This window comes from Ascidiella aspersa, chromosome 9 (genome assembly GCF_963924565.1).
Source record: "Ascidiella aspersa chromosome 9, kaAscAspe10.2, whole genome shotgun sequence".
NCBI lineage: Eukaryota > Metazoa > Chordata > Ascidiacea > Phlebobranchia > Ascidiidae > Ascidiella > Ascidiella aspersa.
Genome location: NC_139455.1, coordinates 17451600 through 17523688, shown reverse-complemented (window position 1 = coordinate 17523688; position 72089 = coordinate 17451600). Strand labels below are relative to the sequence as shown.

Genomic DNA, 72089 nt, shown 5'->3' with positions numbered 1-72089 from the left:
CAATGATTCCAATGGTTTCGCTGTGTTGTAAAACACTCCTACAGCGCTGTACAAACTCTGTTTTTCCAACTTTAACATTAAATCGGCAAAAAATTTTCGCGCTCTGCACGAATCTTTTCTACTTGGAACTTTTTTAGCACAAAGTCTCTTTGAGTGCCACTGCATGTTTTCATATCATTGAAGGTATAACGGCCCTATTTAAAATTTTGCCAACTTATAGATAAATGATAAAATTCATCCACCGTTCGAACTATTTTTTATCCACGTTTTATTTAATTGGATAACAGGCTAGCAACAGCGGACTCAAACTTTTTCGCGCGAATCGATAATGTTTTTGCAATATTGCTGCTGTTGTTGTGTGTTATCACATCTTTTGAAACACGCTAAGGCAAAGTTTAATTTTTGCGCTTACATTTTTCTTTGCGCTGACATCGCAGCCTTACAACGGTGGAGTGAATGCCCTCACGACACGTTTGTCAAAATCATCTCGTGCACAAGCAATTTATTGTGTGTCCAATGCTAAAATCCTCCTGAATTTACAGTTTAGCGCCAATTAAACCCAATTTTTTTTTTGCTTTGCGCGACCGACGGCAAACTTCACTATTTTCAAGTTGTCTCAGTGATATTTAATTAAAAATACCGAAGTGCTTTTCGTAGAGAGGGGGGGGGGGGGGGGGGGCGCAAGGCATGGGAAAATTACCAAGGGGGACACGGCTGATAAAAGATTAAGAACCACTTGTCTATGGCATCAGGTGGTTCTCAGCAGACGCTTTCTTTAAATTTAGACAACAATAAAGCAAAATATAAGCTATACATTATAATACTGAAAAGGAAAACTCTATTTACTGATGAGCTACACCAGAAGTGTCCGTGTTTCAGAAAAGGACGTGTTAATTTCGAAGCTGAATGCAATACTTGGAAATGGCACGTATTTCTCAAAAGTAACAATTCTACTTTCGTTTTACTTGCAGGCAAGAAATGTCCTCTTTTAAGGTCCTGAAAATATGGTAGCCCTACTCTACAGCCTGTATTTTACCCATTTACGCATCTAAATTAAGGTGGATTTTTTGCAATCCACTCATATTGAAGTCATAATTGATCCACCCGCATTACATGGTTAAAAAATATTTCACCATTTGCTATTACACTTTTACAACTTACATTTTGCCGCCTTAACAGTTTTAAATTTGATACTGCGCATGCGCACGTCGGACTCGGGACTCGGGTAGTTTTACGTGGTCTTACCCGAGTCCCGAGTCCGACTCCGGCAAAACAAACCGACTCCGTCGAGTCCCGAGTCCGACTCCGACTACGCAGCCCTGGTTGCAGCATTTTTTTATTACAGGAGTTCAGCAGAAAGATTTTCAGCTTGGTTTACCCAGGGTTTTCAAAATTTTTAGTCTGTGAGCTCTTAATTTTCCTCATTTTTGCCACCCTTTGCGTTTTACATCGATAAACCAAATGCTTTTGGTTGTCTGCTTTTCTGCACACATTTGAAAGTGCAATTAATGTAGGCCTACTTGTCACCCCTAAAATACATTTGCACAACCCACAGATTGGCAGCCCTGATTTAAACAGTGATGTTTTTTTTTTAATTTATCCTTTCTAAAAATAATTTATAGCATTTCGATATTTCTAGAGATACAAGTGGGTCATCAAAAATCTGTGTAGGGTCACTTCGTCACCCGCGGGACAGTGGTTCGCCATCCCTGGCCTAGGCTATCAATGCTTGCTATACCTTTTGCTGACACAGCTGCGCAATTATTAATCGAAACATTCACGAATTTTAGATATTGTGACAATCTGGCTGAGCTAATGCAGTGTCGTTAAACGTAAGTCAATGTAGCTTGTGTGATTTGTTTAGCGTAGTCTTTTTATAGTAGCTTCATTTTGTGAAGTAACAAACACGCATGGACGTCAAAAGCTAGTCGTCTTATAAAAGCCTCAAAATAAACATGATGGATATTTTACTACGCCCGCGGGCGGATCTTGCCCGACCATGAAAATCATCCGGTCGGCGACCTGTTTTACAAGCTGGACACAAGGTCATCCCCATTTTAGCTAACTATTTTCAAAATACTTGAAAGCCACACGTTTAATAAAATTGTTCTATTACGGCCGCCGAGAACTTACTGAGTTTGCTTTGGCCCAAGGAAATAGGTTGCTTTAAAAAATAAAAATAGGTTGCTTTAAAAAATAAAGCTACCTGGCACCAGTGGCGATTCATAAGATTATAGCTTTACAGTTATTTTACAAAGATAACGTCGGTTGGTCTTAAGTTGCGGTGGGGCTATTTTTTTGGTGGGCCTGGGGCTGCAGCCCCCTCAGCCCCCGTCTTAATCCGCCCCTGAACTACACAGCAATGATTTATGAAAAGGAATGGATGTAAAGCAGTAAACATTGTTAAAACTCAATTGTTTGACCATTTTGTGGCCGGTAAGTTATAAAACATCTTGTTATTTATCGTGTACAGAAGTAACATGCGGTTACGTTTAATGTTGTTTCACGTTTAATGTTGATCCACGAGAGCAGGGTTGCCAAAAGCACATAGAGAGCCCGCATGTACAGTTGCTACAGTTTTGTCAGAAAATTGTAGATATAATTCAGAAATAAAACATAATTTTTTATGTTGAGATCTTGTGTTATTAATCACAAGCTTTCCAAAAAATCGTTCAAGGATTCTCGATGTTCCTTTGAGACAAAAATCAATTTAGATAAACACTAGTGATTTCGTTATTTACTCAACATAGCTTGGATTTTAGTAACTGGTCAAAATCACTATGCAGGTACAACCAGTGATGGGATTTAAATTTTTCATCAGCCGGTTCGGTTACAAAAAGTCATATTTTCCGGGAAATCATTAAAGTAGTTGCAAGAAAATGCAACCCCAGGTTTAACTAAATGTTACGAACCGTCGGACTCAGAAGAAGCAGAACAGCCATACTAAAAAGCAGCAGTCGTCTCATGACTTGTACTTATGACGCAACAATTGGTTTTCAGACAAACAATCACAAAAGGAAAATTACTACAATTACAAAAATTAACAAATGTATGACTATTACGTGCGACCTTGACCATTGCACGTTTTGAAAAAATGATAACGCGAGCTACTTGAATCTAAAAAATCATGTATAAGATAAGATGCAAAAATCCATTGATAATAACCAGTAATGCTAACCGGTTCGCTAATCATAAAATTTCGCGAGACGGTTCTATAGAACTGGTGCGAACCGGCTGAATCCCGCCACTGGGTACAACGGTAATGTCCTGAGTCGATACGTGGCTTGACAACGACACGGAGTTAAATCGATTGCGCTCTTTTTCCTCTGCGTGTGATTCACGCCTTAGGTAATAGCCGTCACCAGTAATATCAATGTCCAATGCCTGTGCCATCCGCAACATTTTGATGCGCATTGTTCTTTTGTAGAGCTCCACTCTAGGATCGCTGTTGTATTTAGTTTCTTCAAACTCTTCGTCAATCTCGTCAAGAGCCTGCTCCAAATCACCCCCGGCCAACTTGTAGATGTGGAAATACTCGCCGTCGCCTTGCTCGATTGCTTCGAGGTAGTTGTCGATCGTGGGTAAGTCCACACACCTCATTTTGTCACGAAGATTGCTTTTGTTGCCTTGGACATATATCCCGACCTCTCTGAAACGCTTGTGTAAAGCGCTGAGAAAGAAAACGGTGTTCTGTATTATTTTAAAACGTAAAAAAGTGGTAATGGTTAGAACGCAGAAAGTTGTCAGGGGTGCCAGAAAGCAGAAAAGTTCAAAAATAATACTATAGTATAAGTAACATATATGAACCAAAATTGGTATCTTATAAATTATAATTAAACCTAGACAACTAATTGTTTTTAACTGATTTCTTTTAGACCAGGGTTCTTAAACTTTTTTTACCACGGACCCCTAAATTTTTTTTTTGGCCTCACGTGGACCACAATAGATAATTTTTTTTAAATGACGTCATGAATTTACGTCACAATACAAATAGACTTTATAAGTCTGCTGATTTCGGTCCAAAATTGTGAAAGTGAAATGAAGTCTTAATGCATTCAGTGCAATACCGTTTTATTTTTAATTAAACTGTTGTGCTTGATAAAATGATTACTTCTTAAATATACACAAATATTTCAATTAGGCTTTCATGGACCCCCTAAAGCTAGGTGACGGACCCCTAAGGGGTCCATGGACCCCAGTTTAAGAACCCCTGTTTTAGACTGTTCATTTCGGACTTTTTCAGATGTACACAAGCTATTTACCAAAAAAGAGAGTAAAGAATATCATTATTCTGTTTTTGTCGTTTGGTATCTCGTTGTTGAAATTTGACCTTGTCTTATTACGCGACCAGTTGTTCGTAATGTAATACATGATCATAATGGTGGCGCGTTATGGCTTAATAAAGTAAATAAATTATTTGGGTCTGTCCTTCCACCTAACTATAGCTTTGAAATCAACAAAGCGTCGATATTTAGTTTGTCATAAGTCATAACTGCGTTAAAGCCTAATTAGCGATAGATAAGTCTAGAAATAACCACCTTGTAGCTTGATAATAATTGCAAAGCTAAAAAGGTCGAGTAGATCGACAGCATCTTAATTAAGACGTTTCGATACGAGCTTGTATCATCTTCAGTTGATGTGACTGAGAAGCACATGTGCTGTCGATCTACTCGACCTTTTTGGCTTTGCAATTTATTATCAAGCTACATTATAGATCCGTGCATAGTGTACCCAACCACCTTGTAGAACTCCAACTTACTTTCTTCCTGCGCCTGAGTGGTTCATGATCAACAGGAATAGATCTATGGTATCCAGGTAGCGCAATTTGTGCAAAAGTGTGGCGAATAAACAACATTGAACTATGGACATCAACAAAATAGTCACGACCACTGGGAAAATAATATTCTTTGTAGTAGCTATGCAGACAAAGCTGGTGGTTTCTATGTGACAAACAAACTTCGATTCTATTTGTACTAAAAAAGCAATTAATACGAGCATGGCCGCAACGTGAACTGCTGCCACGGCCAGGGAAACAGCGTTGCGCAAATGGTAGCGAGATCCCCAGCTGTTCTGCTCGTGGTGCAGGAATCCTTTCCAAACTTCCCTCGCCTCTTTTCTACGGTCGTGCATTTCGCCCGGTTTGCTCACCAGGTCGAGCATTTCTTCCTCTTCGGGAAACTGAATGGCATCGAATCGATCGTAAAAGTTTTTCAGCTCTTTGATTGCTGTCACTAACGTCGTGTTGTACTCCCAATAGTTATTCGACAAAAACATCACGCCCGCTGAAGCCACGCTTATCCACCAAAAGTTATTCAAAAACCACCCGAGTGGCAAAAATGCTTTACACGCGTTGTTGGTGAATTCCGCTTCAGGGTCGCCAAACTGACAATTTAGATTGGCCGAAACGAATATTGCCTTGGTAGTGCCATTGACCGAGGGTACGCAGGAAATAAGCTTTTCGTTTGAAGAGTATACGTAGAATGCAGTGACAACCGATATAACGACTATCGAGGAAGAGCGAACTGATTCCCACCAAGGGTAGAAATTTATAGTCGAAAATACATCACTCCAACCTAATATTTCTTGCAAAGCCATCTCAATATTCTGAACAGCAGACTAATGCTAAAAATTCAGTTACAATGTTGACAGGTTTATAGTTAGTTACTCGTTATTAGTTTTCTTGTAAACTGCTAGTTTGGAAGTGTTAGGCTGTATAACACAGTATCACTTTACAGTGCCAAGATATTTTTTTCTGAAACAATGCAATCACTTTAGAAGTTTAGAGAATACTTTTGCTTGCAAATGCACAATATTTTTATCCCAACAATTATCCAACAAGCCAACATACTATATGGCTGATAAAAAACGAAAACGCAAAGGGATGTTCGATTGCCCTGTGCGTGTCTCGTTTTCGGTGGTCAGAAGGACTTATGGACCAAGTAACATTTGCACACATGTCTATCACAATTTGAGTACTTTATATTTACTAATATTCTCGGCTGCAAAATTATTATTTGGATTTGTTTATCGACCAACTGTCATTGACCATACGAATCATTATGACATTAACTGAAGATGATACAAGCTCGTATCGAAACGTCTTCATAATCAAGATGATGTCGATCTACTCGATCTTTTTGGCTTTGCAATTTATTATCAAGAATCAGTATGACATATGAAAATGATTTGCTTTCTATGTAATACCGGAGATTGTTCTTTTTTTTACCCTCTTTAATTCTAAGGATTATAAGCAAACGCTATTACCACTTCGGACATACGCCTCGTATATTGATGTGTAAAGGGACTCCAGTAAAAAGACCGAATTGAGAACATTACCGAATTGTGAACACGTTCGGTATAAGACCAAAATCGGATTAAATGCTAACAGCCGAAAAACGTCCAAATTAAAATAGAACCCAAACTTGCCGGAATAAAACCTAGAAGGCCACAATCAACAACCTTTTACCTACCCCTTAATCCTGCCACTAGCTTCATCTCTAAATTTTATAATATTTCAACCATAACCGAAATTCTATCCTCGTTTATTACCCGCCCCTAACACCAAACAAGGGCCAACAGTTAGGTGCACAAACGTCGATACCAAAACGGCCGATGCCATACCGGCGACCCCCATCGTCTCAAACCCTCTGCCTTCAATTTTACTTGTTCCGGCATGTTTTTATTTTTCTTTTTCTGAACATATATTGGCCTGTAGGCCTTGTTGTGTGTTCCCGTGTATAGGCGTAATAATTTGGCAATCGCATAACCCATTGGTTCACACGATGCCAGTAGGCTACCCTAGATTTATCTTTTCAAACTATAAAGCAATTGCTCATACGCAAAGAAAAAAGTAAGATATTAACATTGACAAAACAATAACACGTAGTGATTACTATTGATGGACTTCCAGGAGAGAACGTTTCCGGAATAACATTAACAGCAATTCTTACAATTTATGTAGCCTATTTACTAATTTGTTCGTCGAACCCTAAAATCGATACACTTTTATACAAATTAACCAGATCGGTGGTTAGGAACCGATGGTTGCCGTTGGCAATAGGCTATTTAAGCCTAGAGTTCCTCAGCAACCAGAACTCAGCAACCAGCTATAGCTTTGGGGTCGCGTGAAATAGTTCAATTTCATATAGTTATTCTGTGCGATTCCGTCTTATACGGCATGCAGTGTCACGCTCGACACATGTGTTAATTTGTAATCGGTCACTACCTTTCCAGCTGACCACCTCTTATTAATGAACAAAATACCCTATGCTTGTAACCAATAAAACTAATATACCGGTACCTAAAAGAAGTATAAGGGCACCGTTAATCTGCCCCTGAACTTAAAATGCACCATTCGTCGTTCAAAAACTAGGATATTTTATCCTTCCAATGTATTAGTTTCCATCTGATAAAAAAGCACAAAATTTAGCGCCAACTTCATAAAATATTTCCTGTTTAGTTTATTTATTTTGCTGTTTAGTATAAAGTCTATCTGCTTACCTATACCCGACTCTATCTGGTAATCAACTAATAATTACACACAATGGTGCAGCTGTGGCATACCGCCAATGTATATGCAATGTTGATGATCCAACCATCGTAGTCATTGCGGTTTCCGTCACGTTTGTTGCGTATAGGAAGCCTTCTTCTCCTTGAGCAATAACTCACTTCAACCAATTAACCGCATACAAGCTTTACCGGCGTAATACGAACACCATTCTAACTGTGCAGTATTTTAGTTATCAAAATCTTTTCTCAAAATTGTCGGCTTTCATGCTAAATGTAACAATAACACGAGTTAGGTTTTACTTTCGCATAGTAGAAGTGGCCTAGCTGCATTAGGAACGACAAAAGCGACCTTATTTTTATATTTTGGCGCGGATTGTAGGCGATGTGCAGTTTTCTATATTTTCCAAACTTTTGTACGGCTAACACACATTAATAATTGACTATTTAGTTCGACCAATTAGCGCCGAAACATTTTTTTAATTATTCAATATTATTTTTTACGACAAAGCAAATAGGAAAGATTGACTAAAACCCAGGTGAAAACGCAGAGATATTTTATGTTCCTACTTACAGTATACGGATATGTCCTCTCAAAATTATTCAATTTTTTTGTATCGGACTTTTCTTAATTCGTACAGCGAACGGTTGATACACGCTACATAATGTTGATTTCATTTGTATTTATGGATGGCTATAGAAGTTTAGGACAAGTGCACATTTTTGAATTTGCATACAAAAGCGAAAACGCTTATCGATTAAACAACACTTAGGAAGCACCAAGCCTTAAGGCTAGGCACATTTAGAGAGAATATCAGAAAGCGATGGCTTATCGAAGAAATAACGCTGGTGATGATTAAACAAATAAACAACTAAGGTGTGAAAAAGTCATCATGGACGGGCAACAAGCGTGCACACTACGAAAAAAGAATACGCTGAAAAAGTACATGGCTCACAATTGACGCGCGCTAGTGGGATTTTAACAGAAACACAACTATTTTGAGGCCTTTTTCTTCTGGAGGGTGTCGGTCTTGGCGTTTTTCTCGGCGGTCGGCGGCTGCTTTTCGGCCTTTTTGCCGGGGCTGGCCTGGTAGCTTTGACCGGAGGACTCCTTCTTGGTGACGTGCTTGAGAACTCTCTGCTTGAGTTCGTTCTGGGTCAAGGGACGATCAAAGTCGACCGACTCGTCGCCCGAGTCGCCCCCATCGTCGCCGTGGTCGTCCTCGGTGGACGGGGGCACGATTTGGATGGGTACCAGGTTAGGGGGCACGGCGGGTCCCCCTAGGAGGGCGGTTGGGGCGCTGGGCGGCGTGCCCGAGCCCACATCGGGCCGGTTCTCGATTTCCTTGAGCTGTACGTAGGCGTGGATCTGCAGCAGGTCGTTGGTCTTTTGCTCGATAATGCCAAGGTACTGCATCATGTTGTTCTCGTTCACTGCGCTGTTGTCGCCCAGCTTTACCGAGATGGTGGAGCGGTCGCAGCTGATCTTGCCGAACACCGACTCGATGCCGGCCTTCAGCTGGTCGAGGATCTTCTCGGTCGCCTTCAGCTGTCTGTCAAGAAATGTAAACATTCTTACGAATTTTATGCGATTGTAATATGGTTTAAAATTAAGAGGTGGCATAGGTTTTCAAAAACCAAAAAGGTTGGGAGCCACTGCGTTAGAGAATGACGTTTTTCCCATGGAGCACATATCTCATACACGAATTACAAGATTGCGAACCGACAGCGATTCATGATAACCTTTTAACTTGTAGCGCCCTATAATTTATATATACATCGGGATAAACAACTAGGTCGGGCATTTGTTGAGGGCGTTTTATTATACATCGAAGCCTGCTTAGAAGTAAATTAAAGACGAACTGCAGGGCATTTAGACAGTTTAGGTTGAACCGTTATCTGAAAAAATACTCCATTATATTTCATCGATACGTACTTTTATCAAGCGCCCGATTTAATCTAGATTCTAGAATGTATTCTAGATATTAATAATGTTCCTCGTTGCCCTGGAGTTCGTAGGTAATAAGTATGGAAGGGTTTAAAGTTAATAAGGCCAAACAATTTATTATTTTCAAAGAATATATATACTGTATACATATTTTAAAATGTCAGTGTTTTCTTAATATTTAATTAATTTATGAATAACCTACTGAAAACCTACTTATCGTAATAATCGGCTTCTTTGGTCGTAGAAGAGAGTTTTTCCTCCAAAGACCGGAGCAGAATCTTCCTCTCACTCTGATGAAGGACGCCCTCATCTTTGAACTGCTTGATTTGCGCCTTAATGTCGTTTATTTCTTCCTCGATAACTTCAATGTCGTTGTTCAGTTCGTTCACGTAGTTGAACAAGGCGAAGTTCTTGTCCTGGAAACACGAGCAATCTGGTTAGCCCTATTGAAATAACCAGTCTCAGTAAACTGCGTGGATATCGTGTATATGTAAGAAAAACTCTAAAAGTGAACAGACAGGTAAGCGGCTGAAATTGACGTACTACTGTAAGTAAGCAAAATGTGATTCTATACCTTTGACAAACCCCAATTTCCCGATATAATAGACGTGACTTGAATAGGTCATTTCTTACAAGGCACAGTAATCATAATAAATCTTTAACTATTAAAGAGTTAGAATCTTCCAGCAAATCAAATTTCACCAGAATACACCGTTTTACCTGTCAAAAATCATGTTAACAACCTATGACATCTGGCGTAAACAAAATTTCAAACATTTCGACAGAATTAGGCAACTACATTTACAAAGACATAACACAAAAGCCTTCTCATATTTAAATGATACTTTGAACATCTACAACCAAAGAAAGCCTATTTGCCCTCCGAAGCAGCATTGGTTTCTTTTGGCGCATTTTTTTTAATTTAAACTTTTTTCTGTTTTAAAAAAGCCAAATATAAAGAGAAAAACAGGTGGCAAAACAAGATTCACCTCGGTTTCAATGAACCTGCTAACGAGCAGATGGATGTCGTCCTCGCCCGTCACCTCCTTGATCTTCTCGAACGCCTTCTGGTAGGTTTCCATGGTTTCCTCCGCCGTGCGCTCGGCTTTATCCTCCTCCCCGGCTCTCCTCTTGGCCGCCTCCTCCTCTTCTAGTTCACTCCTCTCCTGTAAATTCAAAAAAAAACTTCGTTTTCCCTCGGTGCTATAGTTTCGCTTTTGTCACCCAAAACTGAGCACAGTACATTGTCGTACTACGGTTTACAATTCCGAATGCTACTTTTAATTTTTTTTGTACTAACTAAAAGAACAGTGTAATGTAAAGTAATTGGTGAACGTGTAGTCGCACTTTCCAAAAAAGTAGGCCGGGAATGTCTGATATATCAGTAATTGTTCATACCCAGTCCTCAGGTCAATCGATCTCCCATAAGGAGGCAAAGCCGCCACTTGGAGGTAGGGCCATAGTTTAACTGCGTGTCGGCAGAAGGTTAACATTTTCACTTTTTTAATTATGGCGTAAGTGTCTAGATTTATACCATGCTTAAAGGCCATGTCCCTTTACCCAACACTGTATATTTTTGTCTGTTTCATCCCTACTATTGCAAACATTTTAGCGCTTTCAGCGAATCTAAAATTATACATATAGATCATCTCGTCTTGTTAAAAGCGTTTTTTGCCGACGACAATCAGTTAAAGTACGTATCCACTTGCCTGAGACTTCATATTCATGAAGGCCTTAAGTTTGGCGTCGTGGTCGATAATCCTCATCAGTTCCTTGTATTCCATGTTGTATTGGGCAAGATCCTTCTCATTTCTTTCCTTAAGCGCCATCATCTTTGCTTGGGCGTCATCGCGTTGGTCGTAGGCCTTTGCAGGTAAGAAAGGTATTAAGTATTAATTGGCTTACGCCTACGCTCCCTATCTTCAGTGCACTCGACACACTACTTCAAAATGACCCTAATTGACTTAAGTCTCTCGTGCAAAAATGCTTGTCTGGAATAAAAAAACTCAGACAATTCACTTTAAAGGCAAATAGCCTACTTTTTTGATCAAATTGGCTATTTACCCTAAATAAGCAGGTAAAACCCTTTGCTTTCTATAATATGCTGTGCTTTTGTTGTTTGCTAAACGAAATATTGATATGCTGTAAAATTACTTGACTTGTTCAAAACGAAAAAGCCTACATTAACGAGAGTTTTTTGGTTTTTTAGGAATAAACTACTAAATCTCATATAACGAAAGTGTTTAAATATTTTATCGTGTCAAACAACACATTTCTTGATAGTTTTCCGTAAAGTTACCCGATCGATGTAATTTACCTGTGTCGACTGTTCAATAATCTCTCCCATCATTTGTTTCTGTTCGTTTAAATCTTTCGTCAGCTTTTTGTGAAGTCCGTCGAACACGGCGCGTTGCGATCGCAAGTGGTCGATTTCCTCTCTTAACTTCGTGTTGCCTGAAATAGTCAATTTATCGAATGAATAAATCACTACGCTTGGTACAGTGGTTTAGTGCGCATAAGGAGGTTCGCAAATATACAACCATCACGATATAAGTTTGATTTAATCGAAAATGCTACTTAATTAGCCCACTAGCATTTGTCAGTCTCTCAGTAAAAACAATTTTCCAGTCAGGCGAACTGTACAAAGACAATGTTGACTCATGAAATTTTTCTATGATTTAAAAAAAACAAATTTGCAACTTGAGAAAGTTGATCGACAATTTTGATCGAAGTCGACAAGGATCAAAACTCTCCAATTTTTGTTCGAAACTAATTTGGAAAAACTGATAAAAAACTATTTTTCAGCACTGCCGACCACCGCGACTTGCCTGTCAGCAGGGTCGGATCATGCCTTTTAGAGGCCCGAAGCCAGTGATCCTTAACTGTGTGCGGCGGCACACTAGTGTGCCTCGAGAGATTGTTAAGTGTGCCGCGAAACTGTTTGAAATTTGGAAAAGAGAGTATCTGTATTACCAAAAGGCATACATGCACGCATTTAAACTTAACTACGCACTATTCATTACACATTAATAAGTGTGAGACATTTTCGTATAGTTTGTCGTGTGTTAAGGGCGATTGTAAAATTACTCTATTGTTGTTCTCTTAGAAGTGTGCCGCGAAATAGATAAGGATTTTTTTAATGTGCCGCGAGCCAAAAAAGTTTGGGAACTACAGCCCTAAGGACTTGAGACTTTGATACCTTGTTATGTTATTGAAAATACAAACACAATAAACCTCACAAGATTATTTAAGAAAGAAAAGTCAGCAAAAAATTATTTCCACCGGGCCACTAGTGAGGTCTGAGTCGTCTGACCAACTCGAATTATTTCATTAAACACTGAGGCACCATTAAAATTTGGCTATGAAAATATATTTGGCGCCCCTCTTCATAAGATGCCCCATTCACGTGGCTCTTTTGCCTAATGTGTAGTCCAGCCCTGCCTGTCAGCATCTTGTTGAACTCCAGGGTGGCCTTGTCGAGGCGATTTTCGAGCACACGAATCTTCTTCTGCGTGCCGACGTGGCGCAGGTGGCTCGAGTGGACGCCGCCCATGTTCTTGTGCTGGTTGCTGATCTGCACCTCCATGTCGTGCACCTCAGCGTCGAGCTGCTTGATGGCGGCGATCTCATCGCTGATCATCTCTTCAAACATGTCCTGCTCGGCCAGGAGGCCTTGCAGCTCGTCGATGTTGCTCGTGTCCTTCTTCTGGTTCTGCGCCGACTGGGCCAGTTGCAGGTTCGTCTGGATCTCTTCGCGCTCGACCTATATGCGAACGGAATCGACAGCTCTGTCAATTTTGTACATTTTGTACACAGCGCTAGCGTTGCAACTAGATAGCCTATGTCTGAAAATAACTATTATATTCCGATACCGACCTTAAGTCCCCAGCAAGTAATTTCCTGTGACTTTGGGCAAACAATATTCCTAAGAAATCCATACCAATTAAGTTAATTAAATGGCTTAACAAGCAAAATTGGTAAATTGTGCAAAATGGTATTCATTTTCAGGTTATCCGGCCAAAATTTGCTCTTGTGCTAAAAGTACGTATCTTAATCTAAACTTTTCTGAAAAATTTACCCGATAAAGCCAAAAAGTCTACATTGGACCGAAAACATTAGCTGTTATGTACGAATTCATTAGTTATTGGATTGACGCCGATGACACCCGAGTGTCGGATCAGTAGATAACTGTTAGGACTGGGATTGCAGACTGGATAACTAAAATAACTAAAAATAAAGGCCGAATATAAAATTTTGCTTTGAATTATATTTTAACACTTGCCGTTAAAATCATGTTTTATCCTAGGGGTCCAATACACTCTTTTCATTGGCCCGCGTTGCGCAAATATTATTTGGTTTTAGAGAAGGTTTTACATTATGGTATGCCAGTGTTTTCAGAACGAAAGCGCCATTTCGTGTGAACCTTTTACGTGATTTTAGTTTAGCCATGTGGGGTCTATGTTTCCTTTTATATCGAGCAAAGTGCTAAAATGTTTTTGCACCATATGCGTTAAGTATACTTTTACGGTACGTTTTGCAGTGAAATTAAACAGACGAAATTTTTTTCGCGCTCCATACACCTAACTTAATTTGAGTAGCATAATTGTAAATAAGTTCGTCAAAAAAGCACGTTTCTTAAGATTACTTGAATTCTAGTGTAACTTGACGGATTTGCCCTTGTAACATGGGGCAAAAAAGAGTCATCTTTCATAATTTGCAGGTGCGAGTACACGTATTTGACGCAAGTAATTTAGTTAAATGGTGGAGATATGCTTTTTTCCATATAAACAAACCTGAAGAGCCGTGATTTGTGCTCTTTGCCTCCTGATAATGTTCTGTGATTCTTCACAATAGGCCTTTCTATCACCTTCCATGATACGATATTGCCGCTGCAACTTGGCAAGTTCCACCTCGGCCAATCCGTCCATCTCCTGGTCGGAGGTGTCCGACCGTCGACTGGCTGCCCGATTCATTGTCTAAATAAAAAATGGTGCTGTGTGTTTTTAGACAGTGTTTTATAACTTGTAATGACTTAGGTTAATAACTCGCCTTAAGTGCATTTAAGTCACTGTTCTCAAAACTTGACGAAAAGTTATTTCAGTGAAATGACTTGACTTAATTCGACCTAATTTAGTGTTTTAATTTAAACTGCTTTATTTAAATTGAGAAATTGATTTTAATTTTTGCACGAGAAATAGTTGGCTGGCAAAATGTTGTGTTATGGTTGTTTTTGAATATTCAGACAATTTTACCAAATTTAATAGTTTAATGTTTCATTTTTATATCAATGAATTAACTTGGAATGATCTTACTCTTATAATAATGACTTGACTTAGACTTACTTGGACTGGGGTATGGCATATAGTTTTCAAAAAACATTTGACTTGGATTTGAGTTACTGCATAAATGACTTGCTGGGCACTTAAGTTATTTCAAAATGACCTGTTTTCATCACTTCACTTGGAAAAACATGTGACTTGGACTGGGATATGAATTGTTATTTTTTTACATAGCCTTGACTTAGACTTTAGTTATTTTATAAATGACTTGGCCACTTCAAAATCACTTGTTTTTAGCACTGTTATCACGCCATATAGCAACGCAACTTTTTCTTTTAACTTGATATTTTGGCATTATTTAGGTAATTTTAAAATCAATATTATCAATAGGTCACAATCAAACCATACTTCAAAGGCAGTTTTAGTGATGTTTGAGAAAGAGAATATAAAGAAAAAATACATTAGTGGCGAGCATAAATATTATACTTTAGGTTCAGCGGTTGACAATGAGTGGGCAGTACTTTTTGGTTTGGTTGTAAGTTTTTCCTCATTAAAATACATATTTGCTGCATATTCAATAACAAAAAATGTTGCCTAATCGTACCTTGGATTCTATTGAAGCTTTCTCAGTCGCAATGAGTGGTACAGTTGTTGTCTATGTTTAGCAGAGAAAACAACAATATTTAATTATAACCTTTAATAAGTTAATAGGCTTACAAAACGTAAATACTGTGTTAACAGCTGAACCAAATAATTGAACAAGACAGATTAGTTCAGCTTCGGAAATCGGAACTAACGTGTACCTGCTGCATTTCTATCACATCTACAAACGTTGCTAGTTTCCATAGCAACACGTTTCTGTAGCGCCACTAGCGGGAAGTTTTCTTAATATAAATTTGTTATATTCTTTTGTATTTGTTTTGCTTTTTTTATTTAGCATCATTAAATTAAATTTAAAATTATTTTGCGTAAAAACGAAATTATTCATTGATGCAGTAAAAAGTTTAACCGGTGTGCATTTTTTCAATAAACCATGCTTTCATTTTACCATTGGCGAATTTATGCCTTCTACTCTTATGTTTTTTTGTAAAATATTTCCCGCCAAAAATGCCTGATGTAGAAAAGTTAATTTATAAGTGCTCTTTAAGTTTAATTCATCCTGATGTATCTAATTAAATTATTTTGCGGGTTTAAATGCCATTTTTAGGAGGATTAAATGCAGTTGGACCTGAAAGAAGGGTTATGCTGATAAAAATCTTACACTGGTAGTCATGAAGAATATACAGATTAAAGTCTAATGAGTAATCTCTTCGGATAGTGCCAGTGTTGTAAACAAGTCATTTTAAAAAGACTTAAGTCCCATTCAAGTCATTTTAAAAATAACTTGAGTGCAAGTTAAGTGTTTTGCAAAAATAGCAAGTCAAGTCCCAGTCCAAGTCATCGGTTGCCAAGTCAGGTTCCAGTCAAGTCATTATGAAAGCAAGTCACGTCATGTCATTGACATAAAAAATCACGTCATGTCATTGACATAAAAGTAAACTGATACTATTAAAATTGGTAAACTCGTCCGATTATAATCAATAATTTAACTAAAAGAATAACACAAACGCAATATAGCAATACAGCAATACAGCACTAAAACTGTTTTGATGTGCAAAACTTAAGATAAATTTTAATAAAAAACACTTAATTTAATCCCAAGTCATTTGTCCAAAAGACTTAAGTCGGGTCATTTTGGTCAAACGATTTAAGTCAAGTCAAGTCATTTAAAAACCATGACTTAGTGCACTTAAGTCAAGACAATGACTTAAGTCATTACAACAAAGGATAGTGCTATATTGCCTAATTGAAAAATTATTATCACATGTTTTTATCTTAACTTAATTAGGCAAATAACATACTATACCAATTGAAGTTTATACCAATTGAAGTTCTAATGCAGTGGTCGGCAAACTTTTTTTGTAGCGGCCCAAAGTAATCTTTCCAGAACTATTGAAGGCCCACTATGTAAAACCACTAGGAAAACAGTGGCGGATTCGGGATATTTTATATTAAGGTGTAATATTACACGGCGTCTCAATGCCCAAAACACTGCTATAGCATAAAGTAGTTGTAAAACATACTACAAAACGAAACATATACGCGCAAAGTGCAAAAATTTTTTTTAATAAAATTAAAGTTGGCAAAAGAATAGTTCGACAGGCTCCCAGGACCACATTTGGCATGTGGGTCTTTGCAAGCTGAGCCAATTTAAGAATTCTTTGTCACACCAACCGTTAAAATAAAGTGCAATGATTGTACGGCTATCACACGGCCCACAAATACATAATAACACTAAACTATTTAAAAGTAACTTGTGGCCCACTAAAAATGGCTCTGCGGCCCACAGTTTGCCGACCACTGTTTTAATGTGTCAATTTAATCCTAAAAATAGTTTCAACCCATTTTTAATACTTATTATGCTAATATTGACTAAATTTCCTTATAGTTATCAAAACGAAAAAACACACTTGCAACATGTTTTATTAAAATATACGAAATATATATTTATACAAAACATAAAACAAAATGCTTAAAATAGACTATGAATACTGGATTCTCCTTGTGTTTCTTGGATGTCCAATCTTTGCATTACAATCACTGTGGAAATTGGTAATTTTTCATTTGTTTCATTGTAATCTGTGCTTTTTTACAGCAGAGTTTATTATAGGACACCTACAGTTAGACCACCACATGTGGAAGTTCTTTTATGCAACCTAGATTCTTTAGTAAATTAACATCACATTAGTTTTTAGGATAATTTGATAACTAAAAACATTGCATCAGCTAATTAGTCAATTTTACATGGCAATTATGTTTTACAAATCAGTTAAGGAATTTTCTTTCACACCGATAACATAGGTTAAACAGTGGCAAAATAAAAACAACCTAAAACTGTTTTTTGTTTTTAAAATTCAGCTTTAGGATCGACATGTTTTACCTGTTTGAGGAATAAAACTTTGCTGCCTTCCCTTTTGGCACTGATTTTTGCTTTTGGTCGTTGGGCATTGAATTGAATACATGTTGCCTTTGGTAATAAATCAGTTGTCCTTATGTCTTCTCCATGTAAAGTTGTGTAGGTGTTTTGATCCACCTCGCATGACAAACATACATTATTTTTTCCGATTTACACTTGTTACAAATAAAGCAATAGTCATAGGATGGCTTGTCTTAAACCCATTGTTTTGTGACTTACATTGTACAATACAAAATTTTAGTCTGAACAATTTGCAATTGGTGCTTACAGATAACAAATAGACTGCTTCATTAATTTTCATGTTTGCACTTTCTCCTGGCTTTATTCCTTTTCTTGTTACCAACTTTCTCCCACTTTTAAATATTGCCACATCAAAGTTCTTTATGTTTTGTTCATTTGCATACACCATTATGGTTTCATCATCTGTGGCCATACCTTCATCTACAAAGGCCAAATTTTTTTATTTCTATCATGTAATTTTTTGTTTTAATATGGAGTCTATGTAATACCTAAAATATATTTATAAATGATTTACATTAAGGTATATTTGTTTGTAGTATGTTAAACATTTGCCATTGTAAGCACAAGTTATTTTTGTGAATTATTTTTTAAAGTTTACTTACGGTAGTACATTTCTGGTGCAGATCCGTCATCCAATACAACTTCAACTTCCCAAATATCTCCAGGTTCCACACAAAAAGGTCCTGTGGTTCGATCCAGACCAAAATCGCCAGGTGTCTTATCAATGACAGCGATTTCGAACTCATGAGGTATCTTTATTGGGCCAACTGATGCTGGACACTATATGTTAATAGAAAACAAAATCCAAGATTTATTTTATGACACAAGGTATTTAAAATTTTAATTATTTTAGTATGGCAGTGGGATGTTTTAGAATTTGATAATTTAAACTTGTAATAAATAATTACATTATGATCTTAATTTTTGCTAAACTTTAATTCAAAGGAATACATCTCTTTAATTCAATCTGTTACGTCCCAAACTATTTAGATCCATTTTAAACATGTTGTGTTAGGGTCTTAATGTTTTGAAGTTTACACATAGTTATTTCCCCTTTAAAAATCCCTTGTGATTTATGTGATGTTTTTATTTTTTTATTATTACAATTGTTTACCTCTGCAATTTGTGTTCCTATCCACGGTGTCACATAACTTTCTGATACATCAGTGTTGTCCTCCGTTTGAAAAAGCATAAACCATAAGCTTTCCTCCATCACTTGTAGCAAAAACAGAAATTAAAATTACAATTTAATGATATGCGAATAAGGAAAAGTTACTTTAGTAGCCTATATCCATTTTTTGTGGCATTTTACCTAAAAGCAAGTAATCTTAGTATTAACTTTATAATAAATTTAGTCTCATTTTAACCTACTTTACAATGCCAATATAAAATAAACAAATATATTTGCTATGCATTTTTTTTTAATAGGAACAGCAAAATGTTTTTTAAATTACTTACAATTAATTAAAGTTATTTCATAGTGTTTAGGTTTGATATTCTTCTCCACAGCAGTTAGTTGATTGAAAAATGATTCTTCCTGCACTGGTGTTTTTGGTTTCACTGTTTTTCTCTATAAAATAAAATGCAATATTTTTACAGTAATCAAAAACTTTAAAATTTGCTAAATTTCTTGCTGATGATACTTCAGTAATTACTTGGGAGTTACTTTTTTCAATAATCAATACTTTATATATATTGTAAAAGTATTCAGACTGTTGACAGTCTGAGTAAGACGTAAGACTTTAAATGAATGAAATACAATCTGGTCAACTGGTTGATTTGACCAAATGCGCTGCGATTTCAGCAAGGGTTTACTTTGTTTTCAATTATATGTAATATAAGATTTAAAAAAAAGATTAACCTCCGTTCCAGGAACTCTTTTGCTTGTCTTTTTTCTCAAGAAGTAAGTTGTGATTGCATTGGAGTCCAATAAAATACCTGTTGCAGTTATGTTATTAGAAAATACATTTTTATGTATATTTTTCTCACCTGCTTACAAGTAAATAATAGATGTATACTAGTGTTAAAAACTTGCTCAAAACTATTTGAATTATTTGTCAGGTTGCATACTCCTCGAACAATTGTTTGTTTTATTGTAAAGTCTATTTTAATTCTATAATATTGTTTTGTTAAAAACAGTAACCATCTGCAAATACGAAATAGCAGCAATGAGAAAGCAGGTTAGTCTTGTAAGGCTAGCTAGAAGTCAAAATTCATAATTTTTGACAAGACAAAATTGACTATTTATTACTTGATGAGCTTGAAGTGCTTTGTCTCCGCCTTGGTGCTGGAAGTGGTGAAACCAAATCTGATTGCTCTGCTGGACTTGATGAGCTACCAGAACTATTTTGAAAAATACTCTTTTTTATATTATACTCATCATTTTGTTAATTTAACAGTTTAATAATTTAAAGTTACATTGTGATATTTTATGTACTTAATTGCTGTATTTATGTTTTTTCCCAAAAAATAATTTTCATACCTTGCGCCGTGGGTGTTTGAGTTTTGTACTTCAAGAAAACTCTGTCTTGCTTCATCTGGAATTCTTGATGTTCTTATTGCAGCTAAATAAAAAATGACCAAATAAATATAAACATTTTTGTTCTTGTTCTTTCTGAAGCTTTAAATAATGCTCATACAGGCAAAATATAGAATTTACTAACAACATAAATAATGAAGTTTTATGCTAAATTGCTGGCATTACTATGAACTCAATTAACTCTTATTTTTAGTGTATATAATCAAAACACTACATTAATGTTTCAGACATGTTTATAATTTACCCACCTTTAGGTGCTTGATCATTTTCTGTGGTGTCAACTTTGACTTTGTCTTTTTTTCTCTTTTGTTTTACAGGTGAACCAGTGCTGGAAGTGCTTTTTGTGCTTTCAGGATTTGAGTTCAGGTCTAAGTCTAAAAAGTGAGAATCTTTTTAAAGGCTAAACTATAAGTGTTTTGAAAGGGTAAGTGCATTGAAAAATTTCTGTGTAATAAAATGTTGTACTGAATTACTGATGAAAATTTTGTTCTACAAATAACAAGAAAATATATAGTTTTGTTAGAAAAACATACATTTTATTTAACTGATAATTTCTCAGATATATGCAAACCAAACAAGGTTCTTCAATACAAATGTTCACCTTCTACCATCTTCTTTGACATTTTTGCAAACATATTGCTTGATGCAGATGAAGTTTCATCATCAGACACATTATCTACATCAATTGTTTTTGCTGAACTGCTTCCAAGGCGGCCAACTGATGGGATAGACCAAACATTTGTGCAAGTTTCAAGGACCTCAAGGTAAGATGGAATAATGAAATGATTAAATGCTTCTATGAATGCTAATCGTTTATGTCGTAAATTAAGTACACACTTGGTGAAAAAATAGTTGGCATTTGTGGTTTTTACAAAAAACAGATATATGATGTACAAAATACCTTTTAAGCTGTCGATCAAAAGAATTAAAAAAAATAGTTTCCAATACTTTATATTTAAAATAATTTTCAATTTACGGGCACTAATTTAAATCGTGAAACTAAGATTGAGTTTAATATTAAATCCTTAAAACAGGGTTCAATATTCTTACACAACCAGGATAGTACATTTAAGTTATAAAGGTTCAGTCTCTTATCAAATATTTACCTTGGTAATACATTCCACCCATTTGTCTCTTGCATCTAGTGTCTCACAACTTAACACAAATACGCGATCTGGAGTGTGAACTGTCATGCCAAATGCTAGAGAAAGTGATAAGGTAAATTATGACAAATATGGATAGAATCAAGTTATAATTTGAGAAGAAGCCAAACTTGTTGTAGTACATTTACTTATCGAATGCTAGCTATGCTAACCTAAATAATACAGCAAAAAGCTGACTTGATTTGTAAAATCCACTTTATATTTCTTCCAATTATATGGCAGTAGATAATACCAGTTAACACAAATGTTTTTGTGACACTGCAATATCAGAAAATAATTTTGAAGCAGCATATCATTCTAGCATCTTTAATGTGAGTGAACTAATTAGTTAATATATAAAAATGCATTAATATTTTTAAAGTAAAAAAAATTACCAAAAAAAAGTAAAAAAAAATTATATATTTTAAAACGCAAAATAATAGTTTTGTATTATTTTTTGAATGTCTATTTAGTTAATGCCATTTTATTCACCATCAGTTTTCACTCCTTGTGGGTAGCCCTTCATGACACCATATCCAAATGTTTTTGACCCCAAGGGAATATAACCAAGTGGGTGGGGATCCAGTGGTTGTTCGTAATACCACAGCATTGTTCCAATTAAACAAAACCACCGCTTGCGGAACTTTTCCTGTTTTGTGGGACCTGTTTTGCTCATCCAACCTTCCTAAATTTTTTTATAATGCTATGTTTAAAAATAACATATATTTTTAATATAAACTTTTTTCGTTTATTTTTTTATTTTTTTGGATACCGGAATCGTTGTAATAAGTTGGTTTCTAAATTCTCTGTATTTTCATTAAAACAATTTTATGCAATTTTTGTTAGAAAAACTGCATATATGCACTTACCCTAGCTATTGTTGTGTTTAGGAAGCGCTTAATTTCACTTTCTGGAAATTTCTTATATTTGTGATTGGACATTGACATTCGTAATGCATGATACCAATCTATACAAAAAGGATAGTTTTTTACATTTCTATATTAATTTAATTAAAAAATATTTTGCAAAATATAGTTATTTTTGGTAACTTTTATATTTTGTTAACAATCTTCAATACTGTTCTTAATTTTTTGTTATAATGTATCAAAACTTTTTCATTATTGTTCAAAATAAAATACCAAATAGAGTAAAATTTAAAAATATCCAAAAAACAACACAATTCGTTAAATTAAGAATCAAACCAGTAGTTGTTTTTCCATCTTCGCCAAAAACAAAGAGATTTCTTCTTGTCCCTTCTTTCTCGTAAGTGATTTGCATTCCATTTACATTACCAACTTTTTCTGGCACAATGTAAATATTGACAAGGTTCTAAATCAAATGCAACATTTCCTACTTCTTTATGTGCTTAAACATTCATTTTATGAATGGTATGATTGACTTAATATACACAAAACAAATAACTACAGAGCATTACCAAAACAGTCGTTGGAAATTAGCATTACTTGATAATGGTGTGTCACTTTGTGTATTTAACATATTACCTGAACTTTAATTACATCCTTGGGATTCTTGTCACTGTATTTTATAAAATATTGCAGCAGTCCTTCTGGCTCCTTTAATATAAATTTCCGTCTTTGAAATCTGGATTTAAATACCTTTATTTAAATATAGTGATAAACAACGTAGTAAAATACTTCTTTTACAATATTCAGTTATACGTTCGATTTTAAATATGTTATTACAAATGAATTTTGAATTTTTCCATAACAAAGTTTTCACAAATGCCAATCATAGCAAAAATTTGATCCATTTTTAGTTAAACAATTTGTCGCCCAACCTGTTAGCGTCTTTCGCACGTTTAAACAAAGCCCCGGTTTTTGAGCCTTGGCTGTATTGCGACTGCTGGGACACGTACTTGAACTCTTCTCGTTCGTATTTGGCCTGCACCCATTGCTCTGCGCCAAATAAATAGTAAACTGTGTGGTGATTTTACCTGCCACGAGTATAGGAACTTCGCTGCTTAATTTATTATTCTTTATCATTGGACAGGTTTACAACCCGGTCCGTTAGAAGTTAGTGCATTTCTAAGCAAAAAGGTCTACGACTATTCGGGCATCCAAGAGCAGAAAAGTCTGACTTTTAGCCCTTGAGGTCGTGGCAATGCACTAATTTGGACCTTTATGTAAACTCCCGGTGTATATAAAATTCAAAATATTCCCTGAAAAATCACCTCAGATAACAAAAAATGCGAGATCAACATAATATAATTAACGCCCAATCGATCTGCTGGGAGGAATGTTTGCCTTTTTGACAGTAGGCTACCCCCCATGGCCGACTACAACGATAACGCGCAACAAAAACGCACCTCTCAACATTTGTGGGCTGTCGGGCCCAGGCCTGTGATAGTAGTGAGGCAAGTGCGGCTCGTATTCCAAATTGACAGCGATGTTCCCTCGGTTCCTCATAAACTGCACCTCGTCGGCCTGCCATCTGCAAGATATGGATTAATTGGATTATATCGTTGGACAAACAGAAGAAAACGTTTTTCGATACTGCTAGATATATCACTAAATTTATCCCGATTGCCCAAAAGACTTCTAATTTATGACCTATTGCTGCCGGATTCAGACTGTTTTCAAAGTGCACATTTGCCAAATATATCTACTACTTGATTATCGTCTGTGTAATTTATTTGTTGTAGGACAAAGTTTTTTTGTGCGAATTAATGGTGCCACTCACTTGAGTATATGTCGATTCGATTTCAATTGCACAATGTTCGACCAGGCACCGGCATCTAAAGGCTAAGTGTTTTACGACATTTAGTTATGGCGAATTTTGTTAAAATTGTTATGTGTCTAACAAAGTACTAAGCGAAACGCATGTTATTTTACCCAATTCTTGACTGGGGGTTCAGGTCGCTGCCAAGCGTTTTTGAACCTCTTCTGTTCATTTTTTGGTCTTCGCACCGTAATGTGTTGCAGCTTGTTCGTCTTACGTCAATTAGGAAAATAATTTTTAGATTTTTGTTGTTTTTTCTTGTAAGTGTGATTTGCTATACTGTACGTTACAATCAACTAATAATTTGGTGACCTTTTTTACTGAAATTACATATTTTTTTAACACGTACGGCACATTTGGGTTGGTAAAGGTTCGTTTATTTGGCGATCCAAGATTACTTCTTAACTTGAATCCTTAACGAAAATACAAGCTGTTTTGTCAGCTTTGCCCTTATGATATGAACCTTTTCATTATTTTAGCTTCTAAATCAAACCGACAGTGGTGAGTGGCAAGAAACCCGTTCATGTGGGGCTGACTCATCAACTAACGCAGTGTCATCGCTTAAATGTGGCTGTCATGTGACAATGGCATTATGGAAAATGTAACTTTTTTATTTCTGATATATTTAGTCACTTTTATTTGTTCTAACACTACGTCGTAAGTATATCAGTTACGTATCATAAAAATAACCAGCTGCACCTTTTTTGGAAAAACAAAAGTATTTTTTGCCAAAGATTAAATTCTAACAATACTTGCAACTGGTTATGTAGCGATATGGGAGCAGCCAAAGTTTAGACACACTGTCATATAGTTTCCTATCGACTATAATAACATGTGGGCCGCAAGAGTGCAGCATCAGTATTGCACACGTGTAAGTATAATGGCAGAAGTTTCAGATCTAACCTATTGTTCTTACGGCATTACGGCAACCCTGGGTCGCTACAATAGCGTACATGATGCAAACTTAGGATTGAACTGGTTTACTCTGTAATGTCATTCACTCACTATCAACGCTGGCCAGCGTCAGCCTACTTATGAATCTTGTTCGGAATGCGCTCAGTTAAGTGCTTAGTTTAACCTTCCAATGGGAAAAGGTTCAAATGGATTTCCTTATTGTCACGGGTATGCTGCTGTTTGTATACCGTTTGTCTCTCACCGTACAAATTCCATATATGTGCCAGAGTTTCAGTCTGTTATTTCTTTTTCATTGCTGCATTAGCTGCGCGATACTGAACGACGAAGTAAACCTAACGGTGGCCCAGTTGTGATAATATGTAGATCCCAAAACACTAACCGAAACTTCCTGTTAATGCTTATAACAAAGCGACAGCAGTGAAAATATATATCGACGTCAATATAGTGCATGAAACACGAAATCTTGGCCCTTACATGGGCTTAGCTTTGAATTTTATCGTTTTTTCTACTTATTGCAATATGTTTAGGCGCCGATCTACTTACTTGTGCGCCAGGATGGACACCACCTTGCTTTCGTCGCTGCCCGTCAGCCGCTTGTGATAGGCAGCGCACTTCTGGCACAGGTAGATTCCGAACTTAAGCGACGCGTGTGTTGGTCCAGTTGTGAAGCACTCGGCGCACACGTTGTTGCCGTTCCGCTGCAGCTCACCGCGAATCGCAGTTTGCATTTTTTTTAATGCTGTACAAAACCCTCTTGAAAAAACAATTTTCTTTAATTTCACCTTTTGTTTTTCTTCTGCCTTTACATCTCATATGGTGGCTTTGTAGAGCGAACACTTTCGCAAAGGATTTGCATAAGGTTAAAAGTAAAGCAGCGCTTTTGCACCTTCGCAAATGCAAGCCTCAATACAATACCTAACTGATGCTTAATATAGTGCTTAAGTACTGTCTTGTTCCTGCCTAAACGAAATATATGAAGACCTTCTACCTTACAAACGCATGGTAAACGTCCTTGTTTGCCAGCATCCTTGTTGCCAGTCGTGGTGTACGGTTGTGTAATAGACGCATTTCATTAATCACACTTTAGGCACATCGCGTAGACAATAAGTTGCACGTCTTCCTGTTATAAACTGCAACAGCCAAGTAAATGGGTAAACAAAAGACTACAGACTATACGCTGGCCAATGCCCGCGTTTGCTTGGCCTGGAGTTACTTAGTATGTGTTTTTTCCTGCGTATTGTCGTCAGCCCGAACAACAAGTAAACAAAACTTGTCCAGCCAGGGCCTATGCAAAAATGATACAAGAAGATAACTAAATTTTTGCTTCGCCTTTTTTGCACAAATATAATCGGAAATAGGTTTTGCACTTAACCAAGTAAATGTCCTAGGTGACACCATACGTTAATGGTCTTATAAACTAAAAGGCGACGAGGCTTTAGAATAGAAAAGTATGTCCCACCAAAAATTTATTCAAGTGGCCCTGAGTCAGGACACGTCGCCTCTCACTATATTCTGTTTTGATCTGAGGCATAGGCTTCCTATTTCCGTAGCAATGCTGTTATGGGCGCTCTAATATCATCGCTGAAAATAGACATCGCACGATGCGTGCTCGATTCTCCGTTAGAAATTGCGTGCTTCACATTACGACATTTTTATCGCCCAAAAAGAGGACAAAGTACAATGCAAATACAGTTTCCCCCTCTTTTGGTGATTATACGCATGTACAGCAAACGTATCAGCATAAAACATTAAAACTAAGCAAATTTGTTTGGCAGTTTTACATCCTAAATACTTGGTGTTTTCCTTATATTTTTCATGGGGAAACATTGATAAGAAAACTAATTAAACCTCGTGCTTTTTTCCGAAAAGTCACATAAAAATATAGTTGTGTTAAAACATAAGTAAACGAACTCAAAATAATGAATATTTGGGCATTTTCCAGTGTCATATCGGCAGACCATTCACTGAAACAAAGACTTTTAGCAGAGTGGGCCGCATTTGCCAAATTCGATGCGCCACAGAACTTATTAAATTAAAGGAGTGACGTCATAAGTTACGTCCCGCTCTTGCAGGTGAACTCGTGCGCAAGTATGCAAGTAAATCTCGGCCTAATCGCTCGAAGAGCGAAAATTGAGTTTACATGTCGTATCATGCCATGGTACGACACTTTTGGGCTTATATATTTTCTTAAAACGGTCTGCAAAAACACACGTTAAGAAAAAGCACACATCTTGCTTAACAATGATGGGTGCGCAAGTGATCGATGGATATTGAAATGCGACATTAGACTCGATTATAGTCTCAGAAAACATACTAAATTAGGTCTACATGAAATACTGCGCGTTCTACACTTTTTGATGATAGTCGAAACAATTGTTTTAAATAAAGGCTACTTAACGTGATATTAATTGGTGGGCCGCAATGCGGCCTGCGGGTTGGGCATCCCTGTTCTAAAATTATGCTTTTGCACCGAGTTTTTATGACATCCTAAATGAAAAGGTACTCCCGTCCCCGTGGCATACAAGTCTCAGGATTTTACATCAAGTGGTGGGATAGGTAGGGCAGTGGTACAGCAGTTTTGGCTGCTGTACCAAGATGCAACAGCTGACGACATTTTTGCAGTAAACAGCAGTACAAGGTTACTGCTGTTTAGCATTCAGCAGAATAAAGTGCGGCGAAGGCAGCAATTTTTTGCCAAGTGGTTGGCAATGGGGAAATGGGTGCAGTGCAGTCGACACTTCAATAATCAGTAAAGCAGGAGTACCGTTTGATCGCCACATTTCACCTGGTCGATCGCGTTATATGTCGAATTTTTTAAATAGCGTTCTTCAAGCAACATTAACAGGAGTATAGACCGAAAAACAAACCATAAACCTTGATAAATTTCTGGAGCAGTTTGTTTCTGGCAAAAATGATAGAATGTGATATGACACGGCTCGTATAAATACACTGCATGTCCAAAAACGTTTTTTAAATTCTAATATTTTTGGGTCCATGTCTATGGCAACCCTGGGTATAGGCTACCTATGCTTTATAATGTTGCCGATAAGAATGTTATTATTTCGAAAAGTTTGGGAACTCATCTAATTCTTTAACTTTTCGTCTGCTGTAAATTTCACGTCCCCAAAACTCTACCTTACTCGAAAGAAAATGTTATTTTAAAGAAAAGTTGCGTGCCAGATAAAATTATATGCTCAGTTACAAATTTTGGTAGGTTTTTTCGCTTCTCGCTATATACCGGTACTTTTTATTTGCCGCTTTACTTAATTTTTATGCACATAATAAATAGGCTTGTTCTAGGCTACATATGCACTGCTGCTGACGACTGAATAATGCTTTGGAATTAGTCAAAAAATTCAACAGAAGTCGATTAATTTGACTGTGGTTGGATTCGGGAATCGGGTGTTTTTTAACCTACTCCGCAGTCTAGGTTTGTTTTAACCAGGAAGCCGAACAGTTTTTTTTTTGTAAAATTTCGAGGAGTCAAACCGGAACTGAACCGAATACTTTGAAGTAACCCGACCTGTCGAAACAGCAGTTAGGCCTTCTCCAGCATAAGGCAGTGTCAACTAATATTCTAAAGAGTCAAGTTCTATCATTTACGAATTTACGCCGTATGGGAAATATTTGAAAAATGCCACTTATTTTTCAAATGCTTCATGGAACGACGTTGGTTTTTTTAATGCTTATTAATACGAGTTACAAATCTAAAATTAATTCGGCCCGCAGTTTTGGTTCAAATGTTGTTGGTTTGATTAATCGCTTTGGTTTAAAAACCGAACCGGAACTTTATAAACGTCGACCTGGAGCCTAACCTAATTGTTTAAGTGACTCGTCACCGAAACTTGAAAAAAAAAATGCTAACTTGAACCGGGAAGTTAAACGTTGAAAATTTCTGGTTTTAACCAGGGATTCGAATCGTTTGACTTTCCGGTTCAGGTTCGGTTCGGGTTTAGGGATTTTTTCTGAATCCGGTTAAGTTCCGGTTTCGAGTATTTTAAGAGTTCCGGTTCGGCTCCGGTTCGACTAAATTTATTTTTTACCGGTTCATAAAGTTCCGGTTCAGATGCAATATGAGATGAAAATGTGAGTCAATAAATGTAGAGTTAGGTGACGTAAACAAGCAGCTCATTTTTGAAATATCTGAAAAATAAAAAATCAACGTTTTATTTAATCAGTATTCAAGTTTTTTTTATAAAACTTTGAACATGGCATAACTTGAATCTGTAAAATCGAAGTTGTGACGTCATGTTGGAGTTAGCCGCTTTTGGTTGACAGGTTCGGGTTCGGTTAAGGTTCAGGTTTTTTTCAAAATATTCGGTTCAGTTCCGGTTCGGCTCCTTACAATCTTACAAAAAACGGTTCCGGTTCGAGAAAATTGGGACCTAAACCGGTTCATAAAGTTACGGTTCGGTTCCGGCCCCTGTTTTTTAACCACTTACATTTACTTTCTTTGGTGTAGTTCGACAGACACCGGAAATCCCCAAAATCGATTCTGTCACGAAATGAATTCATCGAAGCTCGACGCTTTGCGCTAATGGGATGATGCGACTTCAATTTTACTGAGCGCATGATTTAATAACAACTGGGTTTATGATTAACTTTGTATTGAGTTAGATTTGCCGGCTAATGGACTTAAGGTCACCGAGACAAGCAGTATTTATAAAAATGCATTCTGGGTTACTTAAATTATAATGATTAAATCTTATAACTATTGAAGTGTATAGTTTAAAAACATATGTTTGAAAGCTTTTAGAAAGAAATTATTATTCGTTCTCAGTTGCACATAGAATGAGAAATGCCCTTTTCGGTTTGGAAGGACTTACCAAGTCTGTTTCAGAAAAAAAAATTGAGTATACACCTAATATAAAGTATAAAACTTCTAAGCTGAAGTTTTCTAGAAAACTCTTCTTGTATATTTCAAATGTATATTTTGTGGTAAACTATATCTAACAGATGTTGGGGACTGAAAGGCTGGTTTATGTTGATTCAGTTTGGAAAGATTTGGCGCTGGTCTAGAATCCCAACACAGTGTTTAAACAATTATTTAATCAACACACATTATTTGGCTTAGGCTGTCCCTTTCGGTTTAGGTTGGGGTCAGTCAAGTATTATTATATTTATTATTTAATAGTATCGCTCAACCTAACCCAACCAAAACGATAACCCAAATAATATGCGTTGTGGTACGATTCTAGACCAGCGCCCTTATATGTGATTATGCATAGGTTAGGGCTGGGCGCCAGTCTAGAATCCTACCATGACACACATTATTTGGGAAATTGGGTTAGGGTGCGGGTTACCATTTGGAAGGGTTATGCATATTATCATTAATTATCCCAACCCAAACAATGTGCAGTGAATAAATAAGTGTTTGACTGCTGTGGTAACATTCTAAACCAGGACAATGCTGGTGGTATATGTTAATTCAGTTTAGAAAGATTCTTTTGAAATAAGCTTTATAGCAGTCTGGAAAGCATGACAGATCTTGTTGTTGGCCAGTTTGTATTTCATAGTACTTCATGCCAAGATCTGGGGTGTACAGCTCCACACTTGGGTCTGCAGGTTTATAATCAGGATTTTATGCACACTTCAAGTGCGGGAATCCAGCCCAACCCAACAATTTTTGGAACTTAGGTGTGCAAGTTACTAATTGAAGTGTGCTTACAAAACGAAGGTCAGAATGTTGATGTTTCATGACCAAAATAAACTATGTGAACTAGTGTACCAAACAAGAAAAAAGGTACACCTAGGTTGTTAACAGCTGGGAAAATCTGAATCGTTATTTTTTATTTGGCTTGGTTATTAATTTATTAATGAAATTGTTTACTATAATTATTGCCAAGTTTTCTAAATTTTACTCTGAGGACTGTCCAATATTTCCTGAGATTGTGTTTTTGTTTCCCATTAAAACGACTTAACTACTGTTAGCCACCACAAAAGTACTGTTATTACCACCTATGTGAATTACTTAGTTTCTTTATTGGTCCGCAGTTTTGTATATTGAAAATAGATCCACTGCCATGTAAGTTGTTTGAAGTAAATTTTCTGCTTTTTGAGTTGACAACAAAACAGGCAAGATGGCATTTAATATGGCTGAAAACAAAGATATGGCTTGCTACTATACCACAAAGCATTCATGGCGTGGAAAGTAAGTATATTGATTTGTTAAATAGAAAGGAGACAGGTGTTAGTGTGTTTTCCAAACACAATAGTGATTTTTTTAATAAACATTTTTAACCTGAACAATGATGTTGCATTCTATTTAAAGTACCCTTTTGGGATGAAACCTATTTTTATCAACTATGTGATTAATTTGGCCCTGGAAAATTTATTTTTGTAGATTTTTATTGGTTTCAACAGATATACATTCAAGTCATAAAATGAAGTTGTTTGGTGAAAGGCACTTGGTTAAAAGCGAGCAAAATATAAAAAAAGTCATCCTTAATTTTATTTACCGTTAAAAGTTTTTTTTTATTTTACCATTAAATGCTGTTTGGTGTTATGTAAGTATTCACCATTGATCATAATATTTAAGAACTTTTGAACAGCCTAACCCATTTATTGCCAGTATTCATGTTAAGACAAAGGATAGCATAAATGTTAATCTTGGTGGTTTTATGTGTCAATTACAAAATTATTAAAAAAATAACATGCAACACTATTAGTAAAGACTGCTAGGCTTTATGCATTGCATACAGAATTTACCTTGGGTGTTATATATATAATGTATAATGGTTAAAATAAACCATTGTGCTTAGGTACAAACGACTTTTTGCTGTTGGTACAAAAGGAGTAACAACATACAATCCAGCCACATTACAAGTCACAAACCAGGTAATTCTATTTTTAAAGACTGTGTATATTTCAATGCAAACATGACTTTTTATTAGTTAAGCTTGTGGCACAATTGGTTTGTTAATCAGTAATTTGTTGTCCTGCATTTAGACTTGCAATAGCAAATTGACTTTGTTCACTTACTATTGTACATTTATGTTTATGCTTTCAAAAATGTGCCTAAAAATAATTTAAAATTTATATAAATTGCATTGCTTACAGTTTTTTTTTTTAAGTATGTTGATATATATTTTTAATTACATAAGATGTTCAATTAACATTCTAAGAAAAATATATCTGTTTAACAGTGGTCGTATAGTGACTTTGCTGGTGTCATCCTCGACCACAAATCGAAAAGCGGCAATGAGTTTCTAATTTTACTGAGAAAGTCTGGAAAAAAGAATGATTCAATGAGATTTTCATGTGAACAGAGGCAGCATCTCATCACAATTACTCTGGTTTGTTTAGGATTTTCTCAGTGCTATATAATATATAGTTTTATATTGAAACACTTCATCATTAAAATGTGCTGTTAAACTATTGTTTTTTGATAAGAATGACTGTCACATACAATCATCTATCCTAATCAAAATATGACAGTATTATCAATTTGTTTCATGATTTTATTGTAAACAGTTCTAGAAAAAATTATTGACTAAAATAGATTTGTCCTTTTCATGCAAAAATTGAATTTTAATTTGGTTACAGAGGTATTGTCCACTTTCACCTGAACTTTATCCTAAGCCTACCAGGCACAGAGCAATAAAACATCACTGGAGTGACAGAAAAGTTTCCGTTGTACTAGAGGTATGAAAACTAGTTCTGTTATTTGTGTTAGCTTTATGCGGTTTCATGAAACAATGTATGTTGCCCACTGAAAGGTATTAGAAGCACTGTAGCAAAACTAATTATTGTTTTGTGCCAAAAAATTTGCTGCATATATGTGACCATTTCTAAATTCAAATATATATGCTCTTAAGGTTGACTGACAATGTTCATTGTACTTACCAGTAATGTTTTGGTAGAAGTCATTATACATTCATTAGTCAACATAAAAAAAATAAAGATATATTTTTTTATAGAATTTAAAGAATATATATATATATATATATATATTGCTAAAGCGATGATTAAGTCATTTATATCTATGTATATATATATATATGATGTTTTATTGTTGTACATTTTTTTTCTTAAAGGTATCTGCTGCTTGTCTCAACCAACTTGATCCAACTACATCAAAAGTTTTAGCTTCTTATGATTACCTTGATATTGTTGCTTTTGCTGAGGTATACATGTGTGCTGTGAAAAGGCTGTGAAAAATAACGAAATTTTTTTTATCGTGGAATAAAATTGTATATCTAATTTTTTTTGTTTTTCTTCAATAACGTTCCTAACGTTTTGTGGCTTTTGGATGTGTCTGAAAGTTGTTACATATCAATTTTAATTTCAGCTCTCGGATTCACCTAATGCATTTGTGGTAGTTTACAAGTATCAGAGAATGGTAAGAATTTTATAAAAAATAGTTAGTTGTTTTCCTCATAATTACTGCACAACTTTTACTGATCTGATATTAACCTATTATATGTCAAAGCACTGTTAGAATGACTTACTTTATAATAAAGCTAAACTTTAATAGAACTCAGACTAATGATTTTAATTTTGTGTGCACTACAATTGTAAATGTATTTTTTTAACTTTTAAGACAGTGTATTATTTTTGAACCGCAACATACTACTTTCAAACATGTGAATTTTGAAATCTGAGTACTCAAATTTAATGGTTTTTGGAAGCCTAGGACATCTGGTAAATAAAATAAAATAAATCACTTAACCTGATTAGATTATTCAGCTGAATGTCTAGATGAGCTAAATGGTTGTTTTGCTCCAAAATTTGTCATATAAGAAATGAAAAACTTGATTTTGTGTGCTCAGTATCTGATCTTGCTTTTAACAACTGATTTTGTGTTTCAGCATTTTTTTGCCAGCAATGACGCAAAAGTCATTATGAAGGGTTGTATTGATGCTGCTCACAACATTGGGGTTGTCTTGAGAATACGCAAGGAGCCAATCACCTGTTATCAGTTTGAAAACTACAAGTTTGGCGAGTATTCAGAAGACGAGTTCATTACATCTCTGGCTGAATTTGTTATCCTTAAGATTACACATCGGTCTAAAGTAAGACAAATTTTAGGTATTTTTAATAATATTTTATTTTGATCGCCAGGTTTTTGGTATTGAATTAAATCTACATATTTATAGGGTTTTTACCAATAAAATCTACATATAGTGTTTTTACCAATTTACCAAAAGTGTATTTTACAAAAAAAAATAAAGAAAAACTTGTTTTTTTAAATTTATTTTGATAATATTTTCAGGATCCTGTTAAGAGAATTTTATGTTTGAGTGAAAGTTGCATTATGGAAAGAGATCTTGGCAGTTATTCTATTGTCAACTTGAAGCCATTGAAACAGGTTGGTGAAAATTGTTTTGTAAAACTAAAACAAATTAAAATTTTATTTTCTAAGAATTTAACAGACTTCTGACCAACAATAGGTTGGTTGTTTCAAACTTACTGATTAATTACCAAAATGGTAAAAAATACCTAAGCAAACTTCTAATCAATTTTTTTTTTCATGTAGTATTTTTTAGATTTTCAGATTTAAATAAATGTTAGTGCCCAGCAAGAGTCAGACACCATTGTCTAAATCAGGCCTGCAGAGTAGGACCTTGGATGTGCCCATGCACAGTAGCAAGTTCAAAACGGGATAAGACCGCAAACTGTAAAGTTATATCACCCCTCTTAGAGTAGATTGCTGTATATTAAACCCTTTTTAGTTATGTAAATGGGTAAAATACAAGCTGCAGAGTCGGACCCATACTCGGGACTCAACATGATCAGAAACTTGTTTGAAGTCAAACTAAAATTTTATTTTGATTTTTTTTGGGGGGCCGGAGTCGGACAGGGTTGTTTTTAACAAACTAGCACTTTGCAGCCTTGATCTAAGCTACCAATTTTATTTAAGAGACAGCATTAATTTACCTCTCTAACTTTGGAAATGGTATGGATACCTGGTACAATGAACACTTTTTCTACAGATTTATGCCCTGATCCGTGACCCAAGCAACCCCCAGTTGTTCACGATTGAGTATGAGAGTGGTGTGATCCGCCAGTATCTGTCAACCGATCGCGATTCCTTGCTTGCCACAATCATGGATGGGGCGAGGGCTTGTGGTAACAGGGATATCTGCATCAAGGTAAGATATTTAAGGCAAAATTCATAAGTTCTTGGTAAAAGTGAACTTCTCTTTAGGCAGGTTATTACTTAATATTATAAACCCCTTCTCATTTGATTTTCTGTAAAATCTCAATTTTTTTTAATAAATACATTTAGTTCAAAATAAAAAGAAAATCCAAAACAAATACAGCTTCATACTGTTATTTGTATACATTGTGACAAACACTTATGTCATTTCAACTTATAAAAACATGCCGGTCAGGCTGGTCTGTTTCATTTGACAAGCAGCTGTAAAAACATGACTATTCTTTTAGTTTGCAATTTATAAATGGTTTGACATCTATGTATACTTTAGGGCAGTGATTGCCATTCTGTGGGCCGTGGCCCAAAAGTGGGCCTTTTGAGGCCATTTTTGGTGGGCCGTGGGCTAATTTTTAATATTCCAGTTTTTTGTCATGTAGTTGTGGACTGCGTGATAGCAGGCCAATTACATTCACTGTACTGTATTTTAAAAATAATGTGGCTGAGATTTTTTTTTTACTTTTGCTAATTGTTGCATCATAAGGCAACCATGCTATGTACCCCCAAAAAACTATACATTAAAACGTCATTCGTTTTAAGTGGCGGTCCTTCAAAAGCTCTTTTTTTTGGGGGGGGGGGGGGCTGTGATGAAAATAAAGACCATTTTGGGCTGTGATGAAAATAGTTAGCAGACCACTGCTTTAAGGTATCATGCTTGGCCAGCTTAAGATATGAAATGCTACTCTATAACAATTAATTGATGAAATAATAATAATATTATTACTATTTTTGTTAATTTTGGGATCTAAGCCTGCTCCAACATTGCTAGTTGTTGATCTCTTCTCCATATCGTAAGATTCAAGCAAAACCACAAAGGTTGTAAAAGAGATCCAAAAACAACTTTATTCAACAAAAGCAGAATACTATAGTTACGCAAAAAGCATCATCAGTTCTGCTAATATACTTATTCAAATAGAATCTATTATTTCTATTTGAATAAGTATATTAGCAGAACTGACGATGCTTTTTGCGTAACTATAGTATTCTGCTTTTGTTGAATAAAGTTGTTTTTGGATCTCTTTTACAACCTTTGTGGTTTTGCTTGAATATAACAATTAAGTATCTATTTGTCTCAACTAGATGGTGGAAACCAACTTGGGTCTCCGCTTTGGACCACTTTTCGTTTTCATGGAGGAAGAAGTGGAATCTTTCCATCTCAAGTTTTTAGCCCAGCCTCCCACTGCTAACTTCATGGATGTTGTGGCAAGATTTAACTGCAATGTGCGATACAGGTTCGTCATATACATTTCAAACTGTCTGGAAAAAATGTCTTGGGTTATACAAACAAAAGCTATAAAATATAAAGTTTACTTGTTAGTTGTTCTACTATGTGTTTTCAGCCTTCTACTTAATCAGGAAAGCTTAACGAAACAAATGCTAATCTAGTAAACAATATATAGTTAAGTAATTCCATACCTTTACCGTTAAGCTTACTACAGTGCCATAAGGTTGGTCAGTACTTAATACAGTCAACATAGTAGTGGTTGCTAAACAAACTACAAACAAATGTTTGTCATGTTAGCTTACATCGCTTAGAATGTTATTTGTTTGTTACCTACTATACTAAGACTATCTTCATTGCGTTATAAACTGTATCCAGAGCTCTATAATGCCTATGTTAAGTGTGTTGAACATCAGCGCAGTATAGGAAATTGTACAAACATTACAAATCAATCAATACATCATATCAACTTTCTGTTCATGTTGCATACATAAAACATTTGCCGAAGCCATATTATATTAAACTTGTATATGAAGGCTACCTTTTACTTAAACATAATACTAGTTCTATTAATGTTATAAAGCTTTTAGTTGTTATCACGACCTGTTGTTATTTTGTGATATTGTGTGTTAAAAATAAGCTTCTTTCTTAATTCAACAGTGGCTTACAATGGGCTGTGAAGCAGGATGGATTCTTTTCTGAAAACAAGGAAAAAATGATCAATTTATCAATTACGTCTTTACTGGATCGAGAAGGTAGGTGTTTTGGCGAACTTTACAAGTCGTTTCTGATTTACAACAGTGTTCTAATTTTATGTTCCTGATTTGTACCTTTAAAAAGCAAAACAAGAGAAAGTGTTAAAAAGTTACCGGGATATACCCACCACAATTGTATTTTTTACGATCTCATTTAACCGCTTTTCAGGTGACCAAGAGTCAATCTCGAATGCTGACATGCAAGCTCAGTTCCATGCCTTGAGAAGGCTGGTGGCATCCAAAGCGGGATTTGCAGCGTTTACACAAATGCCACGGTATGGTGTAAATTTCATAAAACTTGTGATACTTACTAACAGTCAGAATTTTTCTTTCGAATAACAGAATCTGCCTGAATCCGAATGGTGAAAACAAACGATTCTGGTTGCACATCAATGATAAAGATTAAACTATATGATAAATATATTTCGCTACTAAAAGCATTATTAGTATCTTAGTTCGAATGAATATAGCATCAAAACAAACTGATTTTCAGTTTACTTAGTTCTGTATCAAAAACCTAATCGGTTAATCGTTTTCCCTGTGTTCTATTTTCTTTATATATTTTTTTATTTCTTGTGTGTTTTAATGTTTTTAGGTTTCGTGAAAACTTGGGGCTAAAAGTGGTGAAGGCTCTGCAACGTGAAAGCGACGGAGTTTCTCACGCGGCAGTCGATACAATCGTTTCACTACTTTGCGTGAGTATCGTATTTTTTTATTTTCGTATAGCTAAGAATTTTGTTAATATGAAATACAACAGAAGCACTTGTGTCGAGTGAAATGGAAACACTTGTGTTTAATAAGCCATATATTTTTTAGTATTCACGCCAGAGTTGGATAAATTACATTAATTCAGCCCGATTTTAATTACAATTACTTCCTCAAATGTTTCAATTATAATTACTATTTTCGGCATTGAAACTTTAATTTTCTCAATATCAATGTATTGATCCAAAATTTTGCAAATTACTATTACAATTAGAATTACACAGGATGAAAATGCCTGAATTACATTACAATAAAACTTGTAATTAATTACATCAATTACAGTTACAAATTACAATTAATCCAACTCTGATTTACACTTAAGCCTTTTTAAGGATTTAAGGTCATAACATTTTTATAATAACCTGTTTTTAATATCTTATTCCAGCCAATGCATGACAACTACGACCTTCGTCAAGAGCAACTCAACAAGGCTTCTCTTCTGTCTTCTAAGCAATTTCTGCTCACTCTGTTGCAACAGTTTGAAAAGAGAATTGTGAGTGTGCATGTCCTAGAATTGTGATTATTTGCATTGGAGTAGCATAAGCTTTAATTTTCGACAAGGTTTATGTATGTTTACATGTGAAGTGGATTTTGCATAGGCTATTAGAAAAGGTTACGTTTAGACAGATCAGTTTTGATACCATGTTGCTTTAGATCGGAATAGGTGAATCAAATTTGCTTCATTACTCTTTCCAATGTTCAATCTGCCTTTATAATGACACAACAAACATAAATCATAACAAGTAATGTTCTTCTTTTCTTTTGTTGTTTTTGAGTTGTGTACTCTCGATGCTATTCAGGCAACTTTTATTAGTGGAGCTTATTCAAGTACTTTAAAAAAAAAACTTTGCTAAAAAGGCCAACTCCTATTCTATTTTTGCAAAGTGTCGCATCACCTTGCAGCAATTGCACCAATGTGTCTCGTAAAACGGCACAATTTGGCTCAGCCTAATGTGGATTGTTAAATAACAGGTGAAGAGCCAAGGAGCACTGGTGATCAGCGCCTTGCTCGACTTCTTCACGTTTTCGCTTTGCGCGCCTCACAGCGAAACAACGGAGGGCAAGTGCTTCGATCAACTGCTGCAAATGGTGGCCGAGAAGGGAAAGTGCCTTTTCAGACTCTTCCAGGTACTTTTGTGATAGTTGCTGAGAAAACACTTTTGGAACTTTTTGGTGTCTAAGAAATGCATTTAAAAAAAATGCAAAACCTAAAAGGTCGAGTAGATCGACAGCATCTTGATTAAGACGTTACGATACGCGCTTGTATTATCACATTGACTGAAGGTTGTTGACTGAAGATGATACAAGCTCGCATCGAAACGTCTTAATTTATTATCAAGATATTTAAAAAAACATTTTTCTTCATTAGGCTTTGTCCGATAATATCGCATGGGAGTCAATACCTGATGCCAAGTTGTAGTAGTGGTACCCGTTTTATACTAAGTTTGTACTGCCAGGGTCTGTCGTCTAACTTAACGTTTCATACTTGATTTTTTTTCAGAAAGTAGTAAATTAACAATCGAATGTGCAGTTTACAAAAACAAACATTTGACATTATAACTTGAGAATGTTGACGTTTGCACGCTTTATATTTTATATGATGCTACAGGTTATGTTTGCTATCGAATCGATCTGGTACTTTTGGGGCAAAAAAACGGGCATCGGTATTTAAATAACACAAAAAGTAAATCGATTAAGACGTTCTGATAAGAGTTTGTATCATCTTTAGTTAACCGGTTAATGAATATTAAGTTAATGAATATATATGAAAACCAGTTAATGAATATTAAGTTAATGAATATATATGAAAACCAGTTAATGAATATTAAGTTAATGAATATATATGAAAACCAGTTAATGAATATTAAGTTAATGAATATATATGAAAACCAGTTAATGAATATTAACTGAAGATGATACAACCACGTATCGAAATGTCTTAATCAAGATGAAGTCGCTTAACTTTTTGGCTTTGCAATTCGTTATCATGCCACATTAAAGACCCGTTCATAGTGTACCCAAGTATAAAAAGTAAACATACTAATTAATGAAGCACGTCGAAACGTCGATCTATTATATAATACTGCTGGAAGAGCAACACTCCGTTATATACTAATTAATGCTCGTATGTTTTAGCATCCCTCCACGGCCATTATAAAAGGTGCCGGGATGGTGATGAAGGCGATCATTGAGGAAGGTGATTCGGACACTGCTGCTCGAATGCAGGAGCTAGCACTCACTGAGGTACAACATCCCACTCGTTTGTTAAAATAATCCTTGTTTTTGGCATTTATTTGTGTTTGGAATTTTCTTTTAATCCTTTAAATTGGCTTAAAATATTTTATAACGTTTTATGTCTGTATGATTTTTTAATGAAATACGCTTTTAAAGTTAATTAGTTCAATATGTTTGTTTTTTTTGGGTGAAATACTGTTTTGTATGATTTTTACATTAATGATTCTACGTATCTTACTGTTTTGTAAATGAAATTTTCTTTTACCGTAGCCAACCACTACATATTATATATATATATTTTTTTTTCCTTACATTGATTTCATTTTTTTTCCAAAACGGCCTTAAATTAATATTTGCCTTCAAGGGCGCTCTCCCTCACCATATGCACGCTGCTCTGTTCACCAAATCCAGCGACGTCCGAATGGTAACAAACCAGCAGCTGAGTAGGCATCTAATCGGGCTCTGGACCGCTTGCAACCCACCGGCTACTGAGCTTATGAAACGCGCTTTCGTGAGTACATGGCGTTGACCGCCACCCGATAATGTAGCAAATTTGCGTTTAGATCACATTTATTTTGCGAGCTTTGCCGGGAATAGGCATTTAACTTAATTTCCTCTTACTTTAAGATTCTAGGGCGTTCGATTTGTTGCTAAGCAAAGTTATTTAGCTTAACTATATGCGATATATTATCTTTAAACATATACTATAGTTCTATTAATATTATATTATTATAAAATTTATATTACATATCTTTTAGTTCAGTGGTTCTAAAACTTTTTTGAGCGCGACCCAAATCGGAGTTTTTTTACATCTCACGACCCAAACTCAAACACCGAAAAATGTATTTTTCTGACATGCATGAAATAGAAAAAGACACAGACAACCAGATGTAGTAGTCTACGCAGATCTATGAAACAATGATTTATTATTACAAAAAAGGATTGATTTTAACTTTTAACAATACTACCTGCAACTTATATTGACCTAGTTGGAAGGAAAAAACCTATAGCTCGCATCAAAAGAAACGAACCTATAGTTCGCTTTAAAAGAAACGAACCTAGCTTGCTTTAAAAGAAACGAAACTATAACTTGCATCAAAAGAAACGAAACTATAGCTCGCATCAAAAGAAACGAATCTATAGCTCGGATGGAAAGAAACGAACCTATAGCTCGAAATGAAACGGATGAGTTTCTGCTCAGGACCTCAAGTTGCGAATAAGTTTTACACAATTTTCTCAATTCTAACCCCAAGTTTATCAGTGACTAAGACAGTACTATAAAAACGCTAGTCCAGGAGTGTCCAGTTAGCGGCACGCGTGCCAAATGTCGCACGCGATCTAATAAACAAAATGGCACGCGAGCCCCCCAAAACACGGAAATCACAACTAACAATTACTTTTGATATTGTAGCATTATACTGTATAGTGGAGGCTAGCATTTACATATTTATATAGCTTGGTGTGAAGAAGCAAAAGTCAGCACTCCGTCGAACACTTAACCACAATATTGCGAATTCCTACTACACAGTTTTCCATGTGTAAACAAACGTTTTAATTTTTGGTAAAAAAGCGTTTTAAAGATTAAAAAGAATTGGTTACGCAACTTTGGCACGGGAAGAAGTTATAAGATAAAAATTGGCACGTCGGCATGTTTGAGTTGGACACCCCTGCGCTAGTCTAACAGAATTCTGAGGTGTGTGTATTACGAGCTATATATGTGTGTGATACGAGCTAGCAAAATAATCGGCGCTCGTCTACAATCCTACCACAACGCACATTTTTATTTGGGTTAGGGTGCGGGTTAGCATTGGGTTAATAAATATGAAAATGCTTGACCCACCCACACCCTCACCCAAACGCTAACCCTCGCCCTAACTCAAACATTGTGCGGCAATTTAGTAATTGTTTAAACGCTCTGGTAGGATTCTAGACCAGTGCCGAATAATCTTCTAAAAAATGTAATAAACTGTGCGGCTACCGTTTACACCAGTCTTAGCAGCTACTGTAGCCGGCTGCCATCAAAACGTTCAGAAAACCACTTATGATGCAATAATCCAGGCTGCCACATGAAATACTTATGATGCAATATTTCAGTCAAGATTGAATTGAAAATACTTGAAAAATGAAACTCAAAAAGTTAGTTTGCGCAGGATTGAATCACCTTGGAACGACCCATTTTTTGACCCTACGCAACCCATGTTTGGGTCGCGACCCATACTTTGAGAACCACTGTTTTAGTTGGTAATATGAGTATGCGATTAAAGTAGCATTAGCTTGAAACTTGTAGTATGTTGATTTTTAAAGTTATTTAACTATATGAGATATAGAAACGATACTTTAAGCACGATTTTTACAGCTCTAACATGTGGTAGCATTATGTGCTAATTCACATTATATCTATGGCCTTTTTTATTTCGTTTTTTTTTTTGCTTTTGTGCAGTTATAAAACAAGATAAATAGCTATTCTGTATGGTTGGTTTTAGGGAATACTATACTTGTTTTTTTAACTAACTATACACAGCGTTGGTCCGTGTGCTCTCGTACACTAAGTGGCACTTAAGTGAAGGGACCAGCTGATTCAAGTTCAGTGTGTCGCACTCGTTGTCACCAGTAGAGAAGTATCAATCGAACAACGCCAATAGCAGGATGTCAACTTTTTTAGATTACTATTTAACCTGAAATAAATGCAATTCTCATCAAATTGCGTAGAAAGGCATTGTATGCACGTCGTACCTTGGGACTGTCACCATAGGTCACAAAATAATCACACTTATAAGTATTAATAGTATAATGTTGATTGTAGAGCAACGGGTATTTTTGTCCTATGTGTTAAAAATAAATTCAACTTTAAAGCTACTTAATTCTTTTTAAAAAAAACAACTTCTAAAACTATTCTGAAGCAAACTATTGCCCGGAGAAAAAACGCATCACGAACATAATGTAATCGTAAAGCTAAATTGTGGAACAACTTAAATTGGTTGAAAGTTAGCATTTAGTTTTGCAACTTTTTGTGCGATCCTTAACTTGACAACCCTTCGACCTGATTTGTATTGCAATAAACCACAGCAATTTCGGTCAAATCATGTCTAAGTGCGAGAACTCCTGGCTAAAACAGATTATTTTTCAGCCGGCTGGACTCCTGGCGTACTTGGACACTGAGGATGAAGTCCCGGAGAATGCCAAAGACCTCCTTCACGTCCGAGACAACCTAAAATCTGCAATTGTAAGTTTAGCTGACAAATAGGCCAGAAATTGCAATACGTTTATAAAAAAACGATCTTCCAGTTTCTGGCCTTGTCGTGCAATAACTACCCAAGTACATTAACAAATAAACAAAATAATGAGCTCTTTTGTATATTTAACTTTGTTAGTTTTTTTTGTTGTTTTCTGAAATGATTTTTTGCTTTACAAGTAACTAAATAATAATAAAAATTCTTCAATGTTTCTCTTTTTTACTATAGCCTACTTAAAACTCAAACTTGTTTATGCGTGCAGGACCAAAGTCAATCTGCTTCAAAATTACGTCAGCTCGACCGACAGCTTAAGCAGGTTTGTTGCATCTTGTTCTATGGACATTATTTTGACAATTTTTATGAAGGGCAACTTAAGGACTGGTGGTCGCAGGCCGGATAACTGTAAGCATTGGGTATCACCGGCCAGAAGTAAAAAAAAACTATATACAGCTTTCATTAACGTAATTATCGCAAAAACAAGAAAAGATAAAATCAATCTTCATGAAAAATTATACTCTGCTTTATGCATTAGTCGTTTAGTTTAAATGCATATTAAGTCTCTCAGTCATAACAAAGTTGGAAAAACTATATTTTTCGGTCAAAAGGATTTTTACAGTCTGAAAAGCATAGGCTTCGCTCACAAGTATAAATATTAATACGGGATTATTTACCATTCACATTCTTATGAGAACAAATTGCGATTTAAAATAAATTTATAGTTGTTTAATAAAAATGCAATTTTAGTTCAAATTTTAATTTTCAATAATTCAACAATTCTATTATAATTAAAGAAACTAAAATGTTCTAATTTTAGTTCAATCTAGTTTTAAAAAGCTAATATAAATCTAGTTTGTCCAACCCCAAATCGGAATCTGCCGTTTGTGTTTAATATGAAGTACAATGTTGGCAAATATATTCATGTTTTGTGTTTTCGTCACCGAAGTGTGTATTACATTTGCCCCGACTTCACCATTTTTCAAAACTGTAAATAAATAAAAATAAAATACACTATGATGTGATTTGTCGTTTTTGCTTCCGAAATCTATTTAAAAGAAACAGGTATCCTACGTTGAACACCCTTACGACCAGAATATTTCACGCGATCATGAACTTACAGTCGTACGTTTATATCCCATTGTACAGGTGGAACGCGTGGTCACCAAGAAAGCCCATCTTTTTCTTACGCATTGGCGCGATACGATGGGTATCCAACAGCAGGAGCAGACTCAGCAGAAGCCCATCGTTCTGCGCAAACGACGACAGAGAATCACGATCGAAGCCAACTGGCCAATGTTCTACTATCAGTACGTTGCAACTCATATGCTTATATTACAATACGCAACAAAAATTTGATGCCCAATCATATAATATTATAGCGCGATGTTTTTTTTCTAAATATTTTGGCTTTGCTGGAAAAACGAGGAAAACGTTTCCTCCAAACGGTGTTCATTAGAGCAACCAACTACGAAATGTCTTTCATAATTCTGTCAAATAACTTAAACAATTCTGATTTAATTTTGCATTATTAGATTCAATCAGGATCACGCAAGGTCCAACCTCATTTGGAACCACAAGGTAAACGATAACATTTGTTACCGAAGTTTCATCTTGTCCTATATTTCCGAGAGTAGTGTTTAATTTTTGTAATCGTTTAAATTGAATCTATCTGGATTCAGCCAATCATTCAGTTTGTCTTCATATAAAGTAGTTGTATCTTCTGTAACATTGCGACGTTACACAGTTTATGTTTTTTTATTTGTAATTTTGTTGTGCCAAGACGGCGAAGCGTAACTATCGATTCGTTATTATGATTTTGTAGGCAAAACACCAAATTATTTCACATACTGTTGTCATATACAGTTTAGTGGAGAACGTCGACTGTAACCAAGCCCAATGACCATATCTCGGTTTGGTGTAAATATACTATTCGATTACAAAAATATTAGCTCACGTTGGCTTACTTGAAATGTTTGCCGTAAATCTCATCCATCCTGGCGATATTATTCTATGATTGAAAAAAATTTAAATTTTTAGATTGAAATGTGATTTTAAATTTTAGTACATCATAAAGTAAATCGCTTATCTCTGCAATAAATAAGCCCACAACTATATAGGTTGAGCACTTGACCAAACTTCATGAGTATAAGTCTAAATTTGGTAACATCTTATCATTTAAAACAGACTCGGGAAGAACTGCGCGACGTTTTGGACAGCGAGATCCGAGGCTTCATGATGGATGTCGAGTTGGGTCAAACCATGGAAATGTCCTGGAACCACACAGAGTTCGAAGTCAGTGCTATATATAATTATATATGTTTAACGGTATTCTTATTTTCTCGTCTGTCTGCTGTACACAAGTTAGCCTATTTTGACCAATGCGTAAACTTTTTAAAGACTTGAGGCTTGTAGGTTTGCAAATAAAAGCACTAAATTTGGTCGTTTGACACAAGCTTTATGTTATCCGGAGGGCTTTGTTGACGTTTCTTCGAAAAAAACGTTTTTTTGGCATATTCTATTTTGCCTTTGATACTAGACTTTCGTGCAAAATTTAAAATTATTCCGAATAATCAAATATTTATGTGTGTAATTAATCATACTATTAAGTTTATATTATGACCTTTCTTTTATATGAAATGCACAATTTTTGACAATTAAAAGTAATTTGTTGTTAAAAGTCATTTGTTGTTACCTTTAACTGCTGAAAAGTTTTTTTGTAGCTAAAAATAGAAATTCCCCCCTTAGATTAATGTATTACAATGCTATGTTAGTGAGTTTGTAATATGTAATTGGTTTCTATAATAACTGCAGTTTTTGGATTTCACCCTGAAAAACTAAACGTAGTTCTATTTAAAACGTAAAACTGTTGGTGTTGAATTACAATTGCTATAGGTTCCCTACGAATGTCTGGCTGACGAAATCAAAATAGGGGACTATTTCTTGAGGTTGCTTTTAGAAGAAGAATTCGAACCAAGTCTGGCGATCAGACGACCGTAAGTAGTTTTTAATTACATATTTACGGAACGCTCTTTCCAAATTCATGTCATCTGGACTCTGTTAGAAATCCTTGTGGTTCGTCGCAGTGGTTTAATTTGTTGTTTGATCTATTATGGATTCTAATTGCACAAGTGTGACGGTATTACCCTTTTCGAAAAATAATAACAAATAAAAAAATAGCATGTGCGATCGTCTAACTTTTTATGTTATAGTCTAAATCTAAAAAGGACTTGATATTGTCTTATTTGATTTGACAAAAGTCTTTTAGACTTTTTTTTCATTAAGTTTTTTATTTTAAATTGGATTATTTGTCCTAATTTCTGCACATAAAACAATTTTATTGTTATAAATTGTGTGTTATAGTATATTTTACGTGAGTTATTCCTCGTAGTCGGACGAGATTATCAGTTAACGTTTTATTTTGATGACAAGGACTTGACTCGAAGTTGACTTGCTCTAATTATGACTTGACTTGTTAATTATTCGAAAATACTTGACTTGGACTTCAGTTATTTTATGAATTACTTGACTAGATCAGTGGGTCTTAAGTCCTTTCAAAATGACTTGTTTACAACACGGATTATTCGCTCCTACTCACGAAATTTTTTCTCGCTTTTTCATCTGTTTTCAATCACTTGCGCCCAAATAGGTATAAACGTGTATAAAAAAGTCCAAACGGAACATCTTACTTCTTTTGCCCAGTTATGAGCTGTTCAACGACCTTTACCACCGTTTCCTGCTATCGCCGAAGATTAGCATGAAGTGTATGTGCCTACAGGCCATGGCCATCGTGTACGGTCGCTACTGGGAGGACGTGGGTCCCTTCAACGACACCAAGTATACCGTCGGAATGCTGGAACGGGTGAGTATTGCGGTGCCAAATCAGCCGGGGCATGCTCTATGCCATACCGACTAAGACGGTGGCTCTCAACCTTTTAAGGGTGGTAGCCCCATTGTGTAGGATCTTAGCAAAGTGTGCCCCCCGTGCTTACGTTTTGAAAAAAAAACACGTCACGGAATGATAGACTAATCTCTTTGAAGTAATAATGAAAACAATTTTCGTACAACTGGCGACTAATTAAAATATTGTATACTATTGTATTCCAGGTAGGCAGGACTACGTTGAAAAACTCTTATGTTGAAGCTAAAATATACAAAATTGCTTGAAATGAAAAACGGCTGTTATGTTAGATACATCACAAAACACATTGGGGCATCCATCTAAAAGGCCTTTGCTAATAGCGATCTGGTTGCATCAGTTAAAGCCGCTGCGTTATAAAATGGTTGTCATTCCTTTGTGTTCTTTTCCAGTGCACCGATCTTATGGAAAGGGACAGGTTGCTCCTCTTCCTGGAAAAGCTAATCAAGCACAAGGTTTGCTCTTGCTATTCTTATGTCTTAACTCTTACCTTATCGAGTTTTTGCCCAAATTTGTCGCACGGTGGCACGCGTGCTAAACTTTTGTTGTTTGTCACAAATGTTAGCGTTCGAATCGATACCAATTAAGTTTTTAACCTATGTTAACCTAAAAACTGTTAAAATTAAAGCGTAGAAAGGTCATGTACCCATATTTAAAACAATATTTTCTCTAACTATAAAGTAAGTTTTTCAGAATTCTGTTTGGAATGACAGTATCTGCCTGAATCAGAATGGTGAAAAACAAAAAATTCTGGTTGTACATCAATGATATAGATTTAACTAAGTTCTGTACTTGGTTTAATTTTTATCTACTGCACTTCAGTATCAAAACGGCGACCAAAACTTTATGTGACCAATCGAAAAACAATTCTTACACCTTAGAGCTGCTAACGGCACCGATCGGATAACATCGGACTGCTGCAGCCATAAACGTACCCGCGTGATAAAAAACTCAATAGAATTTGCCTCAAACAAAATACAACCACATTCAATACTCGCGCCTGAGAAAAAGTTAAAATCGCTGTCAACAATTCGTTTCAGCGCACCATGAAGGACATTTTAGATACAAATACGAAATTTAAAAAAAATCCACAAAAGATTATTTACTTATAAAAACTAAAACCTGAAACACGAATGGTAGGTCCTCTGCTGCAAAGTTTCAATTCAACCTCCTGTCAGATTGATACAACTTTGGCACAGTGACAATTTGAAATGTGGTGGTTTTTCTGGCGCACCCTGTACAACCACATTAAGTATTTGCGCCTAACCAAAAGTTAAACCGCTGCCAACAACTCGCCGCAGCGCAACATGAAGGACATCATCGACTCTAACGGAATCCGAACCTTCGTCGAACTACTCAGCCTGGCGCATCTGCACACCACCAGGGCGCACGTTCCCACACAGCGCAACGTCATCGAGGCGTCGGCCGAAATGCTGTCGCGCGGAGGAGAGAAGGAATGGTACTTCGGCAACAAGGAAAAAGAGCGACTAGGACCCTACAGCTTCCAGGAGGTATGACCGCGAATATGAGACCTATTTGCGCGATAAAAAGCAGACGACCCCCTAGTTTTTTGCTGCTTAGCTGTTGTGCGTGTTTCGTGTTTTTTTGCACTACTAATTCCTTCTTTTGTTGATATAAGATATGAGGATAATTTAGGAAGTTTGCTGCGTGCTTTGTAAGCGATCAGCTCCTTATTTTAATTACGCCACGTTGTGTCCTTCTTGAGAGATGAACCTGAGAGTGCTTTTATTAGTTTGGCTGGCTTAAAAAGCAGTTGGCTTTATTGTTTAAAGCGCCCTTGTGCCTTTTTAATAACATCAATGGTATCTACCAAAATCCAAGACTGCTTCTTTATTGAATAAGTGGGTAGAGCGAAAATCGTAGTACGATTTACATGGTTTGCGCAGAATCCGATTTAAAGGTAGTGGATTAGTTTTAGTTTTTACCGCTTTCTTGTGGTGTTGTTTGTTGAATTTTGTGACTAGAAAAACAATTAAGATGCAAGCAAGGCAGAAAAGAAAAGTCTCAGTGAGATTCGAACTCGCGACCTGGGTCATAGCGGTTCGGTTGCCCTACGAACATGTCTCTGTGGGCTCCGCGGTAAAGTAAATTACGAACCAACATATGGCATCATTACCTGTCTCATTCTGTTCGCAAACTTTTGCATTAAATGACCTTTATTGTTATTCTCTCCCAGATGAAAGACTTTTGGCAGGATGGCGTACTGACAGCCAAGAGCAGGTGTTGGGCCCAAGGTATGGACGGTTGGCGACCTCTGCATGCTGTTCCCCAGCTTAAATGGGCCATCATGGCAACTGGACAGCCCGTGCTCAACGAAACCGAGCTGGCCACTACCATCTTGAACATCTTGATCTCCATGTGCCAAAGCTATCCCAACAGGTAGGTTAGACGTTGGCTGCGCCTTTATAGGTATTAGGTATTCTTTGCAAGTTCTGAAATTTTGAGTTTTTATGAAAGTTTGGTTTAAACAACCAAAACTGCCGCACAGAGCTCGAAATTATCAAAGCCTAAAAAAGAATCATACGGTTGAGCGCCTTACATGGACTCATCAAAACAGTCATAATTACCACTTATTGACTTATACCTGTATTTCTTTCATTAAACCAACTTCACACAAGTTGCTACAGAATAGTGCAACGAAAACAAAATGTTGCTTCGATCTTTTTGAAGTTGATGAAAAGTGATTTGCCAGAGTGTTAACGTTATTGTTAAATAGAGATGCTTCCAACGCTGTGGTTCGCCCGATGCCCAAAGTGAAACGGATTCTCAGCGAAGGACTTTGCTTGCCCCACTGCGTGCAGGTACAATTATAAGAAAAAACACATATATGCATGTTATTTTAAGTATATTTAATAGAGGTATAGGCTAGGAAATATTTTCACTTGAAATATTCTGAACCAATATGTTTTGTGTTTAGATCCTCCTGACCTTTGACCCGATTCTGGTGGAAAAGATCTCGGTGATGTTGTTGCACGTCATGGACAACAATCCGACGTTTTCAAAAATATATCTGTCAGGTGCGCGATAAGAGTTGTAATAAATTATTTACCGCTGCCAGATGGTTATCATATATAAAAGACATTGATTATTTGCCTTACCGCAAAACGTTATTGTAGTTTTTTTGATATATGCCTTTAAATAACACCATTTTTATAATCCAGGCGTTTTCTTTTTCGTGCTGATGTACACCGGCTCCAATATTCTTCCAATTGCCAAGTTCCTTCAATATCTTCACTTGAAGCAAGCCTTCAGATCAGATGAGGTAAGTGGGTATCCCGTTTGTCCAATACCGTTCCTAAAACAAAATTTGGGTAGGCATACAACTGGTGTATGACTTGCAGAAGCCTTAAAAAAACATTGTTGCAGTTGTCAAATTTTTAAATTATAAAATCTTCCTGTTTTCATTGGTTAGTTTGGCACCGAAAAAATGAGGAAAAACACTCTCATACATAGTTTTGTTTTGTTCAGTAAATAACGCATCGCTTTGCATAATAGAAGCGACTTATAGAATCATTTAAAGAGAAATAGGTTTTAAAATATAAACTATAAAATAAAGGGGTCTAGAGGAAAACACTTCTACACAGCAGTTTGTAAATTATTGCACACTTTGTTTAATTTTCGCGCAGCAAAAGTCGACGATAATGTCGCAGAGCATCTTAGGAGCGCTCTTCCCCGAAGCGATGGTCCACTACCTGGAGAACCACGGACCCGACAAGTTCTCGGAGATCTTTCTCGGCGAGTTCGACACACCGGAGGCGATCTGGAACGGTGAAATGAGGTATTTAGCAAGTTAAAATAGAACAGGGATTGAAGAAGACTGCCGACAAGCTGAATGCGGCGATTGGTCTTAGGATGGCCAACCAGATTTGGACAACTAGATAGTTCTAGTTTTCTAATCCAATGAATTATAGCAAAATGGGGCTAATTTTAATTCTAATCTAGTTTATGAAATGCTGGTGTGCTCTAATTCTAAATGTAATCTAATTTAGATTTTACCAAAGTCCAATTTTTGTCTCTCATTCGAAACAAAGAATTTGAATTAATACTCATTGGCCAGAACGACCTGGTGGCGAGTTTTTACAGACTCAAATACATAGGCTGTACTAAAAGGTATAAAACTTAGCACACAAATATTTCCCATTGCCATTCTTATGAGAATAAATTGCGATTAAACTAAATTCATTGTGAATGAAATGTAATTCTAGTTCAAATTTTAATTCTATTCTAATTTGGCAAAACTAAAATGTTCTTATTTTAATTCTAATCTTATTTAAAAAAGCCAAAATAAATCTAGTTAAAAAGTCTGCAACTAACAATTGCTTTTCAACAATCAAGCTAAATACGCAAGTGATTTTAGGGGAAAATGTACTCCTATTAGATGAATCTAAACAGAATTTTTAAATCATTTGTACAAACGTTGAAGAAAAAAATAACGTTGAAAGATTTTTGTTAACCAAACTCACAGATTTTAACATGTAGCGTTGTCCAAATCCTAAAAAAGTAGTAAGTTTCTTTTGCAATTCCCCTTGAAAAAAAAAAAAAAATTCTTTTTAAAAAACTAAAAAAAGAAAAGAAATAATTCAAAGCATTTTGTTCCCTAACTAGACGCTACATGATTGAGAAAATCGCTGTTCACATCGCCGACTTCACTCCCCGGCTGTACTGCAACGTCCGGGCGGTTTACCAGTACGTTCCCATCCCAAAGATCAGCTTCCCGCAGCTGGAAGAGGAGCTCTTCTGCAACATCTACTACCTCCGGCATCTATGCGACGAAGCAAAGTAAGACTCGGATTTATTATAAACCTGCAGAACACACTATGCCAGACACTATTAAAATATTTTTAAGGGTATATATACAATTGTACATATATATCACCAGCAAAGGCATTTTCGGTATATCTTTAAATAATGTCTGACCTGAATTGCTATAGCTTTGCTAGAGGATTCTGCTCTTACTATCCAGTAATTAAAGATGACATTTATCTTGCAAGGGCCAAGATGATTACTTATTATCACCTACTCAGTATGTGACATTTATTACAGACCTTTTATTAAGTTTTATTAAGTAACGTTGTTGTGTTTTGACACTCTGACTATGGTAAGTGGACGATGCCTGGTTAATTGCCAGTGTGAATGATGCCTGGTTAATTGCCAGTTCAACGGCCACTAGCGTTTTTGCAGTTGCCTATATACGTTGCTACCTTTGATGTCTGATATCATCGGTCACTAGGCCGTTACTAGGGGGTGCTGACCCGATACAAAACTAATATATCAATTTCAGTTGTGGTTTGCCATCCAACGCAGCGATTCTATCTTCAAAGGTAAAAAGTATCTTCACGAGTTGCCACTTATGGGATAAAAAGGGAATTTTACTGAATTTTACTGCACTGTGGCATCATGCTATTGATCTCACCTTTTGTGTGGTTGTGCTGTGTAGATGGGTATTTCTCGATGCATTCAAAGTTCTAAAGATTTTACTGTGTGCCAAGACCAAGGGGTTAAGTTTATTGATAGCGAGGGTTTATTGTATATCAAAGTCCCCACCTTAAAATGTCAATTAAAAATAGCCACAGTGACCACAGAATAAACGAAAGCACAGTTAGAACAACGTTGCTATTATTCCAAAACTTCACCCCCAATAATTTGCACAATCCCAAATTTTATTGTGTTACTTGGGCATAAAGCGGCGCGCCCTAAATCATGACGCAATAAAAAATAACGCTTGAACTATTTCTTTTGTGTTGTTGCGCGTGCTTTAGGCTGAAAGGTGATTCCTAAGTCGATCAAGGCCGGTTTGCGACTAGGGGTGTTCTATTCCAGGGTAACATTGAGCCGCAACGATTACCAAGACATGTTTGCGATGTAACGCAGCGTTTTTTTTACCACGAAAGGTAAATTTTATACAAAACCATCAGACGCTAAACTAATTTTTGTCGTTGTTTAAAACTAATGGATCCGTTCCGATACTGAAGTCTTTATCAGTTTACAGGAATTTATTAATAACAAGGTTTACACAAGTGGATTTTTATCTTAATTCGAATAGAGTACAAAACAATGTTGTTGAAATAGAAACAGCATCAGTGTAAGTTAGACATCATCGCCTAACACACACAGGTAACTTGTTACGACAAGGTAGTAACACCAACTGCCGTAAGGACAACTACAATTTCAAGGCACCGTGTGCTCAGTAACCTTTGACTGTTGACCGCAAGTAATAGAATGCTTACGCAATTGAATAGGTCATGAAGCACTTACATCAAAATGCGCTCTAGGAAACTCACTGTTAATCTAACTTACTGTTTAAAAAAAACAAAAAAAAACGTTTTACCTGGCGCATTTTCAACACGCGCGTTACACCTTTTATCTTTTCAGGTTCCCGGACTGGCCGATAATGAACCCGGTTGACCTTCTGCGTGACGTGTTGCACTTGTGGAAGGCAGAGGTCGAGAAGAAACCTTCCCGGATGTCGTACGAGGAGGCCTACGCCGTGCTCAAGCTGCCAGCCGACAAGGCTCCGTGAGTTTGTTTCTTTATTTAAAGCTGATTTATAAGACCGCACCCTAAATTTCTTACCATCATTATTTATTATTATTTGGCCCGAATTTTAAAAACATTAAAGTTGAAATATAAGTAAATAAAGACAGATGTGTCGAGTTGCAATTTTTTCAATGATTTCTCACGCTGTTTTAATCACAACTATATTATTAATTTCTATATTAAAACATGTGTATACACATACGTGTACAAAAATTTGTGTCCTTCAAAACCCTTTCTTTTGAATAACAGTTAAGACTGTATCACATTTGGAAAAATATAAAACAAAAATTGCAAAGCAAGGCTATGGCTAGAATTTTGCCAGGCTAAAAAAAAGCTGAGCTGATGTTCCTTGGCCATTTTGGGACCGTCGCTCTGGCAACTGAGCTGCCTTGCCTTGCTTGCATGAAAATCCTTTTTTTTAATTGATTGTCTGGTTTTGGTTACTTTCTTGTAGGCTACGGATGTAGTTCCCTATCAGTCACAGTTAAGTTGTAATGTATTATATGTTGTTCAGATTCCACGAAAGCCAAGTGCGCAAAGCCTACTTCCGAATGGCGCAGAAATACCATCCCGACAAGAATCCGGAAGGAAGGGTAAGATACAGACAGCGGTTTTTGACAGTAGTTATTCAAAACTTTGAATAATATCTGAAAAACAATATCCAAGTACTGATAGCCAGCCAAGCAAATCAGGTCACATACACCCTAATGTTTGGGAGAAATTCTTGCTTAGCCCCTAAGTTAAGGTGTCAACGACACGCGAATTTTGAAGTCCGATATAACAGCAGAATGCTGTACTGATAAATTGCTAAAGCTTGTTGTCGCCATTCTCTAGCCCAGTGGTTCCCAACACGTTTTTAAGGCGACCCATTTTGAAAAAAAAATTAATTTGGTATAATCTTGCGACCCAAGCAAATACAAGATTGCGTTACAAACAAACTGCACTACAAAAGCAGTTACTTTTTCCGAAAATAATATGTTTATTAAATCACTAAAGAGATAGTTGTATTCCCTTGCTCTCAGTGAGTTTTTGAAATCGCGTTATTTTGCTTGAGCATATAGAGTCACGCATGTCAGCTTAACTTCCAGCCGGTTTCGCTGTTTAGTTTTGATATTTTGTGATTATGATTTCCAGTTTTGTGAAAAGATACAATATGCCTGAAAAACAAGCGACCCCCCAAAATAATCAGTCGACCCAACTTTTGGTCGCGACCCTTGCGTTGGGAACCACTGCTCTAGCCTATCTAAAGCATTGAAACTTTCCTGATTACAACGAACTTCGCTATTAAATACCCGAAATTGGCTCATTAAAGAGTTTGTATTCTTGGCACTACTACCACCATTCCTTTTTATGATATTTCACAAAATGTTCGAGATATACGCGAAAGAATCTAAATAAGTGACTTTGTTAATAAGAGTGTAAAATTATTTTTGCTTGGCGTGCTATTTAAAGACTTTCTGCATACCGCATTTATAGTATTCTGTATACATTATTTAAGTACAAATTTTGTTAAACTTATTGACCAATGCCACTTTTTCTTATTCAGGACATATTCGAAGCAGTGAACAAGGCGTACGAGTTTTTATGCTCCACGAAGAAGCGAGTAGTGGACGGGCCTGATCCCCATAATATACTGCTCATACTCAAGACACAGAGCATTCTGTTCAAGAGATACAAGGAAGGTAAAATCCTGGAGTTTTAGATTGAAAAACACAAATACTACAAGTTTGCAGATTTTACAAACAAGTACAACTTACAACTTAAAGTTAAAAAAGTCGAGTTTATAATGTGTCAGCAGTGCAGTGATGATAATAACGTCAAGTCTGACGTCAATGTTTTTAAATTCCTTAAAAATACAGCCCTTTAAATTTTTTCATACATTCAAAGTCAACTGTGCCATTGTGACTATACCGTTAAAAAACCTAAGCACAAATTTGTTTATCCAATAACACATCGGTAAATATCCTATAACACAATACGTTTCAAGTAATTACAGCGATAGTTTAAGATCGTTATGTTGAATATACCTTCACGGGTTTCACCGCTGAATAACCAAAAAAAGTTGTTTTGCAACCAATTCAAGTATATGCTTGACGTAATAACACGGGCGTTACGGTTCCTTCATGTTAAATAACTAGAAAAGCCAACTTGGTCGCAAGACAAATGCTGATACCTTTTTTTATTACGCTGAAACAACAAAACAGAAAGGACGGGAATAAAATAAAAAATAGTACCTACCAAGAAGCGACAGGTTGGGCTAAAGGCCAGCCCACTTAACTTTATGAATTGCGAGATTTTCAGAATTTAAAGCACAGATATACCCAGAGTGTTTTATAGACTTTATCATAAAATCAAAAATAGAAATCGTCGGTAACGTTTTTGCATACCTACAACTGTATATAAAGAAGCGCGCACATAACAGTAAGCAATTCAACAAATCACTATGCCGATACCTTTTCGTTGCCAGAACTCGGCCCGTACAAGTACGCCGGCTTCCCGGCCCTGATCAAGACCATCAACAGCGAAACTAAGGACGAGCAACTGTTTAGCAAACCCGAGCCCATTCTGGCCGAAGCCTCCAAGCTGGCTTACCACGTTGTTAACTGCTCTTCACTTAACGCCCAGGAGCTAAGGCGGGAGAGCGGACTGCAGGTTGGTGATTTTGTGAATGCAAAGCGAATATTTATAACGATTGACTTATTTTGTGAATCCACTGCTGCTGCCAGGCGTTGAGTCGATTAGAAATCGTTTTTTTTTTCGATAGAGGTTTTACTGTACGATGTTTCGATCTCCTATTCGGGCAATCATTTTCAGGCAATAAAATTGCAACTTGACAGAAATATGTACATAGATCTAAATCACCAAAAAACAGCAGAATAAGGCGGCTTGTTTTGTAAACTTGTTCCCAATTGTGTTCGGCTGTTGTATGTATTTTTGTCAAGTTGAAATATCGGTATTAGTGGCAAATAGTTTAAAAAGAGTAAATCCGCTTTGAAGCCGTTTTTTTATATAAAGCGATGGAATTGTGATTTTGAGTAAATAAAAGAGGCACTTCTTCTCAGATGTCAATCGCGGGTGTTGCGACATTTCAGTGAAATAAGTTGTTTACTGTTTTGTACAAAGTCGCGCAAAATAGAGTCTGAAAATCAAAATCAGACTAACCACTTTATTCATAATAGTTTTTTTTTTTTTTTTGGAAAAGAAGGTCAACACTTTAATTTGATGTTATTAATGACTTTTTGTAACATCGGACTTGGCTATTGGAAAATGGATTGAACTTACAGTCTACTAATGTCTATGACACGTACTGTACTATTATTAACCTGGCTGACTGGGAATTACTTGGATAGCTGGATAGTGTTAGGTTTTTATCGGAACGGGAACATGTATGTACAAGTCGGACACTGGAGAGGTATAGATGCCACTGAGATCTGAAGTAGATGTGTAAAGACCAGTGCTTCGAAAAATGAAGTTACATATGACATCAGGGAACGTACTGTAAGTTACTTTGGTAATTAAACACTTGTCTTCTTGCAGATCTTGGAGGAATCGTTCTCCAGGTGCGTGGCCCAGCTTTCTAACTCAGCCGCGATCACCGACCTCCCACCTTGCGTGTGCATGAATGTCATGCAGACCTATGCTGTGTCCGCTCAGTTCGAAGAGTGCCGTGAAAAGTTCATGAACAGCACCACGATCATTAAAGGCGTGTGCAGATGTTTGCACTTCAAGGTGAGATTTTCAATGGCGTGATTGTGCATGTGAATTTAAAGTTGATGTCGACTGTCTGTATCATTTAACAGTCAATAATCAAAATGATGGTTACAACAACTGAGTTTCCTATTCAAATAGAATCCAATTAAACAAAGGTTTCCAACACTAATATAATTAACAAAATATAAATGTAAAACTTAAACTTACACCGCAACAAAAGTAGCTGTTAAGACTAACAACGTCACGTCCGAAACGAAGTACAGGAAGGATACACGTTTCTGCTCGAGGCAAAGCGCGCCACTACGAGCAGTGTTTAATAAAATAAAACACTAAAAGGTTAACATGAATAAATAAGATCCATCATGCTATGTGTTGAACATTCAAATTTCGCTTAAACATTTCTCCAGTATAAAAAAAGCCTAATTGTTTTGTAAGTATTTTCGTTTATCGCGAATCTTTTGGAGTATAACTTTCCAACGGTTAACATGTTTAAATCAGCTCCATATTTAAATTCAAGCGCCCATGATATTCACAAGAAAAGGTTTTAACAAGAAAACCGACCTAGAACGTCAAATTTGACCTACACAACTTATACAGTTCATGAATGAAATCAATGATTTCACTCATCCCGAGGCTATGTGGTTTATCTGGAACACATAATAAGTCCATAAAGCAACAATATTTTAGGAGAAATTATTTTTAATGTCATGCCTTTAGGAACAAATAACACCAAATACGCAGTAATATCAACGACATGGAAGACCAAAACTGTTGGAATACGACCTAAATGGCCTAAATAATATCTAAAACCATAGGGAAGGTGTATGTGCGATTGAGCGCCGCTGTTTTGACACCGGCATGTTCGTCTTAGTTTGAGGTTACGATTGAGTAAAGGGTGGGGGTACAATTATGAATAACGTTGAAATTATTAAAGTTGGAGGTGGGGTTTGAGGTTAGTAAAAATAATGTTTAGACTTTATTCTGGCTATTTAGGTCTTATTCTGGCGGTTTTAGGTCTTCAAAGCCATTACTCGATGATGTTATTCTAATTTTGTTTGGAGTCCATTGTTTTTGTTTAATGTACATGGTTGCTACCAAGCATAGTAATAATAACCAAAAAAACAGCTCCTGTACATATTTTGTTTTGTTTGCAGTCGATTCCACAGCTCTGTTGCGTGGCAACCAACTGCGTGAGCGCCTTCTCAGTGGACGAGGCGCTCCAGACTCAGCTTTACAAAGGAGGAGCAGTGTGGAGTCTCCTGCTCTTTGTCTTCGACTACGATTACACGCTGGAGGAGAGCGGCATCGAGAAGAGCGGGGAAACCAACCAGCAGGTGGCGATCGGGGGGGGAAATACCCCCCTTTTCTACATTTTGTCACACCTGATACTTTATATTTTTTTCTACATTTTTCACACCTTATATTTGGTATTTTTTTCTACGTTTTGTCACACCCGATGCTTTGTATTTTTTTCAAATACCTGACGTGTAGGCAGAAGATACTGTCACCCGATCCAATGAGAATTATTTTCTCACAGTTTAAATAAACTCGTCGCATAACATTTAGACAGAAGAATACTTTCAACCCCATGCAAATACATTTTGCGATTTATAAATTCCGTAAAACATAGTTGTTTTGGGTGAAAAAAATTCGATTCGGTATTATCACAAATAAACAATTACATTTCCTCTTTATACCACTTATTTTCAAATTTATTTAATTTCACCTATTACCCATCCAAAGTCCAAAAGTTACGTAGCGCGGTTTGAGTTACAATATATAGATTTAGAGTTGTTTTCCAATATCACAATATAATCATATCTTGTAACGATGTCATATGGACATGTTTTTTGTTTAATATTCAGTGAAATACAAATCAGCGTAAATGGATGAGTTGTATTATTGAACGCACTTTCCTTTGTATTTTCAGGAACTGCAGAACAAACTCGCCCGGTTATGCATCAGCGCGCTCGCGTGCTTGGCCGGTTACGTCATCAAGGATGGGGAAAACCCCCTGGTCCACAAAACCCTCTGTTCGCTCATCACTCCCTTCTTGGCGAAGCAACTTACGATGTCCAAGTATTTGGAGGTAAGGGTTTCCCTGGGCTTGCGAAGTTCAATGTTCGCGATTGTGAATCTTAATTCAGCTTGTTTTTTAAAGTTAGGATAAGTTGTTTTGAATTTTTAGTTTTTTCACTGTGTCTGCCTGAGGCTAATCGAGGTCTCCAATTTACCAAACGTTACGTTTTTTCATGGACATAAAAGTGTCGAAAAACAGGGTATTTCGTTTATAAACTTACGGTTTGACAAACAACGTATGATTTTCCTAATATATTTGAATAGTCCTTCGTTTTTCCGTTAAGCCACCAATGCCTGGAATGGTGGTAAATGCCATGGGAAAAAATCTAAACAGTAATTTAGTTATAATCGTACAGTATACTGTACGACAAGGCAAACTTTTTTCGGGCCGCCATTTAACGAGTTTAGAGATGTAATAAAGTATATTTGACTGCTTCATTAAATAAGCTTCATTAACCGAACATGACACAAGCTCGTACCGAAACGTCTTAATATCAAGATGATGTCGATCTACTCGACCTTTGCAATTCATTATCAAGCTACATTGCAGATCCGTGCATAAACATTTGACTGACTGTCAACAATGTTCAGTATGTATACGTAAGTTCCTTGTTAGGTTCTGAAGCTGCTGAACAGCAACACGCGCAACCCTTACTTATTGTGGAACAACGAAACGAGAGCCGAGCTGACCGACTTTTTACAACAGCAACAGCAAGGAAGCAGAGGGGTAAGTTTACCTGACGTTTCCTGCATAACAAATTTCGGTGTTTTGTCGAAAAATGCTTCTAATATTGCTATATCATGTTACATTTGACATACAATCTTATGTAACGACAGTACGGTGTTTCGTCTTTTAAAGTGAAAGTGTTCGTTCCTCCTAATGTTAGAAAATATAACGAAAAATATATAACAATTATAAAATCTATACTTTGCACTGTGCAGTGGACAGCGTTTGCGTGGAAAACGAATTTGGTTTAAGCCGAATGTTTGTAGATCTTACTTCTATTTATTACAGGAGGAATTTGACCCGTTTGTCGGCATCGACTTCGTGTACTACGCCCACAAGACCGAACTGATTTTGGGCGATATATTTGTAGGCATTTACAACGAGCAACCTATGTTTCCTATTGAGGTGTGTTGCTTTTCTAAATTAATGCATTTTTGTTGAATTTCTTGTGCAATCCATTTTACATGGATGTTATATGAACTTTGAAATCCTCTAATCTAAGGTTTGCAACATAAAGCATGGTTTTATAAACTTAACCTAAATAGGCAATAGAAGAAATACGCACGAAACAACTCTTGTCTAAATGCTGCAGGGCTTCATACATGTAATCGATTTTTATGCTTTATGCAGGAACCTCTGAAGTTTGCAACGGCGCTTGTCGGATTCCTTAACCAACATGCGGAGGTAAAATCAATTTTGAAATAATAACACTTTTTACAATTATATATTACATCGTTTCCAAGTGCGAGGTTATGGCCCAGCCCAGTGGTTCCAAAACTTTTTGGAATGAATACATGACGAACCTCTGCATTTTTTACAATCCTTGACAAGTAGAAATATTACTCAACAAAATGACATATGTAGAATGAAATCGTAATGAGAGAAATGATTTGGCAAAGTTTTTTTTTAAGGATTCGTTTAACTTTAGTTAGGATTTTAAGACGAAGAATTATTCAAGAACAAAAAGTTAATCGATACACAAAGTGACAAAACCGTAGAAAAACACTTAAGCCAATAATTAGACGGCTGTCCGAATGTGCTAAGATAGATAGATTTAAATTTATTTCGGAACAACGGTACCGGTACATGAAATGCAAAATTTTGAAAATAATAAAGATTGAAATAATAAAGAAGCGTCCGTAGTTCCCAGGTGGGCGGCGAAAGACTGTTAAGTCATCTAGTCAGCTGCCCCCTGTAAAGTATTTTGTCTAAAGCAGGGGTGGGCAAATGTATTCAATGGAAGAGCCATTTGCAGAAAATACAAGCACCAAAGAGCCTCAAAATTATTTCAATACAAAAACGGTAAATAATGCAAGGCCAGTCACAATAATAACATTGTAATATAACAAAACAAAACGGTAATAATCAACACAATAATAATAACGGTTATAGCAAAATACCACGCACAGCATTTATTAATATCAGTTTAGTTAACTAACTCTTTGGACTATGTCTAGTGTTACGTCATAAACGAAATGCTGGCCCAAATAAAGAAAAGAAAAAGAGAGAAACGTTTATAAAATTTTTTTTGAAATTTTACGATTCAACTAGAAGAGCCGCAAAAAAACATGCCGGAGAGCCGCATGTGACTCGCGAGCCGCAGTTTGCCCACCCTTGGTCTAAAGTCTTTTGTTTGTGTTTGTAACAATATTCACATATTTCCGCGCCTCCTTACAGCGCATGTTCAGCACCATCGCCTTAAACAAGCAGAAACCCAAGTTGCCGCCCAAACCCGGCGCCGGGAAATCCCCCCCGTCCCCGCAACAGAACGGCATCGCACCCGAGACAAAGACCCTGGAAAACTGCGCGCAATCACTGCAGGCTCTCTACAACATCATAAAAAACAACCCGGGTAGGAAGCTTCTGTTCATTATAATTGGCGATGATTTTTACAACGTTTTTAATCAAATTGGTCTCGACAGTCTTCACCAGTTATATCTTGATTTTTTTTACTTCTTAGAAAGGCGAAAGTAGAAGTGTTAAATGCAAATTTTGGTTGGTTTGTTAAATATTTGTTGTCTGTTTAAGTTTGAAGTATTTATATTCTTAAATAAAAACTTTTGTAGTAACAATTCAAAGTGGAACTGTTTGGTGATACTACAATGAAGACAACACAACCCAAAGCAAAAATAGACGTTATACACTTTTCCTGTATGTCCCACATTAACTATAGCTTGTACTAATGACTCGAAAGCTTTTTGCGAAACATATAGTTTTGACGTAAATCAAAATCTCGTCAACCGGTATTTTGAAACTTCCGTTTCTCACCTCAGGTTGCGAATCGTGCTGCATCGGAAACTTCAAACTTTTCGCTTCCTTCTTGCGGATGGACACCTCCAAAGACATCTACGGAAAAGTTCTGGATGTGAGAAGCAAATTAGTCTAGTTGTACAGAAAAATCACAGTTCTACCCACGAACTGAAAGTTAATAAAAACACAGAGGCTTTACAATGCTGCGTTTGAACGTATTTCTGATATGGATATCATTACTTAAATGTGATGTTAAATATTTCACGTGAAACACTTAAACTAGCTTCTGTTTCTATAGTTTACCAAACTGCAGCAGCTAGTTTTAAAATGGAAGATACACGAAAGAAAAATAATATTTGTAACGAAAACCATAAAAAGAGAAACTATTATCCCATTTTAATACAATGATGCTTTGGACTAATAAACTTACGCTTGACCCTGGTGGAAACTAGCATAACATAGTTACTCCAGTACTCTGACAATTACTTCATGTCATATTGAAATCCGCCTTATTCTAAAAGTCTACGATTGGAAAAATGTATTTTCATCAGCGGAAAAGTATTATTTACAATAAGCTTTACGTTTGGTTGTAATTTTCACAAGCTTGTATCACCCAGATATGATACTACGAACGATAAACCGCATTTCACTGTTTTCTCGAAGCTTCTACTGGTGGTGGCCGGGAATAACACGTGCGTGGAAAACATCGCCGACTCGCAAATCGTTCCCTCCCTGCTCAACATCCTCCGGAAGTACCCGGAAGGTCAAAAGACCACGATACAGATCTTCTACGCCCTCTCATCCACCACCAAGATCGTCAAGCAGATCTTTGAATCAGGTTCCCGATTGTTTAATGATTTCTTCGAATTTTGCCGTTTGCCTGATTTTTTTGTAACAACCAAATTTGGTTGGAGATTCAATAGCGCTTTTTTAGTTTGGATTGCAGTAAAATGGTTCTTTAACTGATAACACTTTCCAAGGGTAGTATATAATGAACCAGCGTTAGGCGAGCCATGCGTCGCTCGTTTTGTTTTATTTACTGAAAAGTCGCTTGATGCCACAATGGGTTTCGGTTCGCCAAAGTTTTGTTCATAAAACAATAGTTGTTCAAATGCAGTGAAGATTTTTCTCGTGTTATTTTTTTTGTTTCGAATTTTAGAGCAATGTTTCTTAACATTTTTCAGCGTCGTTAACAATAGGAAAAATTTCAAAATAGGACTGCAATCATTTATTGGATAAACAACAATAGAATGGCAAGATAATTTACATTGAACATAAAAATGTCGGAAGAATGATACTATTTTTTTTTTATAAACAAAAAAGCATCAACTTTAAGCCATTGGAGCACGAAACACTCAAAATAATAGTTTTCAATTAAACACTGCTCCATAGGTTATCGTCGAGCTTATTATGCACCACACCATGTTTTATTGCCTTTATAACAAAGTAGGCAAACCCACAAAACCCCAATGTTAGGTTTTTGGTAGAGTTTAAAAACATGTTCCAATTTAAAAAAATATAAAGCTGTTAACTCTTTTTTTACCTTCCGCCAGGTGGCGTCCTGTTCTTCCTCAACATGTACTGCGACTCGAACGACCAAGAGGTCAGGGTTCAAACCGCCGAGCTCTTCGCCAAACTCACCTCGGACAAACTACTCGGACCCAAGGTTGGGACTTACTCTTCTCCATAACGAAACAATAACACTAACATTTGTATATGTGTTTAGATACTAGGGTAAACGCTTCAAAATAGACTTCCGATTACTTATAGCAGGGCTAGCCAACACGTCCATCGTCATATTTCACCTGGTCGATCGCGTCAAACATGTGTTACGTCATGACAGTAGTTGTCGCACATAAGCGGAACATTAAAATGACCAACTGTTGTCTGGACAAGCCTAATAAAGCGTTCTTTGACATAACAAATTAAACTCAATCGCTGGCTTGGAATGCACTTAACGATCAAAATGTTTATTAAGTGTTTTTGTGACTTTCTACTGAACCAGTCGATCGCAAGTCTCTAAAAAATATTTCAGTCGATCGCAATCAAACATAAGTTGGCTACACCTGATCTATAGGTTTGATTTTACCCATTTTAATTTCTGAATTGCCCATGATGACCTAATGACCTATCCTAAGTTAGAACGCAATTTATTTCAAATACATTGATTAGTTGTTTGCATAAAACCATTTCACAAACCTGCAAACATGTCAGGTTTTAACCCTTCAAATCCTCAGCTTATCTTCCATTTAATGCAACTCATCCTTGCTCAGGTGCGCCTTCTTGCGTGTAAGTTTATCCCGGCCATCTTCATGGACGGAATGAAGGACTCACCGGAGGCGGCGGTTCACATGTTCGAAGGCACGCACGAGAACCCGGAGCTGATCTGGAACGAAGGAACTCGCAACAAGGCAAAGCTCACCGTGCGAGAGATGCTCAAGGAGTAAGTCGGAAAAGCTTTTCACGAATACGATAGGTTTTGACGTTTTCGTTAGCGAGGTACAACGCCCAAAAAGGTGGCAGAAATATCAATTACCAGGGTTTCTATAATGATTCTCAAGATCGAAAACCCGACCGCCCTGATTTTGCCCTCAATTCCACAACGACCATAACAAGGGAAAAAAGGTGTAAGTGCCAAACGTAACTAATTATTTGGTGCCAACAGAAAGCGAGATAAGATAAGAAATAAAGCGTGGAAGGTGGGGTGCAAAAGTTGAAAAGCGATATAACGTGAGTGAGAAAGAAAGAGTGAAAAGAACAACAAGCGTACAAACGAATGAGCAACCAAACGAATGAGCAAAGAAACAATACCACACGCAAATAATAAAATGATCTGGTGGACATAGTTAAGCCAGCCTACATCGTCGCTTCAAAATTTTAACCGCACTTTCCTGACTGTTAAATCATCTTTTAGGAAGCTGCTTATCTCATAATGAAATGTCTATTTTTTAAAATAAAAGTGTTGAAAAGTATGCTCGCACAAGCACATTTTAAAGGGTTGCTTTTTAAATTACCGTTTTGGTTCCATGTAAGACAACAGGATTTTACCAGGATAATTGGGCGTCTTGGTTAAATTGATAAATTTTGTATTGCTTTAAAATTAAACGTTTGTAATGTTTTGTCCGTGAGGTACGAATTTTAATTTGCTTTTCCCGTTAAATATGCACGGAATTTAGCTCCTAAAAACAAAAAATTTGTTTCTTGACCATTTTAAACGACATTTTCACATACAGGAACTTCTTAGGGAATTTCACGTCTTCAAATTGAGTCACATCATGTTAAAGTTCATTTTTGTAAATCGATTTAACACCAACATTATTTTCTGTCCAGCCTTATAGCCGACCAGAAGGGGTCTCCAGGTCGACCGTGGCACTTACCACCTGACTTCGTGCCTCCTTTCACAGAAACTCAGTCGGAAGAACTGGTGGTAAACAAACATTTTGACTTTGCACGTTTTACACTTTTTATGACAAAAAAATATACTTAAAATTGTTGCTTAGCTATAGGTTTAATCGGAAATTAACGGTACAACGGTTGAATATATGATAAACACACAACAAATAATCATGGATTTGGTGTCAACGTAATCACGTTAAATTACATGCTTTCCATATGTAAACTCAGAGTCGCTTAATCGTTATTCAAGTGGCAAATATAAATAAGCTTAACCTAAGCTACCGTGTTATATTTGACAAGTGCATGTAAGATGTGGTAAAAAGCAAAACCTATCATAACCGAAATGATTGGAGTTGACACAAAATAAATGAATTCAAATAAATAAATGCTTGTAAAAATCAAAATAAATAGCCACGTCTAACGCTTATAGGTCGGAGGAGTTTTCTTGCGGCTGTTCATCGCCCAACCAGGCTGGATACTGCGCAGCCCTAAGGATTTCACCATCTCTATATTGGACAAGTTTCTAGCCATGATCAAGTCGCCCAGCCCTAACGTAAGTGCGATTCAGCAGTAAAATGCCTCATTGAAAAACGTCATGATAAGTATGATATTTACAATAGTTTTAGCAAAATATTGACCCAACTTGTTTTCTGGGCAGTTCGTCAACGGTATTACGCACCGTGACCTATTTTATAGTTTGAAACGGCTTAGTAAACAGCATCCCACATGAATAGCGCCCACATCCCCAAAAAATAAAGTTTCTGGGTTCAAGTCGTTCAAGTCGTGTGTATTTTGTATGCATACCTTAACGAAGTCAACGAAAAAACACGAATTTTAACTAAAATTACTATTAATTATTCACAAAAAATTTCATTTAAACCGCGAATTATTCTAATAAGAATGTAAATGTTAAATATTCCTGTGCTATTTTGTATGCCTTTTAGCATAGCATATACTTTTCAGACTTAATTAAATTACATACCAGTCGTTCCAACCAATGAATATCAATTCAAACTCTTTGTATTAAATAAGAGACTCAAAATGCCTTTGGACAAAGGAGCATTTTTGGCAACATCCGAATTAGATTAGAACTAGAATTAGAGCCCATAAGTAATTCACAAACTAGATTAGAATTAGAATTAATCGCATTTTGCTCTAATTCATTATCTAGTTGTCCAAGTTGGATGCAAGCTTTTAACGAAATCTTCCGTTTTGCGCAGATCGAGCAGCTCGAAACGGTGACGCAGGCGGTCTGCTGTCTCTTCTCGGTGCAGCCCCTCCTGGCCGAGCACGTCCCGGTCTTGGGACACCTGCCCTCGATCTTCCAGACCATGATGTGCAAGAACGACTCCGTGCACAAATCCTGTATCCTCGTCATCCACATTTTGGCCAACAACGAGGCAAGTAACGATAATTTGTAATAGAAATTTTGCGCCAAGCAATTGCTCAAATTTTGGAGCAAATGGTTAAATATTAAAGCCCATACAGAAGAGGGTGGCATTTTGAACGTTATGAATTACTCTTCATTCAATTTTATTATCAAATTGCTCAAATACTAGTTAACTGTAAAGTTTTGCTCTATGTTGGGCATGTTTTTTTATTTAGTGTGCGGGAAACGCGATTCATGCACCATTTTTAATTTTTGTAATTGTATTGGGACATGATTTATTTTTAGCAGTTCAACAATACGCCTTTTTCGTATTTCAAAACAAGTTATAACATTAAGGGTAGTCATGTGTAATTTGTATTTTTAAATTAACACTATTTTTTATGTTAGTTGAGCGCTTAACGTGGTTTATTTTAAGCTTCAAGTTTTTAGGGAACCCATTTTTACACTTGTTAAATGTATGTTGTATCCTAACTTTCTGTGCTTCATCTCCATTTTCTAATAACGCTTGAAATAAAGAAAATCACCTTAATTTTGTATCTCCAATATGTTGTTTTTGTGTGTATGAACATATATCAGCGATTTGTATGCTGTTGATAACACGGTGTCAGTCGTTGTCTTTTAGTTTTAGGACCTATAAATATTTCAGTTTTATACTTAACTATGTGCGAAACATCCCATTTTAACGTCCCCGCCTTGTTGTTTATGCAAAACATCCACAACATGTTCGACATATTCCTTTTAGTACCCGATATTTTTCAAACGTTTATCCTTTCGACGCTTGTTTTTTTTTCTTTCTTTTGAAGCTTCCAGGCCTGCTTAACCATTTTCCCCAAGAATTGAAGCTTTGGCCACCCACTTCTGTTTACTGTGAACAAATCACAACGCATATAATAGCAATAATAAATCAAATTTCAATAATGTGAACCATGTCTTCGTCTCAAATGTCGAGATTGTTTGGAGTTTAGCCCAATTTAATAATAAATCTAACCTTGTGTGAAATACTGCAGTCGGCGACTTAATTTTGCGTCGCCATCATGGTTTGAGAAACACGGGGCTGTTGAGCAATGTTTGGGGCAGGCAAAATTTCCCCAAAAGCAAGTAACGTGTTCACCGTTAAGTCATTTGTCATAAACCGCCTAATTGACGATTTTTGTTTGTTTGTTGCAGAGCTGCGTGCAAACCTTCGGCGACTACGAGTGCATCAAACCTCTTATGCACGCCATGAAGTCGCGTCCTGACATGATCGGTTACGCTTGTGAGACGCTGCACCGAATCTTCACCAAGAGCGTCAGTTCCGCTCTTTTGCTGCAAGTGAGTTTATAGTTTCGTGCTCAAGAGGTTTTTTCCGTTTATCTAGCTTTTTCGCTATCGCTCTTTCATCACACTGAGGATTTTTAGTTTTCTCAGATCGTTTTCCAAATGTTATGAGCAACCCGTATTTTTCGGCTCGACTAGTTATACCAAGGTATAGGTAGATTAACGTCGTTGAATTTTAATTTTTGCTGGATTGTTATGAATATAACCAATTACGAATATAACAAATACAGTGTGGTATAACGAATCATTGGGATGTTCGGACATTTTTTAATTTGGCACGCCGTAAGTTGAATTAAATTATCGGACATTCTTTCCAAAAATACCATCACCTAAAAATTTGGCTGGCTTTCCTATCGAATGTCCAGCATCCAGTCCCTTTTCTCAAAATGAATTTTAAGTTTCTTCAAATTGCACTATTATAACTTTTCGCAACTTTTATTTCCAACGCTCAGGTTCTACAGAACGAGCTTATCCAGTATTTGCTGATGCTCCTTGAAGGCAACGGGATCCAGGGCGTTGAGAACGTGTCGGCCACCAAAGCCCAAATCGTCAAGTCGCTCAAGGCGATGACCAATAACGTGGACTATGGCACCCAGGTAGGTTACAGGTTAACATTGAAATATTTTTAATAAATTCTTTGACGCTTTAAGGTTGGTTCACACTAGGCGCGTTTTGCTACTGGCGTTAGCGTCTGGCGCAAAACGCTAGCGTCGTCCAGTTCACACATAACGCGTTGTCAGCGTTAACGGCAAATTTCCTCGCTTCTAACCAAAAGCGTCGAAGTTAAAATATTTCAACTTTCCGCAACCGAAAGCGTTTTTTTAAAACACGTTTACGTTAATGTCAAACACGTGTGAACCAACCTTTACGATCATTGCGTGCGTTGTTGTTGTTTCTTGCCAAATTGCCCACGCTAAAAGGACGATTTTTACCATTTACACTTTTAGTGTTATCAGGGAGCTGTTTTATACCCTTCCATAAAGTTTAACGATGACAAAGATCTAACGAAAACAAACGCTCGAACAAAGTACAGTTTACGTGTTCCTTACCTTTGAAAACTATACATATTTTTTTCGAATTCCACGAGCAACAGACGCACATCGATTTCAAAACTAAAAATACAATCGATTTCGCAAGTTTCGCAGCAGTTTTCTGTAAATAAAAAAGCTGTAATCCCCTGTTTGAACCGTTCGAAATGACCGTTGTTGAGGTGTCGTTTATAATCCCGTTATGAAGAATGTCCAATGTTCATATTTACCAGGTGGAAGCACTTTTGGATAAATCTCGCGTTTGGTCGACCTACAAAGATCAGAAACACGACCTCTTCATTTCCAATTCGTCTGTGGCCGGCTATTTGACAGGTAAGAGGAAATGTTGGGTGGAAATCTTAAACCAATGCTCGCTTTCTTGCTAACGTAATATAAATTAAGTTTGAAGTCGCGTCAAACTTTTATTTCAAGTACGTCAAGGAAACTTTATTTATACAACTATAAAATATTTTACAATTTTACAAATATGCGTTTTAATACATATTAAAGAACAGTGGACCCACATTTTGACAGAGTGAGTAAAATTTATCCCTCAGACACCATTGTCATATAAGCTCGAATGGCATTTCGCCTTACAAGACTTCTCACAATTGAAGCTATTTTTATCCTGACCTTTAACCCGACCTTTGTAATTTTGATTGGCAGCCGGACCGAATGTTGCTGGCTACTTGACGGCTGGCCCAGGTTCTGCGACCACGTCAAGCGTCCCTCCTGATATGACGTAAGAATCGGTTAGCCTCCTACAGTTCCAATCGTTACACGTACAACTTGTCCAGCCTATTTTACGATCTAGTATATATCATATAAAATAAAATGACGTTTCGAAATATTTTTTTTCACTTGAGAGTACAAAATAGTTTCGTTTCATAAACACAGTTTCATTTACACTTTCATCCATTTATTTGCCAAAAAAGTGATTGTACTCAAGTCCACATACATTTCTGGCTATAAACAAATCACCGTATTTTCATCACATTTCGTGCGTAACTCAACCTAGAAAACGCTCTACCATATCATCTCACATGAACACTAACCGGTAACCAAACCTTCTTGAAATGATACATTTTCTTCCTGAATTATTTCGTTCCTACTAACTTGATTTTTTGTTGTGTTGCATTTTTTGATAAACTTCAAAGCTTATATAACGTGTGTCGCACGAGCCTACATAGCGACAGATACTCGCCTTTCTATAAATCTCAGATGTTTGCCTTGCAATTCTACCGTAGTAAATTATTGTTTTCCACGCCAAAATTTTATTTTCGTCATTTTGATTCAAAAAATTGTATCATAGCAAAAGTTATTTTTTGCGCAATTGAAAAGTTTGAAGACATTTTGCCTTTGACACGCCTTGAGTTGTGGTCCCTGAATCACACACAAATGTAGCCTGTGTGACAATTCTGTATTGATAGGAATGTGTATATTAAAGTGATAGTTCTTTTTTTACTTATCGTAAGTTTTCCCTCTATGAAGCCAATCGGGCTAAAAGCAAATGCCCATCAACTTAAAGTCAAGGGGCGCTTTTTAGACAAAAGTCCACCTTTAAAATTTTGCGCGTGTGATTTTAAACGACATATGCACTGCTGACGATCACGAATCGACTTGAAAGTTTTGTCGCAGTTTTTGCCCATGATCATTTTTGACTCGTGCAACCATCGGGCTTGTGCAGAGCTGTCAGTCCCACACTCCTAAATGATTTGTACTTGATTTCAACTCCGCACGATATGTAAGTACGATTGAAAATCATCAGCCGCTTGCTTTATTTTCTCTGCACAAGCCTTGTACCAGTGACTGAATGTCATCGCCCTGTCGTATTATCTCTTTCTTGATGACATATATGTTTCCACTTTTAAGTCATTCTGTGCAATCAAATAAATATTGTATGCCTTACGAAGCAGTGATGGTCGACGCCAAGAACTTGTCGGTTTGTTTGTTTTTATTCTTCTTCTTCGATTTCGTATATGTTTTAAGCTAATCTAATGTTCATTAAAGGGTGAAAATTAACACTGCAAAAGCAGTCGCGCTTTATTCCAATGCTGGTGTTAAAATTTTAGTTAGTTTTTCTGTTGTTTTTAACCGTTAAATATTACTTTAGGCCCGGGATCACTGTTAATGCGGTCTCGCAACACATATTTACTATAGTTTCGTAAAACTCAGATTCGCTGTTACTTTGTAAGTGTAATTTATCTTACAGGTTTTTGACAAACATTTTTGAAATGTCTGTCAAATTT

At 36.4% G+C, this 72089-nt stretch overlaps 3 protein-coding genes across 3 annotated transcripts; 1 reads left to right on the top strand and 2 right to left on the bottom strand.

Moving 5' to 3' along the window:
- Nucleotides 1-8179: 8179 nt before the first annotated feature.
- LOC146133328 (coiled-coil domain-containing protein 63-like) lies at nucleotides 8180-15525 on the bottom strand. Its single transcript, XM_083396736.1, has 8 exons — nucleotides 15338-15525; nucleotides 14248-14430; nucleotides 12896-13217; nucleotides 11772-11908; nucleotides 11164-11319; nucleotides 10444-10620; nucleotides 9668-9870; nucleotides 8180-9059 (listed from the first exon to the last, which is right to left on the bottom strand). Exons 2-8 carry the CDS (start codon nucleotides 14425-14427, stop codon nucleotides 8501-8503), a joined length of 1734 nt encoding a protein of 577 aa, XP_083252862.1. The 5' UTR covers nucleotides 14428-14430; nucleotides 15338-15525; the 3' UTR covers nucleotides 8180-8500.
- A 1929-nt stretch (nucleotides 15526-17454) lies between these two features.
- Nucleotides 17455-25833, bottom strand: LOC146133327 (uncharacterized). The gene is made up of 19 exons (XM_083397714.1): nucleotides 25649-25833; nucleotides 23778-23902; nucleotides 23250-23367; nucleotides 22954-23053; nucleotides 22654-22780; nucleotides 22321-22418; nucleotides 21944-22136; nucleotides 21416-21510; nucleotides 20911-21067; nucleotides 20558-20683; nucleotides 20253-20334; nucleotides 20022-20113; nucleotides 19632-19708; nucleotides 19229-19340; nucleotides 18885-18985; nucleotides 18373-18550; nucleotides 18018-18190; nucleotides 17714-17866; nucleotides 17455-17496 (listed from the first exon to the last, which is right to left on the bottom strand). Exons 1-19 carry the CDS (start codon nucleotides 25831-25833, stop codon nucleotides 17455-17457), a joined length of 2334 nt encoding a protein of 777 aa, XP_083253840.1.
- Nucleotides 25834-31106: 5273 nt separating this feature from the next.
- Nucleotides 31107-71804, top strand: LOC146133326 (dnaJ homolog subfamily C member 13-like). Its single transcript, XM_083397208.1, has 54 exons — nucleotides 31107-31256; nucleotides 31867-31942; nucleotides 32251-32400; nucleotides 32651-32749; nucleotides 33142-33231; nucleotides 33396-33446; nucleotides 33916-34119; nucleotides 34320-34415; nucleotides 35041-35199; nucleotides 36342-36493; nucleotides 37144-37238; nucleotides 37408-37513; nucleotides 37834-37933; nucleotides 38389-38496; nucleotides 38976-39131; nucleotides 40140-40247; nucleotides 40603-40749; nucleotides 43366-43461; nucleotides 43734-43787; nucleotides 44615-44775; nucleotides 45001-45046; nucleotides 45653-45760; nucleotides 46361-46461; nucleotides 47168-47327; nucleotides 47777-47839; nucleotides 48686-48895; nucleotides 49582-49784; nucleotides 50122-50206; nucleotides 50323-50422; nucleotides 50567-50667; nucleotides 51032-51183; nucleotides 52011-52184; nucleotides 53778-53921; nucleotides 54457-54535; nucleotides 55489-55624; nucleotides 56410-56594; nucleotides 57480-57671; nucleotides 58808-58987; nucleotides 59584-59742; nucleotides 60349-60459; nucleotides 60748-60864; nucleotides 61090-61143; nucleotides 62137-62311; nucleotides 62733-62824; nucleotides 63373-63547; nucleotides 64263-64375; nucleotides 64983-65152; nucleotides 66040-66136; nucleotides 66536-66658; nucleotides 67326-67505; nucleotides 68663-68806; nucleotides 69265-69408; nucleotides 70074-70173; nucleotides 70507-71804. Exons 1-54 carry the CDS (start codon nucleotides 31186-31188, stop codon nucleotides 70584-70586), a joined length of 6732 nt encoding a protein of 2243 aa, XP_083253334.1. The 5' UTR covers nucleotides 31107-31185; the 3' UTR covers nucleotides 70587-71804.
- The last annotated feature ends 285 nt before the right edge of the window (nucleotides 71805-72089 follow it).

Bases quoted from the DNA above. Each gene is read 5' to 3' on its own strand.
- LOC146133328 (XM_083396736.1), bottom strand. From the start codon at position 14,427: ATGAATCGGGCAGCCAGTCGACGGTCGGACACCTCCGACCAGGAGATG. The intron at 10,621-11,163 runs GCAAGTGGATAC...TTGAATTTACAG, and splicing joins TCATGAATATGAAGTCTCAG to GAGAGGAGTGAACTAGAAGA. The intron at 9,871-10,443 runs GTGAATCTTGTT...TCGTGTTTCCAG, and splicing joins GCAGGTTCATTGAAACCGAG to GACAAGAACTTCGCCTTGTT.
- LOC146133327 (XM_083397714.1), bottom strand. From the start codon at position 25,833: ATGCAAACTGCGATTCGCGGTGAGCTGCAGCGGAACGGCAACAACGTG. The intron at 22,419-22,653 runs GTTTGATTCTTA...CTTTTTGTATAG, and splicing joins AGATGGAAAAACAACTACTG to ATTGGTATCATGCATTACGA. The intron at 21,068-21,415 runs GTAAATATTTGA...TCTTACCTTGAG, and splicing joins GGGTGGAATGTATTACCAAG to GTCCTTGAAACTTGCACAAA.
- LOC146133326 (XM_083397208.1), top strand. From the start codon at position 31,186: ATGGCATTTAATATGGCTGAAAACAAAGATATGGCTTGCTACTATACC. The intron at 44,776-45,000 runs GTACGTTGCAAC...TTGCATTATTAG, and splicing joins TGGCCAATGTTCTACTATCA to ATTCAATCAGGATCACGCAA. The intron at 60,460-60,747 runs GTAAGTTTACCT...TATTTATTACAG, and splicing joins AACAGCAAGGAAGCAGAGGG to GAGGAATTTGACCCGTTTGT.